The following is a 72,089-nucleotide window of genomic DNA, read 5'->3' as shown; positions in this document are numbered from 1 at the left end:
AAGGAGCAACTTGAAGAGTTGTTAGCAAAGGGGTTTGTAATACCAAGTGTATCACCTTGGGGTGTGCCAGTGTTATTTGTGAAGAAGAAAGATGGAACTATGCGGATGTGCATTAATTACCGCCAGTTGAACAAAGTTACCATCAAGAACAAGTACCTGTTGCCGCGTATCGATGATTTGTTTGACTAGTTGCAGGGTCCTAGGGCGTTCTCTAAGATTGACTTGAGATCAGGGTATCATCCGTTGAAGATTCGGGACTCAGATATTCCGAAGACTGCTTTCCGTACTAGATATGGTCATTATGAGTTTCTAGTGATGTCCTTCGGCTTGACCAATGCCCCAACAACATTTATGGATTTGATAAACATGGTGTTCTGGCCTTATATTCATTCGTTCATCATTGTCTTTATTGATGACATCTTGATCTACTCACGTAGCCTGGGGGAGCATGAGCAGCATTTGAGAGTAGTGCTCCAGACTTTACGGGAACAGAAGCTGTATGCTAAGTTCTCCAAGTGTGAGTTTTGGCCAGATTCTATGGCATTCTTGGGGCATGTTGTATCTGGCGAGGGTATTAAGGTGGAGCTAAGAAGATTGAGGCAGTTCAGAGTTGGCCTCGTCCCACTTCGGTGCCTGAGATCAGGAGTTTCCTGGGTTAGCAGGTTATTATCACCGGTTTGTGGAGGGCTTTTCATCCATTGCAGCACCTTTGACTAGATTGACCCAGAAGGGTTCTTCGTTCTGTTGGTCCGATGATTGTGAGGTGAGCTTTCATAAGCTCAAGACAACTTTGACTACAACACCAGTTCTAGTGTTGCCTTCTGATTCAGGGATGTATACTGTGTATTGCGACGCTTCACGCGTTGGCTTGGGTTGTGTATTGATGCAGGAGGGGTGAGTTATTGCATATGCTTCACGTCAGCTGAAGCCCCATGAGAAAAATTATCTTGTGCACGATTTGGAGTTGGCCGCGATTGTTCATGATCTTAAGATCTGGAGGCATTATCTATATGTGGTACCTTGTGAGGTTTACACTGATCACCGCAGTTTGCAGCACTTGTTCAAGCAAAGGGATCTCAATTTGAGGCAGCGCAGATGGCTTGAGTTACTGAAGGACTATGACATCACCATTCTTTATCACCCAGGCAAGTCGAACGTGGTCGCGGATGCCTTGAGCAGGAAGGCAGAGAATATGGGTAGCTTGGCATTTATTTCAGCAGAAGAAAGGCCACTAGCTTTGGATATTCAGTCCTTGGCTAATAGTCTTGTGAGGTTGGATATTTCAGAGCCCAACTGAGTCTTTGCATGTGTTGTTGCCCAGTCTTCACTATTGGAGCAGATCAAAGCTTGATAGTTTGAAGATCCGCACTTGGCAGGTCTTAGAGAGACGGTACTACAGGGTGTTACCAAGGAGGTTTCTATTGGCGAGGATGGTGTCCTGCGACTCCAGGGTTGTTTATGTATTCCCAATGTCGATGTCTTGAGGGAGAGGATTCTAGAGGAGGCACACAGTTCTCGGTATTCCATTCATCCAGGTGCTACGAAGATGTATCGGGACCTGAGACAACATTATTGGTAGCGACGGATGAAGAAAGACATAGTTGAGTATGTAGCTAGGTGCCTAAATTGCAGCAGGTTAAGTATGAGCACCAAAGGCCATGTGGCTTACTCCAGCAGATGACTATACTAGAGTGGAAATGGGAACGCATTACTATGGACTTCGTAGTTGGGTTGCCGCGGACCTTGCGGAAGTTCGATATAGTTTGGGTCATTATTGACAGGTTGACCAAGTCAGCACACTTCATTCTAGTTGCAACTACTTATACTTCAGAGAGGTTGGCCCAGATTTATATTCGAGAGATAGCCTGGGGCACGGTGTGCTTGTTTCGATCATATCAGACAGAGGCCCTCAGTTCACTTCACATTTCTGGAGGGCCGTACAGAGTGAGTTGGGGACCCGTGTAGAGCTCAACATTGCGTTTCATCCATAGACCGACAGGCAGTCAGAGCGGACAGTTCAGATCTTGGAGGACATGCTCAGAGCATATTTGATTGACTTTGGGGGATAGTGGGATCAGTTCTTGCTTTGGTCGAGTTTGGTTACAACAACAGTTATCAGTCCAGCATCGAGATGGCTCCATTTGAGGTCTTATATGGTCGGCGATGTCATTCTCCCATCGGGTGGTTTGAGCCCGACGAGGATAAGTTATATGGTACTGATTTGGTGAAGGATGCCTTGGAAAAGGTAAGGTTGATTCAGGAGCGACTTCGCACAACACAGTCCAGGCAGACGAGTTACGCGGATCAGAAGGCGCGTGGTGTATTATTTATGGTAGGCAAGAAGGTTCTATTGAAAGTCTCGCCGATGAAGGGCATTATGAGATTTGGGAAGAACGGCAAGTTGATCCCAAGGTTTATAGGCCCATTTGAGGTGTTAAGGCGGGTTGGGGAGGTTGCTTATGAGCTTCCTTTACCTCCCAACCTATCAGGGGTTCATCAGGTTTTTCACGTGTCTATGCTCCGTAAGTATCACGCCGACTTGTCACATGTGTTAGACTTCAGCACCATTCGGCTAGTTGTTAGCTTGGGTTATGAGAAGGAGCCAGTTGACATTGTTGCTAGATAGGATCGCCAATTGAGGTCCAAGAGGATTTCCGCGGTAAAGGTTCATTGTAGGGGCCAACTAGTCGAGGAGGCAACCTGGGAGTCCGAGGAAGACATGCGGAACAGATATCCACACTAATTCAGCACCTCAGGTATGAATCTAAACCCGTTCGAGGATGAACGTTTGTTTAAAAGGTGGAGAATGTAACGACCCGACCGGTCATTTTGATTTCTAGAACCCCGTTCTCCTAAATAAGACTTCTCGTACATGTTCTTTTGTTTTATTACTTGCGAGGATGATTAGTTCGGGATTTGAAAAGGTTCGGGTTAAAATCGGAACACTTGGTTTCTTAAGGTTGGCTAAAAAGGGCAAGTTTGACTTCGGTCAATATTTTGAGTAGACGACCTCAGAATCGAAATTTGACGATTCCAATATATTTGTATGATGATTTCAGACTTGGGCGTATGTTCGGATCGGGTTTTGGATGACTCGAGAGCATTTTGGCGCCTAATAGTGAAAGTTGGTTCTCGAAGGTTTTAGAAGTTCTTTAAATTTGGTTGGGAGCGGGTTTTGGTGATAATGAGGTCCAAATGTAATTCTGAGACCGGGAATAGTTCCGTAATGTCATTTAAGACTTGCACGCAAACTTTGGTGTCATTCCGAGTAGTTTAAGTACGTTTCGACGCATTGGAAGTAAATTGAAGAACTTGAAGTTCTTAAGTTTGAATCAAATGGTTATGGGATGCGATTCTTAGTTTTGATGTTGTTTCGGGCATTCCGAGAGTTCGATCGAGTCCGTTTTATGATTCCAAACTTGTTGGTATGTTCGGGCGGGGGCCCGGGGGCCCCGAGTGTCAATCGGACGAGGCTCGGACCAAGATGAGAATTTGGAACAACAACTGAAGCATCAGGTCTGTCATAATCGCACCTGCGCTTGGCCAGCCGCAGGTGCGAGCTAAGCCTCACAGAAGTGGCCAAGGAAGGGCAGCCCAGGTTCCGTAGGTGCGGCCCAATATTCCGCAGAAGCAAAAACCCATCCGCAGAAGCGAAGCCAGCCGGCCCAGGGGTATTCCGCAGAAGTGGACTTTTGTTCGCAGAAGCGAGGGCGCAGGTGCGACTATATGACCCTATGTGCGGAAATCGCTGAAGGCAGTGAACTTCATTTAATACGGGAGTTAAGCATTTTTCTCCCATTCTTCACACATTTTGGCGATTTTAGAGCTTCAAAAAGGGAGACTTCAACCTAGCTATTGAGGGTAAGTAATTCCTACCTTAATGTGAGTTTAATACATATATTATGGGTAGATTTCAACATGAAAATTGGTAGAAATCATGGGTTTAGATGAAAAACTTAGGGTTTAATAAAAATGAGATTTTACCACGAAAATGATTATGAAACTTAGTGAAAACCATATATTTACGTTCCTAAGGTTATGGGTAACAACTTTCTTCAAATATTTTCGAAATACGGGTATGTGGGCTCGGGGGTAAAATTTAGGAATCTTGTAATATGGGTTGGGTAATCACTCTAATAGTGGAGATATGAACTTTTGAGCATAGATTGATTGATTTATGTAATGTTTGACTAGTTTCGAGTTGTTTGGCATCAAATTTGGAGGTTTGAGCGCATTCTTGAATTGGGAAGTAGGCTTGAGACGAGGTAAGTCTCTTTTCTAACCTTGTAACAGGGAATTTACCCCATATGTGAACTTAATTAATATATGTTGTTATTTTTGGGGGCTACGTACGCACGAAGTGACGAGAGTCCGTACGTAGCTACTATTCCTGTTTATGTCCGGGTAGTTTTAGATTTACACCATGCTTTGTGGACACCGTTATTTGATTATATATTGATTAATTAAATCAAATGGAACTAAGTCGAGGATTTTAATGATTTAAAAGCCTCAAGTTGAATTGTCTTTATTTTGAAAGGAATCAAGAAAAAGTTATGATTTATTGATAATTTATATTTGACCGAGTCGCAAGTATAATCCACGAGCGAGGTAATTCTTTCTACTACTCTCATGGGAGCAGGCTGTTCGCCTCGGCATGTTAATAGATGCATCTATGGTTCGTGCCGTTCGACCCTTGGCAGTGCACAATTTACATTTATGTTGGATCAGGTCGAACGTCCTCGGTGGAATTTTGTGCATGATATTAGAACTGGAAGTCCCTTTATTAATTGGTATAAATTCCTGATTTGAAAGATTATTTGTTTTAAATGAAGGAAGTGATTTGGATTCTTAAATATGGTGATGAATTGTTCAGTTATTTCTTGTTCTGAGTTTTGTTGTTATATATATCATGCTTAATTAGAATTTCATATTATCATATTGTTGGCTCTTAGTAAGTGTCGGAATCAACCCCTCGTCACTACTTCTTCGAGGTTAGACTAGATACTTACTGCATACATATTATTTATGTACTCACACTACACTTCTGTACTTAATTATGTAGGATCTGAGGCAGGAGCATCTGGTTACCAGTCTGGTGCGCAGATTTGATCCCCATCTCGAGACTTCATGGTGAGCTGCCTTCCGAGCCGTTCTGCAGTAGCTAGAGTCTCCCTTATGTTTTATTTTTCTCTCTTTTCCCTTTCAGACTATAGGCTAGTGTTCTTTTGTATATTCTACTAGATTGCCCACATACTTGTGACACCAGGTCTTGGTACACACACTTGTAGACTTATGATTTTGGATTTGTTTACATGATTATGATTTGTATTCGTTTGCTTCCGTTTAATTATATCACATTTGCAAATTTCTAAATTTTTAACAAATGAGAAAATGGTATCCACTTAGTAACTTATTTAAACGGAAAACCATTAGTTTGATCAGTATTGGTTTGCCTAACAATGGTGTTGGGTGCCACCACGGCCTATGATGGAATTGGGTCATGACAAAGGAGTTCTTCATCCTCTTCTGGATATCGGAACAAATCCTTATTCACTTCAAGTGATTGAACAACCATTGGTGTACTCAATGAGTACGCTTTGTCCATGTAAAAGCGTTTTAAGACCCATTATGTATAGGCAGATTGATGGATAAAGATCCAGTCTGCTAAATGTTCAATTTGCAGACCAAGACAAAGTTTTGTCTTTCCAAGATATTTCATCTCAAATTCTTTCTTAGGATATTCAATTGCCTTTTGGAGCTCTTCTAGAGTTCTAACAAGATTTATGTCATCAACATAAACAACAAGCATAACAAATTCTGATGCCATTTTCTTTATAAAAATACATGGACAAATAACATTATTTATGTAACCTTCTTTCAACAAATATTCACTAAGGCGATTATACCACATGCACCAAAATTGCTTTAAGTAGTACAAAGAATTTTGTAATCTAATTGAATACATTTCCCGAGATTTTGAATTTGCTTCAGGCATTTTAAATCCTTCAGGGATTTTCATATAAATTTCATTATCAAGTAAACCGTACATATAAGTTGTAACTACATCCATTAGATGTATTTCAAGCTTTTCATGTAGTGCTAAACTGATGAGATATCGAAATGTTATGGCATCCATAAGAGGTGAATATGTTTCATCAAAATCGACTGCAGGTCATTGTGAGAATCCTTGTGCGACAAGGCGAGCTTTGTATCTTTCAATTTCATTTTTATCATTCCTATATCGCACAAAAACTCGTTTATGACCAATTGGTTTTATACCCATAGGTGTTTGGACTACTGGTCCAAAGACCTCTATTTTAGCAAGTACGTTCAATTTTGATTGAATTGCCTCTTGCCGTTTTGGCCAATCAGATCTTTGCCGATATTTTTCAACAGATCGGGGTTCAAGATCCTCACCATCTTGCATAATGTTAAGTGCAACATTATATCCAAAAATATTATCCACCACTATTTCAGATCGATTTAAAGTAATCCCATCGCCAGTAGAACTTATTAAAAGCTTCTCACTCACTTGAGTCTCGGGTTCATTAATTTCTTCAGGAATCTCAAAACTAATCAGATCTTAGGTCTCTTCAGGAGATCCCTTCATAGTATCGTTTTGATCATTTGTCGATTTTTTTTTTTGAGAATTTCAATCCTTTGAACCCAAAGGCCTACCACGCGTCAGGCGTGCTTTAGGTTCACTAGCTCTCATGCTAGTAGATGGTCCTGCTGCGACAACAATTTGGATAGGCACATTCTCTGCAGGGATATGTGACTTAGTTGTCCTTTTCAAATCAGTAAATGCTTCTGGTATTTGATTTGCTATATTTTGTAAATGGATGATCTTCATGACCTCCTGATTACATATAGGGGTACGTGGATCAAAATGAGATAATGATGAAACTATTTCCTTTTTCTCTTACCCTAATTGTGGGAAATTTATTTCATCAAACAACCAATCTACAAATCGAGTAGTAAATAAATCTCCCGTCAATGGTTCAAGATAGCGAGTAATAAATCCTCGCTAAAAAACCCAAATGCTGAAACACACTCTCTGTACAAGAGATAAGACGCTACAGTAACGGGTGGTGGTCTTATGGCCACGGCTTTGCCGTCCGGCGGTGGAAAACCACCGGAGCTATCCCAAAAGATGTGTCTTGATAAGACGAACACACCCCAATAAGTTTCAGTCCAATATTCAAAACGAGCTGCTCCACATCTCAAAAATGGATCTGTGTTTACTGTAGCAAGCACTCAACTAGGCAGCTTTGAGATTTCCTATCTGGTTTCTGCATTACACCCAAACAACAGTAACCAAAACAATACCAAACATGGATCATATGCTGGTCGTTTGAATCACACACAAAACACAACAAATCTAACAAAGACAATTCTCAAGAAAACTGAAGTTGTTCATGGGATCCCAACTCTGCAGTTTACAATGGAAGAAAGGGAAGAATTTGCTAAGGAAGAAGGATTACATCAAGCTATTGTGATCAAACTTTCTAATGGTGCACCAAATATGGAAATCATGAGAACGTTACTGCGTAATATCTTTGGTGTGAAAGGTAACAGTTTACTAGGATTACTAGCACAAAGATAACTTTTGTTGCGTCTTGATCAATATGAAAAATTTGTCGTTGCACTAGCACGTAGTATGAATTATTTCTCATACAATGACAAGGAGCACCAAGTTAGGATTTTTCCATGGAGTATTGATTTCAATCCTAATGAGGAAACATCAATGGCGGCAATTTGGATTTCCTTACCAAGCCTGTCACCAGATTTGGTTGCTCGTCGTTCGATACTGTCCATATCTGCTGCTGTGGGGAGGCCAATCACAGTGGATAAGGCGACGTAGGTAAGGTCGAGACCTAGTATGGCTAGAGTAAGGGTGATTGTGGACTTGTTGGACAGGCTTCCGAACAAAATTAAAATTCAAAGTATCAACAACAAGACTGGAAAAACTGTTGATGTTTTGCAGGAGGTGGTGTATGATAATTTGCTGTTATATTGTTCTCATTGTAAGCCCCAAGGCCACAATGAGAGTTCATGTTGACAGCTCGTTGCCAAATCTCATGAGAATGATCAGGTTGATGCAGGTGTTAGTGATAAATATAATGGTGATTTGAGGCAGCTGCTGAACGAAATGAGAGGTCTGACAGAAGGGGAAAAAACAGTTGGAGCTCAAGTTGACTCAAAAGACATTATTCTTGTTGACGATCCAAATGCAGTAACATCAGCACCAACAGTACATATCTGCAATCCAGAATTGGATAAAATGATAAAGGACTCAAACGTAGCTATGTTGCTACATACCATTCAAAAAGTTAACGCCCCATTGGTTACATTGAATACCTCCGTTCATGAGATCCCTTCGCAATCGATGGAGTCTTATGGTGAGCGACCAGTTGATTCTGGACAACAACTACTGTCAATATGTAAAATCAACAAGAAAATGCAGGTATGTCTTCTTTCTCTCAAGCATCCACAAATGAAGGAAGTTGTTCTAATGAGCAACAAGGTGCTACTAGTGCTGTCATGGTAGGTCGTAAAACATGGGTTGGACAAGCAGAAGAGAATGAAGAATGGGAAAGAAAGCTTTGTCGATAACCAGGAGCTAAGCACTCAAATAATAGTGTCTACACCATGACAAGGTGATACATCATCGAAAATGACAGTAGCAATTGTTGAGCAGGTTTCGATTCAATCTCCAAGAGTTCAAATCAAGATAACCCTAAGTCCTAATGCTGTTGCTTTTGTTCCCACGGGACAGCAACAATCGATCAGTGATAAAACAGGTTTGGAAGGTGTTACTTTGGAAATACAATCTGTCAAAGGGCAAGAAAGAATTGGGCAGCAACATGCACTAACCACAGCTGGTCCGTCATCTATCCACAACTTTGATGCTACTGGAACTTCAAGTTCAATGATTTCAAAATACAATCTGACACTGACCAATATCCTCCATGCACTTGTGTCTCATGATCTAGACAAATTGACATCGTTTAATAATCCAAGGAATGATCAAGGTGCACTAGTCACCGACTACAATCATATTGACGATTTTGGGATGCATATGGGCCAAGACTTTTATGAAGAAAGAGAAGAGGATGAACTACTGGATGCCACCTTCAACATTATAGCTAGGGAGGGAGATCTTTCACCTAGATATGTACGAAGTGGATCCAACCCGAAGGTAACATAGTTGGGACAACAAGGTAACACAAGAGGTTGCCATTAGGAAACCTCCAATGAGAAGTGCAAAACAAAATACGGTTGTCCCCACCACCTCCATAAGGTCCAAGAGATCAAAAAAGAAATGATAAAGTTTGAAGAATATTTGAAGATAGTGGAAGAAGAAACCAATGAGAGACAAATTGAAGAGTGCACAAGGTTGAAGAAAGAGGGGCAAGACACAATTTTTTACCTTATTTTATTTTATCATTTTTTAAGCATCATCATTTGTAATATCATCACAGAGTATGTTATAAACTCTGTGATGATCATACAGTACTTAGTTATTTCCAGTTCGTATTTTCTTCATGCTTACTAGTATATGAGGTTTATTATGCATCAATAGGTGTAAGGTAAGGTCTAGCACAGTATGTGTGAGCTATATTGCTATGCCTTTGGGAAGATCCAAGCGGCTATGAGGTTATATGCCCTCGTGAGACTTGTGCCGGCAGCTACACCATGATCCTCTACATGAGGCTGCCATCTAAGGCAATGGAGGCGCAAATGAGTGATTATATAGCCAAGGCATAGAGGCAACACTACAGTAGCTTTTGTCCCCCTTACTTGTACTCTTACGTTGTGGTTTTTATTTTATTTTATTATTAATAAAATAGCTACTGGAAAACCCGTCTAGTAGTATATTTGCCAAAAAGAAAAGATAGTGAATAATAGAGAGTGATTCAAACCCAACATATATTCCTAACCTTCTCTGCGGGCCCATCTTACTGTGCTGTGGTGGTTCTACTGGCACATATACAACACATCCAAAAATGCGTAGATGGGAAATATTTGGTTCATGACCAAAAACTAGTTGTGACAGAGAATATTTATTATAATGTGTCGGTCTGAGACGGATAAGTGATGCTGCATGCAAAATATCATGGCTTGAAATAGTAGTGGGCAATTGTTTTTTCATAAGTAGTAGTGTTGCTATCAATAACAGGCGTTATATAAATGACTTTGCAAGGCCATTTTGAGTATGAACATAAGTTACATGATGTTCAACTTTTATCCCAACTGATAGACAATAATCATCAAAAGCTTGAGATGAGAATTCTCCAGCATTATCAAGGCGAATAGCCTTTATAGGATAATCTGGGAATTGTGCCCTTAATCGAATTATTTTGGCTAATAGCTTTGCAAACACCAAATTGCAAGATGATAGTAGGCACACATGAGACCATCTTAAAGATGCATCTATTAAGACCATAAAATATCAAAACAGCCCACTTGGTGGGTGAATAGGTCCACATATATCCCTATGTATATGTTCTAAAAAGGTAGGGGATTCAATGCCAACCTTCATTGGTGATGGTCTAGTGATCATTTTGCCTTGATAACAAGCATCACAAGAAATTTCATTATTTGTAAGAATCTTCAGATATTTAATGGATGCCCACTCGAATTTCCAGTAATTTGTCTCATCATTATTGATCTAAGATGGCCTAAATGGCCATGCCAAAGCATAATAATATTTGAATCAGTAAACTTCTGGTTTACGATAGAGTGTGCTTCAACTGTACTAATCTTTGAATAGTATAAGCCAGAAGATAAAGTTGGTAACTTTTCTACAAAGCACTTCTGGCGAGAAACATTCTTTGTAATACAAAGATATTCCATATTCATTTCATCTATCGTCTCAACATGATATCCATTTTGGCGGATATCTATAAAACTCAATAAGTTTCTTCGGGACTTGGGGGAGAATAATGCCGTTGTCTCTAATAAGTTTTGTTCCCTTAGACATAAATATAGTGGCTCTTCCGGAGCCTTCAATCAAACTTATATTACTAGAAATTGCTGAGACATTTGCTTTTTCCTTATGCAAATAAGAAAAGTATTACTGCCACGACCCAAAATCTCACCCGTCGTGATGGCGCCTATATCGATACTAGGCAAGCCGACAACATCAATAACCCACAATTTCCTTTAAATACTGAAAAAATAATAATTAAGTTTAAGAGTAAATCCCACAAATATTAGAATTAAATACACTCCCAAAACCCGGTGTCACTGAGTACATGAGCATCTATACATTACAAATCTGGGAAATCCGGTCTATAATAATCTAGACCAAATACAATAAACAAAAGGATAGGGAAGAAGAGACTGTGAAACATAGCAGTTACCCCCGAATCTCCGAAAAATCAACTGTGAAAGAAACAACACCCGCTATGTCTGGGATCACCTGGATCTGCACACGAAGTGCAGGGTATAGTATGAGTACAACCAACTAAGTAAGTAACAATAATAAATAAGAACTGAAAGTAGTGATGAGCTTCACAGCTAAGTTCAAATACAATAAATTTTCAACATAAAAGGGTAGACATGCTCTCAGGTTCAACATTTATAATTTCACAATAATTTCATATCAACTTTGACTGAAACAGCAGAACATGTCTTTTAGAAAATTTTCCAAAATAGTCATATATGACAGCTGAAATGCAGCAACAATGAAATCAATGCATCCTCTCAGAGTAACAGTCACCCAGTCCTGCCATTCACTCCAACCTCACAGTCACTCTTTCCTCACAGTCACTCATTCCTCACAATCACTCAGCACTTGGCACTCGCACTCGCACTCAGTAGGTACCTGCGCTCACTGGAGGTGTGTATAGACTCCGGAGGGGCTCTTTCAGCCCAAGCACTATATCAAGTCAATCATGGCATAAATCAATAAAAATATGCTGCGGTGTACCACCCGATCCATAAATATCCTCACAATTACGCCCTCGGCCTCACTCAGTCATCCAACTCTCCAGTCTCTAGGGCTCTCAGAAATCATGATAGTCAACCCAAAATTTATAATATGATGTTTTAATAAATGGCAACATAGACTGAGATATGATATGAAATGAATAAACATGACTGAGTGTGAAATTACAATTTGAACAGATAATTCAACCACAAGAATGACCCCAGTGGGTACCAATAATAACAACATATGTCTAAGCATGATTTTTAATACGAGTCTCATCTCGATTTTCCCTAACACGTAGAGAATGTACGGATATCAACAGATAATTCAACTACACAGTCCCTTGGAATTTTACCAAGTCACAATTCCTAGGGTTCACGCCCACATGCCCGTCACGTAGCATGTGTGTCACCTCAAAACCAATCACATAACACATAATCCGAGGTTTCATACCCTCATAATCAAATTTAGAAATGTTACTTACCTCAAACCGTGTAATTCTTTATTCCGCTATGCCCTTGCCATGAGAATTGGTATCCAAAAGTCTCGTATCTAGCCATAATTAATTCGATTCAGTCAATACCAATTATTGTAATTAATTCCACAAGGAAATATTAATTTTCTAATAAAAATCCGAAATTCACTCAAATATTGCCCACGGGGCCCACTTCTCGAAACCCGATAAAAGTTACAAAATATGAATGCTCATCCAACTACGAGTCCAACCATACAAATTTTACAAAATTTTGACATCAACTCGACCCTCAAATCTTCAATTAACGTCTTTGAAGATTTCTACCATTTTCAACCCAATCTTTACCCATTTGAACTCAATAATCTTTCCATAAACCTTATTGGTATGTGTATGTATAAATAATACTCTAACACCCAAGAATCATGCTCTTAATTACCCATCTTTACCCAAACTTGAAATTGAAGACTAGGGGTTAGAACCTTACCTCTTCGGTGAAGATCTTGTGATATTTCCTTGTTGGATTTCAAAGCTTGAACAAGATCTTGATGAACAAAGCACCTGAGCTTCTTCCTCTCTCTAGAAAACTCCCCCTTCTCTCTAAAAATGTCAGATTTTGGCTCAAAAATGAGCTTCAAGGGCTATAAATCGAAGTTGGGTCGGGTCAAAAATTAGAAAGAATGGAAGCCTCGACACAGTTATGTGATCGCATAACACATATGCGGTCCGCATATCGGCCGCAAAATTTGGCCTCTAAAACTAGGCGTGATTGACCCGGTCTGCGATCATTATACGGCCCGCAGACCTGTTCTGTGATAGCATAATGCACCGCAGAACAGGTCTGCGGTCGCATAATGCACCGCAGATTTTCCTCAAATCTTGCCTTATAACTGCTTCACTCTGCAGCCATTATGCGGTCCGTAGAGTGATTTTGCGGTCGCATAATGGACCACAGAAACGCATTTTTCTGCCACAAATTTTCCTTTAATCCCAGTGCATTGTTCAACCCAAAAGGTCCGAGTTACGGCTTGCAAGCTCCCAAAACCTTGGAACCACAAAACCTTAATTTCCTTAGCAAAAGTTCTCCAGGGTCGTTACACATAAGTCAACATCCGGTCAACCTTTCAACTTAAATTCTAAACCTTGGAACTAAGTGTTCCAAATCATTCCAAAACCTCACCAGTCCCGAACCAATTACCCTGGTAAGTCAAATAACAATCGTAAATCACAATTTGAGCAATAAATGGGAAAACGGGGTTGTAATACTCAAAATGACCGACCGGGTCGTTACTTTCTCCCCCTCTTAAACAAAAGTTCGTCCTCGAACGGGTTTAGAATTATACTTGGAGTCTTAAATAGGTGTGGATATTTGATCCGCATCTCCCGCTTAGTTTCCCATGTAACTTCTCCAATTGACTGGCCTTCTCACTGCACTTTCACTGAAGTTATGTTCCTTGATCTCAACTTTCGAACCTGCCGGTCTAAAATAGCCACCAGTTCCACATCATAAGTCAAATTACCGTCCAGCTGCACTGTACTGAAATCCAAAATATGAGACGGATCCCCGACATACTTTCGGAGAATGGATACATGGAACACTGGATGAGCACCTGATAGACTGGGTGGAAAAGCAAGTTCATAAGCCACTTCTCCAGTTTTCTTAAGTGTCTCAAAAGGCCCAATATACCGAGGGCTCAACTTGTCCTTCTTCCCGAACCTTAACACACCCTTCATTGGTGAAATCTTGAGCAGAACCTTCTCCCCAACCATGTAAGCAATATCACGGACCTTTCTGTCGGCATAACTCTTCTGTCTAGACTGCGCCGTGCGAAGCCGCTCCTGAATCACTTTAACCTTCTCCAAGGCATCCTGAACCAAGTCAATACCCAATAGCCTAGCCTCACCTGGCTCAAACCAACCAACCGAAGATCGACATCGTCTCCCATATAATGCCTCATACGGAGCCATCTGAATACTCGACTGGTAGCTGTTATTGTAAGCAAACTCCGCGAGTGGCCGATATTTATCCCAAGAACCTCCAAAATCAATGACACAAGCGCGTAGCATATCCTCCAATATCTGAATAGTGCGCTCAGACTGCCCGTCTGTCTGAGGGTGAAATGTTGTACTCAACTGAACCTGTGTGCCCAATTCTCGCTGCACTGCTCTCCAAAACTGTGATGTAAACTGCATGCCCCGATCTGAAATGATGGACACCAGCACACCGTGTAAGGGAACAATCTCGCGGATATAAATCTCAGCCTACCGCTCCGAAAAATAATTAGTACCAACTGGAATAAAATGCGCGGATTTGGTCAACCAATCTACAATCACCTAAACCGCATCAAACTTCCTCAATGTCCATGGAAGCCTAACTACGAAGTCCATGGTAATGCGCTCCCATTTCTACTCCAGAATTTCAAGTCTCTGAAGTAATCCTCCCAGTCTTTGATGCTCGTACTTTACCTGTTGACAATTTAAACACCGAGCTACAAACCCAACTATATCTTTCTTCATTCGCCTCCACCAATAATGCTTCCTCAAATCCTGATACATCTTCGCGGCACCTGGATGAATGGAGTACTGCGAACTGTGAGCTTCCTGGAGAATCAACTCATGCAAAGCATCTACATTAGGCACACATAGCCTGCCCTGCATCCGTAATACACCGTTATCTCCAATAGTGACTTCCTTGGCATCACCGTGATGAATCGTGTCCTTAAGGACAAGCAGATGGGGATCATCATACTGGCGCTCTCTGATGCGATCATATAAAGAAGATCGAGAAACCACACAAGCCAAAACTCGATTCGGCTCAGAAACATCCAATCTAACAAACTCGTTGGCCAAGGACTGCTAAAGGCCTCTCTGCTACCGGTAAATATGCTAAACTACCCAAACTCTCCATCTTACGACTCAAGGCATCGGCCACCACATTGGCCTTTCCGGGATGATAGAGAATGGTGATATCATAATCTTTAAGCAACTCCAACCACCTTCGCTGGTGCAAATTAAGATCCTTCTGTTTAAACAGATGTTGTAGACTCCGGTGATCGGTATAAACCTCACAATGGACACCGTATAAATAATGCCGCCAAATTTTTAAGGCATGAACAATAGCTGCTAACTCAAAGTTGTGGACCGGATAATTCTTCTCATGTACCTTTAACTGTCTGGACGCATAGGCAATCACCCTACCGTCTTGCATTAGCACTGCGCCGAGACCAATACGTGATGCATCACAATACACAATATAAGACTCTAAACCTATAGGCAACACTAATACTGGGGCCGTTGTCAAAGTTGTCTTGAGATTCTGAAATCTCTCTTCACACTCATCTGACCACCTGAACGGAGCACCTTTCTGGGTCAATTTAGTCAAAGGCGATGCAATAGACGAGAAACCCTCTATAAAGCTACGATAATAACCAGCCAAACCGAGAAAACTCCAAATCTCAGTAGCTGAAGATGGCCTGGGCCAACTCTGAACTGCCTCTATTTTCTTCGGATCCACCTTAATCCCTTATCTGGAAACTATGTGTCCCAAGAATGCCACCGAACTAAGCCAGAATTCACACTTACAGAATTTGGCATACAATCTCTCCTCTCTCAGCCTCCGTAATACAACACCCAAGTGTTGTGCATGCTCCTTCTGGCTGCGTGAGGACACCAGGATATCATCAATAAATACTACGACAAATGAATCAAGATATGGATGAAACACACTCTTCATCAAGTGCATAAATGCTGCTGGGGCGTTTGTTAGTCCAAAAGACATCATAAGAAATTCATAGTGGCCATAACGTGTCCTGAATGTCATTTTTAGAATATCTGAATCCCGAATTTTTAACTAGTGATACCCTGACCTCAAGTCAATTTTGGAGAACACCCTCACTCCCTGAAGTTTTTCAAATAAATCATCGATACGCGGCAAAAGATATTTATTCTTGATTGTAACTTTGTTCAGTTGTCTGTAATAAATGCACATCCGCATAGTACCATCTTTCTTTTTCACAAACAAAACCGGTGCACCCCAAGGTGACACACTAGGCCTAATAAACCCCTTTTCAAGGAGTTCCTGAAGTTTCTCTTTCAATTCTTTCAATTCAGCTGGTGTCATACGATACAGAGGAATAGAAATGGGCTGTGTGCCCGACACCAAGTCAATACCGAAATCAATATCCCTGTTGGGTGGCATACCTGACAGGTCTGCAGGAAATACATCCAGAAAGTCTCGCACTACCGGTACTGAATCAATAGTAGGGATATCTACATCAACACTTCTCACAAGGGCCAAATATGACAAACACCCCTTCCCCATCATACGTTGGGCCTTCAAATAAGAAATTACCCTACTGGGAACATAATTTAGAGACCCTCTCCATTCGACCTTTGGCAACCCCGGCATTGCCAACGTCATGGATTTTGCGTGATAGTCCAGAATAGCATGACATAGGGACAACCAATCCATACCCAAGATTATGTCAAAATCAACCATACTAAGCAATAAGAGATTAACTCTAGTCTCTAGTCCCCCAATAGTTACCACACATGATCGATATATATGGTCTACAGTAATAGTATCGCCCACCAATGTAGATACACGAACATGTGAAACTAAGGACTCACGGGGCATATCCATATAATGAGTAAAGTACGATGATACAAACGAATAAGTAGAACCAGGGTCAAATAATATAGAAGCTTCCCTGTGTCACACTGATACAATACCTGTGATCACTACATCTGGCCTGGCAGGAAAAGCATAGAATAGGGCTTGACTGCCACCTGATCGGCCTCCTCCTCTTGGGCGACCCCTAGATGACAGACCCCCACTCTCTGCTGGCTGGACGGGTGGTAAAGCAACTGGTGCTGAAGTCGTAGTCTGACTCCTCTGCTGCACTGGACCTCCCGAGCGACGAGGACACTGTCTCCACATATGCCCAAATTCCCCGTACTCAAAGCAGCTCCTCGGTACTGGTGGTGGTGCGGACTGAATCGGGCCCCGAGAACCAGAATAACTTCTAGAAACACCCAGTGCAAATGAACCCTGAACTGAAGGGGCACGAGACGAACTCTGGGCTGGAAGGGCACCGAGGGATGGCTGACCCTGATGAGAACTATATGAACCATGGCTGGATGATGCACCATGGTGAACTGGATGACCCATTTGAGTGTGTCTGTAAGGACAACCCTTACCGCGGTAAAACTGACCCCCCTAAAGGAACACGGCTGAAATCACTTGGACCACGAGGCCTCTTGGCCTCCCTCTCTCCACGTTCCTGACTATGGACCATCTCTATCTTCCGAGCAATGTCAACTACCTCATCAAAAGTAGCACCAGATACTCTTTCCCGAGTCATAAGTAACCGCAGCTGATATGTGAGGCCATCAATGGACCTCCTAATCCTCTCCCTATCAGTGGGAACCAACCAAACTGTGTGACGAGCCAACTCAAAAAATCTCATCTCGTACTGTGTTACAGACATGCCATCCTGACATAACTGCTCAAATTGTCTGCGCAGCTCCTCTATGCGAGTCTGCGGCAAGAACTTCTCCAAAAAGAGAATAGAGAATTCCTACGTAAGTGGTGCTGCACCTATTGGCCTATGCCTCCCATCAGCCTCCCACCATCTGAAGGCAGCCCTAGAAAATTGAAAAGTAGTGAACGAGACCCCACTGGTCTCCAGAATACCAGCTGTCCAAAGAATCCACTGGCACTTATCCAAAAAACCCTGAGCATCCTCTGTCTCAACACCGTTAAATAATGGAGGTCGAAGCCTCCCAAATCTCTCAAGTCTCCTCTGCTCATCATCTGCCATAACGGGGACTACCGGGGCCTGAGCAGCTGCAGCCGGCTGGGCTGGTAGTGCTACCGGTATCTGGAGTCCCTTCACTACCTGCTTTGGAGCACGGGCAACAGGGGTATGATTACCTCCACCGGCTTGAGAAGTGGCTGGTGCGGCCTGAGTCGAAACCACCTGAGCAAGACCAGTGCAAACTGTTAATATCTGAGTCAAAGCCTCCTGTAGGCCTGGAATCTCAATAGGCACAGCTGGTGCCTGAGCGGGTCCCGTCGGCTCAAATACATTTGGAATCTCCTATCACGCCACAAACCTGGGAAGACGTGGCTGGCACCCGGTGCCATGCTAGCCCGAGCGAACCACTCTGTAACTCATGATCGTTCGACCAATACCAGAACATACATAGGTCGAGTTAACCGAACTCATTCCTTTTGTAACTATAATGGGCCAACATGGCCACAACTCATAATGTATATCTATAAGTGGGAAACATTGTATCACTGAACCATTTTTCTTAAAACATGAATACATATGGGCTGTCAAGGCCTCTGACATACTGTACAAAATGAACCTCTGTCTACAAAGCCTCTAAGATTATTTGACATCAAATGTGATAGGGTACCGGCCTATCCATAAGTCTGTGATAAAACTTTGACATGATGACTCATAGACTCGGGTGCACTCCGAATCAGGTGGAGTCTTACCGATCCTTTGCTGAATGCCAATCTCGTCTACTATGAGGGCTCGTCAAACTGATTATCTATACCTGTAGGCATGAATGCAACGTCCCCAACAAAAGAACGTCAGTACGACTAATGTACTGAGTATGTAAGGCAGAACTGAAACATAACAGTAAGTCAACATTAATTAAAGACATAAGAATCAACCTGAATCTCTGAAGTGCCATCGTATATGCATACTTATACTTATATATATAATACTTCTCTTTGAATCTATTATCCACATCGTATGATGCATGACTGTCCAACTGATCAGTGGTAACTGCCCGACCGGCCGTAGCTCGGTGGTAAATGCATAACTGCTCAACCGGTGGTAAATAATAATACATAACTGCACAACTGGTGGTAACTGCCTGACCAGCCATAGCGCGGTGGTAAATGCATGACTACCCGACCGACCGTAGCTCGGTGGTAAATAAATATGCATGTCTGCCCAACTGGTGGTAAATAATGATACATAACTGCCCGACCGGCCGTAGCCCGGTGGTAAACGCATGAAGATGCATGTACATGTATCACTATATTAGAAACATTAACATCTTTATCAAATACCTCAATAGGGAACTAGATACATACTTAGACATGCTTGAATATCACTTTACCGGAATGAATAACATAGATATCCTTAACTGCTAAGAGTAGAACCAATTATGGAATAGCATTACGTTTACGTATCGTTACTTGGATCATGCCAAAAGAAAGAAGGATTAGCCTTAACATACCTGAGTCGATTCTCTTGAGAAAGATTGTACCGTGCTCTCTTAGAATTGTAAAATCTTACGTTGCTTATGAAAGCTGGTTTGGATTGTTGAAGATCTGTTCCTAAAGTTTGATATATGCACTTCTCTTTACATCAGAGAGGCGTGCGTGAAGTATTAACAAAGAAAATCAAAGGGCACAACCAAATTCACTCACAACAGTAACCTAAACCAAAAACCTACCAAGTGCTCCATCATGTTTATTTGGTATTATAGTAGAAAAATGTAATGTGTTCTTTCAAGATATACCCACGTAACTTTCTAATAGAAAGAGTACTATATTATAATGTACTGCCTTACTATATTATACATCTTTGATATGGTGTAATATGACTTTTAAGATTTTGGATAAGTTTTTGTGTAAAATTTGGTGCGGCGCCAAATTTTAAAGCTTCTTAAGTTTTAGAATCTCACGTGGCTTAACCACATAACCTTGAATCCTTAATCTTTGCCACATAATCCATAAGTTTTAAGAGTCATAAAGCTTGGGTGGCTTGTTGCCACATGGGGTTCTTCAATTATCCAAAGATTTTAATTAATCTTCCACTAAAAATTATAAATTACCCAATCATCTGCATAATTAAAAATTATCTCGACTTACATAAAATACTACTATTAAAATATTAAAATCTTAATAATTTATGGTACCATATAAAATCAATACATATATTTTTATTTTATTAAAACATCCATGTAAAAATGCATATATTTTCTCAACTTCTAATTTTTCTATTCTCATATAAAGAGTACAAATTCTCTTACGCTTAATTCTTAAAATGGTAAAAAGATAACCTTCTTTTCTTGTGAGAAAATAATTTCTATCTGTAAAATAAAGAAAATCTCATAAACTTTCTTATATTATGTGTATAATTTACCATATTCAAAAATAGTAATAATGGTAACTATTCAAAATTATACTTATAAAACTTTTACTAAAATACTCCACTTAAAAGAAAATACCACATTAACATAATATCTAACGGTATGAATGTTATTAAACTTACGGAGTCTTACGGTCACAAATCCTCGGTAGAAAAGTACGGGATGTAACATCTGCTCCTGAACTGGAGCAACTGGTGGTGCTACAGGTGCTTCTCCAACAGTTGTATAAGTGACACCTCGACCTCTACCTCGGCCTCTACCCAGCCCCGGCCTCTCGCGGCCCTTACTGGTGGTACTGGTGGTTGACCATCCGATCCGGTAGTACGTGCCCTCACCATCTATGAGAGAATAGAATAACATAGTTTTTAATTTTCTGGAATCAACAAGTTCGCAAGATAGAATACAAGAAAGTGAAATTTTTCTAAGGGTTCGACAACCTCTCGAAGATAAGTACAAACGTCACCGTACCAATCCGCAAGCATCTACTAAACCTGCTCATGACTCGTAAGACCTATGTAACCTAAGCTCTGATATCAACTTGTCACAACCCAAAATCTCACCCGTTGTGATGCTGCCTATCTCGATACTAGGCAAGCCGACAACATCAATAACCCACAATTTCCTTTAAATACTAAAAACATAATAATTAAGTTTAAGAGTAAATTCCACAAATATTAGAAATAAACACACTCCCAAAATCCGGTGTCACTAAGTACATGAGCATCTATACATTACAAATCTGGGAAACCCGTTCTATAATAATCCGAGACCAAATACAATAAACAAAAGGATAGGGAAGAAGAGACAAGGTCTGCGAAACATAGCAGCTACCTCCGAATCTCTGAAAAATCAACTATGTGAAAAAATCAACACCTGCTATGTCCAGGATCACCTGGATCTGCACAAGAAGTGTAGGGCGTAGTATGAATACAACCAACTCAGTAAGTAACAATAATAAATAAGAACTGAAAGTACTGACGAGCTTCACAACTAAGTCTAAATACAATAATTTTCAACATAAAAGGGTAGGCATGCTCTCAGGTTAAACATTTAAAATTTCATAGTAATTTCAAATCAGCTTTGACTAAAACAACAGAAAATGTCTTTTAGAAATTTTTCCAAAATAGTCATATATGACAGCTGAAATGCAGCAACAATGAAATCGATGCATCCTCTCAGAGTAACAGTCACTCAGTCCTCCCATTCACTCCAACCTCACAGTCACTCTTTCCTCACAGTCACTCATTCCTCACAATTACTCAGCACTCGGCACTTGCACTCTGTAGGTACCTGCGCTCATTGGGGGTGTGTATAGACTCCGAAGGGGCTCTTTCAGCCCAAGAGCTATATCAAGCCAATCGTGGCATAAACTAATAAAAATATGCTGCGGCGTGCAACCCGATCTATAAATATCCTTACAATTAGGCCCTCGACCTCACTCAGTCATCAACCTCTCTAGTCTCTCAGGCTCTCAAAAATCACGATAATCAACCCAAAATTTATAATATGATGTTTTAATAAATAGCAACAGAGACTGAGATATGGTATGAAATGAATAAATATGACTGAGTGTGAAATTATAATTTGAACATATAATTCAAACACAGGAATTACCCCAGTGGGTACCAATAATAACAACATATGTCTAAGCATGATTTTTAATAGGAGTCTCAGCTCGATTTTCCCTAATACGTAGAGAATGTATGGATATCAACAGATAATTCAACTACACTGTCCTATGGAATTTGACCAAGTCACAATTCCTACGGTGCACGCCCATACGCCCGTCATCTAGCATGTGCGTCACCTCAAAACAAATCATATAACATATAATCTGGGGTTTCATACCCTCAGGATCAAATTTAGAACTGTTACTTACCTCAAACCGTGTAATTCTTTATTCTGCTATGCCCTTGCTATGAGAATTGGTCTCTGAAAGCCTCGTATCTAGCCACAATTAATTCGATTCAGTCAATACCAATTATTATAATTAATTCCACAAAAAAATACTAATTTTCCAATAAAAATCCGAAATTCACTCAAATATCGCCCGTGGGTCCCCACGTCTCAGAACCCGACAAAAGTTACAAAATATGAACGCCCATCCAACCAAGAGTCCAACCATATAAATTTTACCAAATTCCGACATCAACTCAACCCTCAAATTCTAGTGATGTCCTTCGGCTTGACCAATGCCCCAGCAGCATTTATAGATTTGATGAACAGGGTGTTCAGGACTTATATTGATTCGGTCATCATTGTCTTCATTGATGACATCTTGATATACTCACGCAGCCTGGGGGAGCACGATCAGCATTTGAGAGTAGTGCTCCAGACTTTGCAGGAACAGAAGCTGTATGCTAAGTTCTCCAAGTGTGAGTTTTGGTCAGATTCTGTGGCATTCTTGGGGCATGTTGTATCAGGCGAGGGTATTAAGGTGGACCCCAAGAAGATTGAGGTAGTTCAGAGTTGGCCTCGTCCCACTTCGGCGGCTGAGATCAGGAGTTTCCTAGGGTTAGCAGGTTATTATCACCGGTTTGTGGAGGGCTTTTCATCCATTGCAGCATCTTTGACTAGAAGACCCAGAAAGGTGCTCCGATTATTGTGAGGCGAGCTTTTAGAAGCTCAAGACGGCCTTGACTACAACACTAGTTCTAGTGTTGCCTTTCGGTTTGGGGATGTATGCTGTGTATTGCGACGCTTCACGCGTTGGCTTGGGTTGTGTATTGATGCAGGATATGCGAGTTATTGCATATGCTTCACGTCATATGAAGTCCCATGGGAATAATTATCCTGTTCACGATTTGGAGTTTGCCGCGATTGTTCATGCTCTTAAGATCTGGAGGCATTATCTATATGTGGTGCCTTGTGAGGTTTACACTGATCACTGCAATTTGCAGCACTTGTTCAACCAAAGAGATATCAATTTGAGGAAGCGCAGATGGCTTGAGTTACTGAAGGACTATGACATCACCATTCTTTATAATCCGGGCAAGGAAAACGTGGTGGCGGATTCCTTGAGCAGGAAGGCAGAGGGTATGGGTAGCTTGGCATTTATTTCAGCAGAAGAGAGGCCACTAGCTTTGGACATTCAGTCCTTGGATAAAAGACTTGTGAGGTTGGATATTTCAGAGCCCAACCGAGTCTTTGCATGTGTTGTTGCCCAGTCTTCACTATTGGAGCATGTCAAAGCTCGACAGTTTGATGATCTGCACTTGTCAGTTCTTAAAGAGACGGTACTACAGGGTGTTGCCAAGGAGGTTTCTATTGGCGAGGATGGTGTCCTACGTCTCCAGGGTCGTCTATGTGTTCCTAATGTCGATGGCTTGAGGGAGAGGATTCTAGAGGAGGCACACAGTTCTCGGTATTCCATTCATCCAGGTGCTACGAAGATGTATCGGGACTTGAGACAACATTATTGGTGGCGGCGGATGAAGAAAGACATAGTTGAGTATGTAGCTAGGTGCTTAAATTTCCAGTAGGTTAAGTATGAGCACCAGAGGCCAGGCGGCTTACTCCAGCAGATGACTATACCAGAGTGGAAATGGGAACGCATTACTATGGACTTCGTAGTTGGGTTGCCGCGGACCTTGTGGCAGTTCGATGCAGTTTGGATCATTATTGATAGGTTGACCAAGTCAGCACACTTTATTCCAGTTGCAACTACTTATACTTCAGAGAGGTTGGCCCAGATTTATATTCGGGAGATAGTCTGGTTGACTAATACCACCATTGAGAAGAAAAAGAAACTAATCAAGATGTGCCAAAATACAAGTTACATAATACATACTAATTTTTGTTCATACAAGTTACATGGTATCTCTTACAAACTTCATAAATCCATTAAGGTCCGGAGGAATTTCCGTTGGTAATGGCAGAAAAGAAGTTTGGTAATCACCGCTTCCGGGCGAAGCAGAATCCTCCGCAAGTTTAGCTAGCATTTTTTCGTAAGCTTCGTCTACCTCTGGTTGTGATTCAGCAAGTCCAAAATTTCTTCTTTCTGAACGGATCCAATCTCTGAAAAGTACTGATTTTTCCAAGATCTCCCTCATAGACGCTCTATAATCACCGAGTTGAAGTCTTGCTTGACTGAAAGCATTCTCCGATGCCACTGTTGAAACTTGAATAATTAAAATGTCTCAGGCCATCCTTGAAAGAATCGGAAAGTGTTTTTCTTTTTCCATCCACAATTCCAAAATATTAAAGGAGCCGTCGGGATTCACTTCCTCAATTCCCTGTGACAAATAAACTTCAAGCTCATTTAGTTGTGAAACATCACTAGTAGTAGAACCTTGAGAACCCCTGAACTCCGCCCAAGCACTAAGTGCTCTTACTCCCACAGTTCTTTTAGATAATTGAGAATCAGAAGAAGAAGGAGTTAGAACACTTGGTCTAGCCTGATCTAATGCAACTTGATAAGCATTATAAATAGTTTGAACATTTATTTTAAATGAGGCTATTGCTTCCGGATGTTTAGACAACTCCTCTTCTTCAAGTGCTAAACCATTATAAACAGTTTCATACCAAAATTGAGGACCTCCTAATTTCATAGTAGGATTTAACAAGGCAGCAACACCATAAATAGGGGGGATAAGGAAAAATATTTTTTAAACTTTTTTCTTATAGAATCAATAGCAAGTTGACAAATTTTCCACCTTCTGAAAAATGAGCAAAATAATTTGCAAGTTCTGCAATATAAACTAAATAGTTAGAAATAGTAGGATAATATTGCCCAGAAAATTCATTTCTAACAAAATAAAATTTTTCTAAAAAATCTACAAGTATTTTAACATTAGCCCAATCCGCATTTGTAAGGTGCTCGTCATCATCACTTACATAAGCATTAAACGTTGAGTTTATGGGGTTTCTATATTCATATACAACAACTAAACTTTTATACATGTAACTCCATCTAGTTGGACAAGGTTTAGGAACCTTTCTTTCTCTTAGGCCAAATTCATCGCATCTTTTAAAATATTCTCTAAGTCTACTTCTACGGTTTGAATAAAAAAGCCAGTTAAGAGCCATTTTAACCTTTTCAATTTCAATATTTAAAATTCTCATACTATTACCCACAATTAAATGGTAAATATGACAAATACATCTAACATGAAAAATGTTACTAAATGAAGGACTTAGTGTAGTGGTAAACAAGGCTAAAACATTTGTGTTACTAGTAGTATTATCCATTGAAACTGACATGATTTTATCACTAATGCAAAAATATCTATAAATATTCGTAAATGTGCTAGCAATAAACTGCCCTGTAATTAATTATTTCTATAAGCAATAATGTGCTTTTGTATTATCCAATCCTCATCAATCCAATGACTGGTAACAGTAAGGTAATCACAGTCAATACCACTTCTACTAATATCAGTTGTAATAGCAACACGATAATTTATATGAGTAAATAAATATGCAAATGTTGTACATATTCATGTTTATATTTTTAAATATCACTCTTTACGGTTGTGCGAGGAAAACCTTTATAAGTAGGATTAAAAAAAATTCTAATATAATGCACAAAGTGAGAGTTAGAAGAAAAACTATAGGGTAAGCACATAACAGTAACCAGTTTTGCCAATTCTTCTCGATCATATTTTGGATCATAATATAAAATACCACTGGTAACAGTGTTAATTCCCGTTTGAAATTAATTTGACCCGGTACTAGGGTCAGCCTAACTAGGAGTAGGTACACTTGTCCCCTCGGCCAAGGCTTTCATACGAAGATATTTGACTTCATCTTGAGGGTGTATCAATATGTGTCTAGCCAAAGTTCTCGTTCCCCCCGACCTCCAAAATATTTAAAAGCTAACTCCTTGCTATAAGTTTTATACTTAGCCTTATTTTGTGGAATTAGTTGAGTAAAAAATGGGCCAAACAATAGATGTTTCTGTCCGTTTGGTACGTTATCTAGAAAAGGTAGGGGTAGTAGCAGGATGGTGAGATGGGGCATCATTTGGATTCTCATTAGTTGGGTTAACTTCAGGAGCAGGACTAGTAGGTGTATCGTCATCCGGTTGCATTTCATCAAAATCTATTTCCTCCTCATCATTTTCATCAATAGTTGGGTTAGAACAAAGAGCATTCATTAATTCATGGTCTAATTGTTCACCAGCTCCAACATTATGGCAAAATTGACTCTTAGTAAATTATAATAAACTATTATCACTATCAAGAATAGCAGGTGTAGGACGGGTATGGGGTTTGGGTCGGGGAGCTAGGGGAAGTGGAGAAGGAACAAATCGGCCATTAGATTCGCCACTCTTGTATTTTCACTTAATTTTACCAAATTGTTTTTAAGGAAGTCATCTTAATAAATCAAATAATAGAAAACAAATAAAACAAACAAAACTATAATATTAAAAATTAAGAGTTGGAACGCGTTGACCGAATTGACGAACAACTTATTGAAAATTGATTACCGTTGAAGACTTGAATACTTCAATTCACCAACTGTCATGACCCGGAATTCCCACTGCCGGGACCGTGATGGCGCCTAACATTCCACTGGCTAGACAAGCCGACGTTAGAGAATTATTAAGCCAATTCATGTTCAATTCAGTAAATAACAACAAATAAGCTAAAATGAAATATAGCGAATGCGGAATAATATAAAAACTTCATTAACTACTACCACCCGGATATGGAGTCACAACTCACGAACTTCTAGGATTTTACTACAAGTAAAAGTCTGAAAGAAATACAACTGTTTGAATGAAAGAAACAGTAAAAGAAAGTGAAAAGATAGTCGGGGACTTCAAGGTCTGCGAACGCCAATAAATCTACCTTGAGTCTCCGATGAACTAGTCCGAGCTGCTACGCCTCTCGATCAGTTGGGACTAATACCAAAATCTGCACAGGAAGTGTAGAGTGCAGTATTAGTATAACCGACCTCATTTACTGGTAAGTGTCGAGCCTAACCTCGACGAAGTAGTGACGAGGCTATGACAAAACACCCACATATTTGGTTCCACAATATCAACCTCAACTTCGGAATCAATACTCAATTATCACCAGAAGATCCATAAACATGATAAGAACGATCAATTTAATAATACTATTCTAAACATGGATAACATGAACAGAGGAAGCTAAAATTGCAAGAAACCAAGCCCCGCCCGCATGCTTTAACCCGACTACAACGCATAAGTACTCGTCACCTCACATATACGTTGTTCCCCAACATTTAAACATGCAGCAAATAGACAAACAAGTCATATTCCCTCAAGTCAAGGTTAGATACAACACTTACCTCGCTCCAAAGGCCACTCAATGCTCAATTACCGCTTTTCCTCTAGAATTTACCTCCAAACCACTCGTATCTATCAATAAATGACTCAATAATATCAAATATTTATAAAGAAATCAATTACAATGCATAAATTTTGATTCCCCAAACTTTCCCCTAAAAAGTCAAAAATCGACCCCGGGCCCGCTTGGTCAAAACCCGAGGTCCGGACCCATTCACCCCTGAGCCCGATTATATAATTTATTTCGAAATCCGAGCTCAATTCGAGGTTTAAATTCCAATTATGCAAAAATCCCTAATTCTACCCAAACCCCCAATTTCCACCATGAAAAATCCTAGATTTTAGGTTGAAAACTCATGAAATGTAATGGGTAATTGAAATAACGTAGGTTAGAATCACTTACCAACAAATTGGGGAATAAAATCTTTTAGGAAAATCGCCTCTAGGTCTTCTAGTTTTGAAATTTTTGAAAGAATGGCAAAATCCCGTAATTGGAACTGTTTTAAGTCACTGGCGTCAGGTGTTCATCGCGTTCGCGTGAAACCTGATGCGTTCGCGAAGAGCATGGCCCAACTGGCTTATGTGATCACGAGTAACTCCACGCGTTTGCGAAGGTCTAGCCTGCCTCACCTACGCGTTCGTGAGACTGGGCTCACGTTCGCGTAGAGTTACCTCAACTCCCCTGCCCCGGCTATCTAACGCTACGCGTTCGCGTGTGGCTGGTCGCGTTCGCATAGAGCAGGGCCCCCAATTCTCAGCGTTCGCGTACAACAAAACCTCCCCCAGCCCATTTTACCCTTCGTGATCGCGGGGGTATATTCGCGATCGTGAAGGAGGAAACACCAGAAACCAACAGAAGTGAAAACTAGCAAACTTTCTAAGTTCAAATCATCCCGTAGCCTATCCGAAACTCACCCGAGCCCTCGGGGTTCTAAACCAAAAGTGCACACAAGTCCAACAATTATCATACGAACTTAATCGCGCGATCACATCGCCAAAATAACACCTAGAACTACGAATCGGACACCAAATCAAATGGAATTTTCAAGAAAACTTTAAAACTACTATTTTCAAAACAAAACGTCCGAATCACGTCAAATCAACTCTGTTTCTCACCAACTTTGACAGACAAATCATAAATATTATAGTGGACCTGTACCGGGATCCGGAATCAAAATACGGACCCGGTATCAACAAAACCAAACATCAGTAAATTCTTAAAATCATTAGACTTTCAAACTTTTAATTTTTCATCAAAATTCCACATCTCGAGCTAGGGACCTCGGAATTCTATTTCGGGTATATGCCCAGGTCCCAAATTACGATACAGACCTACCGGGACTGTCAAAACATAAATCTGGGTCCGTTTACTCAAAATATTGATCAAAGTCAACTCAAATGGTTTTCAAAGCAACATTTCATATTTTTCACAATTTTTAACATAAAAGCTTTCCGAAAACACGCCCGGACTGCACACACAACTCGAGGAGGGTAAAAATAAGATTTTTAAGCCTTCGGATCACAGGATTAGGTTTTAAAATATAAGATGACCTATTGGGTCATCACATTCTCTACCTCTAAACAACTGTTCGTCCTTGAACGGACATAGAAAAGTACCTGGGCTGGTGAAAAGATGTGGATATCTACTCCGCATGTCCGACTCGGACTTCCAAGTAGCTACCTCAACGGGCTGACTTCTCCACTGCACTCGAACTGAAGGATAACTCTTACGTCTCAGCTGTCGAACCTGCCGGGCTAGAATAGCCACCGGGTCCTCCTCGTAAATCAAATCCTTGTCTAGCTGGATAGAGCTGAAATCTAACACATGGGACGGATCGCCGGGATACTTCCGGAGCATGGACACATGGAATACCGAATGAACAACTACTAAACTAGGTGGCAATGCGAGTGTGTAAGCCACCTCGCCCACTCTCTCCAGAATCTCAAAATGTCTGATATACCTAGGGCTCAACTTGCCCTTCTTTCTGAATCTCATTACACCCTTCATGGGTGATACCCGAAGCAACACTCTCTCTCCGACCATGAATTCAACATCACGAACTCTACGGTCAGCATAACTCTTCTGCCTGGACTGAGTTGTGCAAAGTCGATCCTGAATAATCTTGACCTTATCCAAGGCATCTTGTACCAAATCTGTATCCAACAACCGAGCCTCCCCCGGCTCAAACCACCCAACTGGCGACCGGCACCGCCTACCGTATAATGCCTAATAGTGAGCCATCATAACGCTCGACGGGTAGCTATTGTTGTAGGCGAACTCTACAATGGGCAAGAACTGATCCCATGATCCTCCTAAGTCTATAACACATGAGCAGAGCATATCCTCCAAGATTTGAATGGTGCGCTCAGACTGTCTGTCCGTCTGAGGATGAAACGATGTGCTTAACTCAACCCGTGTGCCCAACTCACGATGTAATGTCCTCCAAAAGTGCAAGGTGAACTGTGTACCTCAATCAGAAATGATAGACACGGGCACACCGTGAAGACGGACGATCTCGCGGATGTAAATCTCTGCCAACCGCTCCGAAGAATAGGTAACTGTCACAGGAATGAAATGCGCTGACTTAGTCAGCCTATCCACAATGACCCAAACTACATCGAACTTCCTCTGAGTCTGTGGAAGTCCAACAACGAAATCCATGGTGATACGCTCCCACTTCTACTCAAGAATCTCTATCTTCTGAAGCAAACCACCAAGTCTCTGATGCTCATACTTTGCTTGTTGGAAATTTAGACACCGAGCTACATAAGTAGTTCTTCATCCTCCTTCACTAATAATGCTGCCGCAAGTCCTGATACATCTTGGCGGTGCCCGGGTGAATAGAATACCGGGAACTGTGGGCCTCCACTAGAATCAATTCACGAAGTCCATCCACATTAGGCATACAAACACGACCCTGCCTCCTCAAAACTCCGTCATCTCCGACAGTAACCTGCTTGGCATCACCGTGCCACACTATGTCCCTAAGGACAAGCAAATAAGGGTCATCATATTGTCGCTCCCTGATGCGCTCAAACAACGAATACCGAGCGACGGTACAGGCTAGAACACGGTTGGGCTCTGAAATATCCAGCCTCACAAACTGGTTGGCCAAAGTCTGAACATCTGATGCAAGCGACCTCTTACCGACTGGAATGAACGCAAGGCTGCCCATACTCGTTGCCTTTCTACTAAAGGCGTCGGCCACCACATTGGCCTTCCCGGGGTGGTACAAAATAGTGATATCATAGTCCTTCAATAGCTCCAACCACCTTCTCTGTCTGAAATTGATATCCTTTTGCTTGAACAAATACTGAAGGCTCTGATGATCCGTGAAAACCTCACATGACACACCGTAAAGATAGTGCCTCCAAATCTTCAGTGCATGAAAAATGGCTGCCAACTCGAAGTCATGGACATGGTAATTCTTCTCATGAACCTTCAACTACCCACGCATACGCAATCACCCTGCCCTCCTGCATCAATAGCGCACTGAGCCCAACACGGGACGCACCACAATATACTGTATAAGATCCTGAACCTATGGGCAACACCAACACCGGCGCTGAAGTCAAAGCAGTCTTGAGCTTCTGAAAGCTCACCTCACACTCATCTGACCATCTAAACGGGACACCTTCTGGGTCAACCTGGTCAACGGGGCTACTATAGATGAAAACCCCTTCACAAATCGATGGTAATAGCCTGCCAAACCCAAGAAACTCCTGATCTCCGTAGCTGAAGTGGGTCTATGCCAGTTCTGAACTGCCTCAATCTTCTTAGGATCTACCTGAATGCCCTCTTCTGATACAACGTGCCCCAAGAAAGCGACTGAATCCAACCAAAACTCGCACTTTGAAAATTTCGCATACAACTGGTTGGCTCTCAGAGTCTGAAGTACAATCCTGAGATGCTGCTGATACTCCTCTCGACTGCGGGAGTAGATCAAGATATCATCAATAAACACGATCAAAAAGGAATCCAGATAGGGCTTGAACACCCGATTCATCAAATCCATATATGTTGTTGGGGCATTTGTTAGCCCAAATAATATCACTAGAAACTCATAATGTCCGTACCGAGTCCGAAAAGCTGTCTTAGGGACATCGGATCCCCTAATCCTCAACTGATGGTAGCCAGATATCAAATTAATCTTCGAAAACACCTTGGCACCCTGAAGATGGTCAAATAAATCATCAATCATCGGCAATCAATACTTGTTCTTGATGGTGACTTTGTTCAACTGCCGATAATCTATGCACATCCTCATCGACCCATCCTTCTTCTTCACAAAAAACACAGGCACACCCCAGGGCAAGACACTAAGTCTAATAAAGCCCTTATCAAGCAAGTCTTGCAACTGTTCTTCAATTCTTTCAACTCTGGAAGGGTCATACGGTGTGGCAGAATAGAAATGGGTTGAGTACCCGGAGCCAAGTCAATACAAAAATCAATATCCCTGTCGGATGGCATCCCCAGCAGGTCTGCAGGAAGCACCTCTGAAAACTCACGAACAACTGGCACTGAATCCATAGAAGGAACCTCCGCACTAGAATCGCGGACATAAGCAAAATAATCTAGACACCCCTTCTCGACCATATGCCGAGCCTTCACATAAGAGATAACCCTACTGGTAGAATAGCCAGAAGTCCCTCTCCACTCTAATCGAGGCAACCCCGGTAAGGCTAAGGTCACCGTCTTGGCGTGACAATCCAATATAGCGTGATAAGGTGACAGCCAATCCATACCCAAGATGACATTGAAATCAACCATATCGAGAAGTAGAAGGTCTACACTAGTCTCAAGACTCCCAATGGTGACTACACATGAACGATAAACACGATCTACAACAATAGCATCTCCCACAGGTGTGGACACATACACAGGAGCACTCAAAGAATCACGAGGCACAACTAAATATGAAGCAAAAAAAGATGACACGTAGGAATAAGTAGAACCTGGATCAAATAGAACTGAAGCATCTCTACTATAAACTGAAACAGTACCTGTGATAACAGCGTCAGATGACTCAGCCTCAGGCCTGGCTAGAAAAGCATAACATCAGAGTTGGGCCCGACCACTCTAAACTACATCTCTAGGATAGGCTCTAGCTGGCTGGCCTCCACCTCTAACAGCCTGACATCCACCTCTAATAGTCTGGCCTCTACCTCTGGCTACCTGACCCTTGTCTCTGGCTGGTTGAGCAGGTGGTGCAGCAACTGGTGTCGGAACTATAGCACGAGAACCTTGATGCTGTGAGTTGCCCGATGCCCGAGGGAAACATCTAGCAATGTGCCTCGGATCACCACAAGTATAACAGGACCTCGGCTGTTATGACTTCTGACTAAAACTGACCATGTCGACCTGAGTAACCACCCTGAAAATTCTGGAGTGGAGGTGCACTAACAAGAGCTGGTGGTGCACTGTAGGCGAGCTGGTCGGAATAAGGCATATGAGGGCCATGACCATCTGAGGCACCATGGGATGCCTGGAGTGCTGAATGAAACGGCCTAGGAGGATGGCCTCTACCAAAAGTACCCCTACCTCCAGATGAGGCATCGCTGAACCCCCCGGAATGACGTGGTCTCTTGTCAGACCCCTGACCTCCCTGAGCAAGAACCATCTCGACTCGCCTGGCGATATTAGCAGCCGCCTGAAAAAAAATCTCACTCCCAGTCTCCTTAGCCAGTTGTAATCTGATAGGCTGAGCAAGTCCATCAATAAACCTCCTCATCCTTTCTCTCTCTCTCTCTCTCTCTCTCGGTAGGAAGCAAAAGAAGAGCATGACGGGCCAAATCCACAAAACGGTTCTCATACTGAGTAACAATCATACTGTCCTGCTGGAGACGCTCGAACTGACCACGGTGCTCCTCTCTCAGTGTGATAGGGAGAAACTTCTCTAGAAAGAGCTGAGAGAACTGGTCCCAAGTAAGAGCAGGTGACCCCGCTGGTCTGGCCATCAAATAATCTCTCCACTATTTTGTGGTAGAACCAGTCATCTGACATGCAGCAAAATCGACCCCATTAATCTCCACTACACCCATGTCCCGTAACACCTCATGACAGCTGTCAAAATATTCCTGGGGATCCTCTGAAGGAGCACTACTGAAGCGAACTGGAAAGAGCTTGGTAAACCTGTCCAATCTCAACAAAACCTCATAAGACATAACTGACCCATCACCGATCTGTGCCGCAACAACCGGCTGAACTACTCCGACTGGATGAGCGGTTGGAGTCTGATACTGGAGGCTCTAGCTGCTGCCCAGCTGAAGAAGTGGTACGTGTTCTGGCCATCCACGGAAGGAAAAAAATAGAAGAGTTCAATCAGCAATGATAGAATAAAATCGCACGACAGAGAATAATAGAAGTGAAATTTGTTCCTAAACTTCATAGCATTTGGGAGATAAGTACAGACGTCTCCATAACGATCCCCCAGACTCTACTAAGCTCGCTCGTGAATTGTGAGACCTAGGCAACCTAGTGCTATGATACCAATATGTCACGACCCGGAATTACCACCGTCGGGACCATGATGGCGCCTAACATTCCACTTGCTAGGCAAGCCGACGTTAGAGAAGTATTAAGCCAATTCTTGTTCAATTCAGTAAATAACAACAAATAAGCTAAAATGAAATACAGCGAGTGCGGAATAATATAAAAACATCATTAACTACTACCACCCGGATCTGGAGTCACAACTCACGAACTTCTAGGATTTTACTACAAGTAAAAGTCTGAAAGCAATACAACTGTTTGAATAAAAGAAACAATAAAAGAAAACTGAAAAGATAGACGGGGACTTCAAGGTCTGCGAATGCTAACAGATCTACCTTAAGTCTCCGATGAACTAGTCCGAGCTGCTATGCCTCTCGATCAGCTGGGACCAATACCAAAATTTGCACAGGAAGTGCAGAGTGCAGTATCAGTACAACTGACCCCATGTACTGGCAAGTGTCGAGCCTAACCTCGACGAAGTAGTGACGATGCTAAGACAATACACCCACATAATAAAACTGTGCAGATAAAAATATATGTATAAGAAAACAACGGTAACAGCAAAACATGTACTTCTTTTAGGGGGAACATGCTAAAGGGGGACAGGATATTGGAGATACAGCGAAAATGATAACCAGAACAGTCTACATGATTTTAACCAGTGAAAAACAACTAAACACAATGAAGAAAATTGCACGGCATCACCCTTCGTGTTTTTACTCTCAGCCTCACAATATAAATCAATAGATACGGCACGGTATCACCCTTCATGCGTTAACTCTCACAATATGGCACGGCATCACCCTTCATGCATTAACACTCACAATATGGCACGGCATCACCCTTCGTGCATTAACACTCAGAATATGGCACGGCATCACCCTTCGTGCATTAACACTCTCCCTTACCATAATGTAATGAACAAATAACAATAGGGAGATAGAATAGCAAGTACAAGCCTTACTTCAACACTTTGTTCCACAATATCATCCTCAACTTCGGAATCAATACTCAATTATCACCAGAAGATCCATAAACATGATAAGAACGATCAATTTAACAATACTATTCTAAACATGGATAACATGAACAAAGGAAGCTAAAATTGCAAGAAACCAAGCCCCGTCCGCATGCTTTAACCCGGCTACAATGCATAAGTACTCGTCACCTCACATATACGTTGTTCCCCAACATTTAAACATGTAGCAAATAGACAAACAAGTCATATTCCCTCAAGTCAAGGTTAGACATAACACTTACCTCGCTCCAAAGGCCACTCAATACTCAATTACCGTTTTTCCTATAGAATTCACCTCCAAACCACTCGTATCTATCCACAAATGACTCAATAATATCAAATATTGCTAAATAAATCAATTACAATGCATAAATTTAGATTCCCCAAACTTTCTCCCAAAAAGTCAAAAATCGACCTCGGGCCCGCTTGGTCAAAACCCAAGGTCCGGACCAAAATCCATTCACCCATTCACCCCCGAGTCCGATTATATAATTTATTTTGAAATCCGACCTCAATTTGAGGTCTAAATTCCAATTATGCAAAAATCCCTAATTCTACCAAACCCCCAATTTCTACCATAAAAATCCTAGATTTTAGGTTGAAAACTCCTGAAATGTAATGGGTAATTGAAAGAAAGTAGATTAGAATCACTTACCAACAAATTGGGGAAGAAAATCTTTTAGGAAAATCGCCTCTAGGTCTTCTAGTTTTGAAATTTTTGAAAGAATGGCAAAATCCCGTAATTGGGACTGTTTTAAGTCACTGGCGTCAGGTATTCATCCCTTTCGCGTGAAACCTGACGTATTCGCGAAGAGCATGGCCCAACTGGCTTATGCGATCGCGATTAACTCTACGCGTTCGTGAAGGTGTAGCCCACATCACCTCCGCATTCGCGAGACTGGGCTCGCGTAGAGTTACCTCAACTCCCCTGCCCCAGCCATCTAATGCTACGTGTTCGCGTCTGGCTGGTCGCGTTCGCGTAGAGCAGGCCCCCCAATGCTCCGGGTTCGCGACCAAGCTTTCGCGTTCGCATACAATAAAACCTCCCCCAGCCCATTTACCCTTCGCGGTCGCAGGAGTATATTCGCGATCGCGAAGGAGGAAAAACCAGAAACCAGCAGAAGTGAAAACCAGCAAACTTTCTAAGTTCAAATCATCTCGTAGCCTATCCGAAACTCACCCGAGCCCTCGGGGCTCTAAACCAAAAGTGCACACAAGTCCAACAATTATCATACGAACTTGCTCGCGCGATCACATCGCCAAAATAACACCTAGAACTACGAATCGAATACCAAATCAAATGGAATTTTCAAGAAAATTTTAAAACTTCTATTTTCACAACCGAACGTCCGAATCACGTCAAATCAACTCCGTTTCTCACCAAATTCGACAGACAAGTCATAAATATTATAGTGGACCTGTACCGAGCTCCGGAACCAAAATACGGATCCGGTATCAACAAAACCAAACATCAGTAAATTCTTAAAATCATTAAACTTTCAAACTTTTAATATTTCATCAAAATTCCATATCTCGAGCTAGTGACCTCGAAATTCGATTTCGGACATACGCCCAGGTCCCAAATTATGATACGGACCTACCGGGACCGTCAAAATACAGATCCGGGTCTGTTTACTAAAAATATTGACCAAAGTCAACTCAAATAGTTTTCAAAGCAATATTTTATATTTTTCACAGTTTTTAGCATAAAAGCTTTCAGGAAACACGCCCGGACCGCGCACTCGAGGAGGGTAAAAATGAGATTTTTAAGGTTACGGATCACAGAATTAGGTTTAAAATATAAAATGACCTATCGGATCATCACACCAACTTCACAATTTTTCACAACTTTATTGTCCTCAAACAATAAAGTAAGCAATAGTAGCAATTATAGAAGAAACTTAGAGAGAGATTGATGATTTTATGAGAAAAATAAAAGAATTAAGGGGTATTTATAATTGAAAATAGGAAAAAAGTGTATTTATAAAAGGTTTGGGGTTAAAACAAAGTTTGGGGGGTTAAAAGGCTATTTTACAAATAGCTGACGACTATTTTGGCAGACCAAACGGCTAGTTTCTAAATGCCCAAACGGGTAAATCTTTTTTTTTTTAAATCTGACCGTTGGGACCGTTTGGGACCGTTTAGGCCCGCCAAGGACCGGTCCGGTCCCGGTCTCAAACGGTTCCGGTCTTGCGGTCTTTTTGTGAAGGACCGGCCCAGAAGACCGGCCCACCTCCACGGTCCCGGTTCTAACCTGTTAAGGACCGTTTAGGCCCAGAAGCCCACATGGTCCGCGGTCTCGGGCCGGTCCCGGGCCTGGACCGACTCGCATGCCATCCTTACTCTTTTGTGGTTTTAAAAGAATTTTGATCGAACCCGTTGGAGGTTGCCTACGTATCATATTGAACATGAATCAGATCATTACGTAGTTCAGGAAGATCAGGAATAAAGTAAATAAACTAACTCTTTTTTTTTTACTCTTAAAAAAAATCTAATCGTAAAAGCTCCTAACAAGGAAAATATTTTTGGATTTTAAATTTTTTTTTGTTGAAAATTTTCGAAAGAAAGGCTTCTAAAGAAGAAAGAAAATATTTTTGGATTTCGATTTGTTTTAAAACTTCTAAAGAAGAAAGAAAATATTTTTGGATTTTTAAATTTGATGTCTCCAAGAAAAAAATTCTAAAGAAGGAATTAAAGGAAAATATTTTTGGATTTTTGAAAATTGAGGGCCGGAACCGATGAGGTTTACCTATGTATCTCACATCCGGTGAGAATCAGACCCGCATAGTTCGGTAATGTTTCAGGAATAGGATGACACTTTTTGAAAAATTCAAGCTTATTTTGTAATAATCTTTTTGGGGTAAAATTTTGACAAGATTATTGGAGTTTTCAAATAACAAAATTTTTCGAAAACCGGATAAATTTTCTCTCTCCTATTTTCTTCATTATGGTTTTCCCTCAATTTTTATATTTTTATTTTTATTTTAGAAACTGGTCAACATGCACAAACTGAATCAAAGAAAATGCACAAGTGGCATATAAGATGCATTAGGATGGTCTTATAATTTTGGGTACACATGTTCTAGACGGACCCAACCCCTGTATTGAGTCCCCAAAGTCAAATGCATGTGATGCAAATAAACGTTCCTACTAGGGATCCGGCATGAGGCTATGTTATTCTAGGTTTAAAATCCTGGGGGGAGTGTTCTAGATATGGCTTACACAAGCGGACAGCTCGAGCCGAGGTGGGGGCAACGTACCAGGAGCACAAAAGTCTACCCGGCCTAGTTACTGACCCAGCCTCGTTCTAATTGGTATGACTTCTAACATAAAAGTGGGCCACGCGCACGTGTGCACCATAAATTCAGAAGACATCGGAATGGAGGTGTGAGAAGATAATTTATATAGTTCAGATAATATCAAAGCAGTAAATGAGCGGCAATTAGCATATTAGGCCCACAAACACAGAAATATCATACTATCGATAAAGCCAAATATAGATCATATTACAAGCTCGAATTCTGAATCCTGAACCAGAAGTTTTGGGTTCTTGTCCCTAACAGAGTCGCCAGAGCTGTCACACCTCTTTTTTTCCCGAGGAATGGGCCAAAGGAGTTTTTTCAATTAAAGTGACATTATTTGAAAATGGATTATTTATTTAATTTTAAGAGTCGCCACTTGGAATAATTATTTACAACGTCCCAAGTCGCCATTTATTTTGAATCCCAAATCAAGAAAAATTGACTATGTTTAAGTCTGTGAAACACAGAAGACCGAGTAAGGAATTCTGTTAACATGGGAGAAGGTGTGAGACATTCCCGAGTTTCGTAGCTTTAGCACGGTCGCTCAACAATTATACTTGGCTTTACTAAATTCAGATATTTTGTATTTATGTGGATTTTATGCCTTTTTATCGTAAACCGCTTTTAATTGCTTGATTATTTGTAATTATAAAATTAATTTGAAATTAATCACACGTACGTGTATTCATTTTTTTTTTTGGTGTGTCAAGAATCATGTCACGCGTATGTGTACACAATTAATAACACTCAATTATTATTAAGATTATTTTGTCAAAGTCGCTCGAACACATACATTGCCTTTAATTTTAGAAATTGTAACTATGTCACACGAACGTATACATAGCTATGACAACTGAATTGTTTGAAGTGTGCTTATAATCATGCTAACGTTGCGCTTTTTACTTAGCTAGGGAGGTGATAGAGTTTTATTTATTAGGTCCATCATATAGATATTTATTCAAGGGAATGGGCTTGGCAACATTTCAGCTTATTGGCCCAATTTGTTTATTCACTAATTTTGACCCCAAAATTTCCTATAGCTCCCGAATCTCTCTGCCTATCTATTCTCAACTATCAAAAGTGACTTATTCTTCAAGAATTAAATTGGATCTAACCACATGAAAAGTTTTAAACATTGAAATTATGTTAAATAAAGGCAACAACTAATGAAAAGGAAATTAGTCTGACTAAGATGCTTTCAACCCAAAACAAAACGAAACAACGTATAGAAATAAGAAGAAAGCTTTACTGTTTCGGGTGGGTTTGGATGGTGGTTGGACACAGAAATTTCAGGTGTTTGGCTGGAATTTTAAATGAGGTTTATGATTGGTTTAATTGGCGTTTCATGGCTGCATTTTGGAGCTAAGAGTAAGGTTCTTTTGGGTTGTTTTCTGACTGTTTTACGGTGGAGTTAGCAACGATTTGAGCTGTTGTTTTGGGGTGGTGATAATAGAGTTTCACTTGTTTTTCATGGCTGAAACTACTGCTTTAATGATGGTTGAGGGACTGATTTACAGAGGCTATTTGGGACTGTTTCTATGGCTGGATTTATGGAGAAAAAATAGCAACTCCTCCCCTTTGCTCTTTCTTTTGTGTCTATTTATAGATGAATGGAGATTATCCTTAAAAGAGTGAGTTGTTGGTTAGAAGTGTGTATGTGATATGTGTGTGAGTGACGTGAAGGTGGAGCAAGGTGAGGGTATGTAATACCCCAATATTTTAAGTGAGTACATATTGGACATTTAGAAAATAATTTAAATCCAAAAAACGGGGAAAAAAAGAAGGAACAAACTAATAAAACAAAACAAACAAAATAAGAAACAAAGAAAGGACGTTAGTGGGCCTAGCCCATCTGAAGACTAGTGGTGTGGTATAAAGGACAAGAAAAGCTCTAATTAGAGAGGATTTGGGATTTAAGAACTTAAAATCTAGAGGACTCCTTTAGTCAATAAAAAATCAGAAAGGTGCTGGTGCAGTCTTGGTACCGAAAAAAACTCACACCCAACTGGAATTTTTTTTTTTATATTCTTGCCTCAGTGATAAGGTAACTACATGTATTCTTCCTTCTTTAGAAAACACTATTATTTTATTTACATGATTCCATATAGGACTGAATAGATATGAGATTGGGATTGAACTAAAAGTTTAAAAGATAAAGTTAAGGAAATTTGGAGAAATTCATGAGGTATTTCAGTGAATTAATTGGGTATATTATATGAATGGGTTGTATTTAATACATTTTGAATTGGTTTAAGTTAACTGTAGCAGTGAGTTGGGATACTGAAATGGGTTGATATTTCAAGTAGAATAAGAGGGATTTGTTGAGTTATTATAATTCGGTGAATTAAGAGCCAAATATGAAACTCTAAGGATTTGGGTATTCTAAATTAGCTATGAATTAGCCTAATTATGGAAATTAACATGAGATCGATATTATGTAATAATAGATTGATTAGAGGAAGTTGTACGAATTGCTCGATGTGAAGCATTTGGTATTTCGGCATGAGTACTGTGAGTAGTAATCTTACCGCAATTTGTGTTTTCATAACTTGCATGATTTATACATGATTTTTAATATGAATATGTTACCGATTATTTTGAGTTGCATGTGGAACAAGTCTTTTACTCGATATGATACCAAAATAGTTATTTGAGATGATTGTCGTTGTTGTAAATATTCTTGTTGTCACCAGATATGTTTTACCGTTACTTGAATTTGCGATTATCGAAATGAAATTACATGATTTGATAAGAGCCGAAATGCCCTATATTGTTTTAAAATATTTTCTTATGAATATATATGGATTACAAAGACAAGTATAAATGGGAGTAGACTTTAAAGGATCCCGTAGCTAACGACGGGTTCGTTAGACCTAGTGCACCTTGTAATTATCGATTACCGTTATAGCCCTCGCTAGTCGGAAGGTAGAACTAGCATACCGTTACCGATTTTCCTCGAGTAGGGACTACCGTTATATTTGACTTCTTGCGAAAAAGTCCACAGTTATACCGATTACATGATCCATTCATTGAAACCCCAATTATGAATTTAGTAATTACACAGTATTTATCGAGTTTATTACCGAATTGTCAATTGATTTATATTACATGAAAAACATGATGAGACTGATTATTGTTTCTGAAAGGGCATTCTTATGATATTTTCTGTTTAATATATATGCTAGCATATTTTCTGACCTGTCCCCAATAAAAACGGTTGTGGTTAAGTGTTATTACTCACTGAGCTAGCGACTCATTCTCCGCTAATTTTTTTTTTTACAGAGACAGCAGTTGACGCTGGCGAGGATTTCATTAATTAGACAGGTTGATAGTTCTTGGTGAGTCTCGCACTTTGTTCGCGTGGGCGGAGATTTTATTTATTGTTATGGTCTTTTCTTTGAACTCTTAGAGTCACTCCGTAGTCATTTTTTTAGTGTCACGAGTATTCTTTTGTTATTATAGACTTATGTTGAGTATCGCTCATGCTTATCAAAGTTGGAGATAAATTAGTATTCCTAGCTGTTAGTGGGTGGACTATTAATGGTAGATATTTATTTTGGTTAATTGATAAAATTATTGTTGTTTGAATTGATATTAGGATGTTGGTTGTTGATTTAAGACAGAAAATTTTTTGGGATAGTCCAAAAATAGAAAAAAATTTGTCCGATTTTCTGTACAATACCAATGAGACTTACTTGGGGCCACTTGCTCCTAAGTGCCACCTAAGCGCCGGTCATGATCTTAAATTGGGTCATGACTCGGTAATTGTGTGCAAATGATCGTGTGCATGTGAAAAGAAAAAAGGGAACTGCTTTTGTGTACTTAGTCAACATGATTCTTAGGAAATCAAATATTGCAATTGTGGGCAATTCTTGTCAAAAATAAAAGAAACCATATAATTAATAAAAAAAACATTAAGACACTAGCTCTCTTATTAAAAATCTAATTAAAAGAAACCATATATATATATATATATATATATATATATATATATATATATATATATATATATATATAGAAATAAAACTTATACCCGTGAATATTTTTGTAGTTTCTTTTTTTATAATTTTGTTTTTTCAAATAAAACCTATTAAGAGTAAGATAAAAGTTTAAAATATCAAGATTAGACCTAAAAAAAATATTTACATTAAAATAGTATAAAATTCGTGGTTAAAAATTAGCTGTTCACAAATAACAAATACCCCTAGTTCACCTTTCCTCAGCCAAGGTCAATCTATCAAACAATATTTATTTGAGAGTATTTATTAGTAATAACCTTAGAAAATGTTTTCGTCTCAGAGAAATAGGTGCTTTGAGTTCCGCTGGCAACAATAAGCTGGTTTGCAGGATTTGATAGCTCGATCCCTTGCACTGGGGTGAAGGCCAGATTTGAAGTCAAGCCTGATACTGCACCACTACTCCTTGTGAATTTCTTCTTTGCTACTTTGGCTGATACACGCAACTTGTCACTTCCAGCCTGACCAAGCATGCCATAACCCACCCCTAATCCATCTCCTAAGGAGCTTTCTTCAGCTACTCCAAACTGCATCCTGTTTACTAGCTTCCGCTTGTCCGTAATCTCATACCTTTGTTTCCTCTTTCTCAGCCGCTGACCACCTCTCTTGTTATTCTTGTGCTCTACATCAGGAACTGAAAGAGGCTTTTGCTGCTTTGGAAGAGGTGGCTTTTGCGATTTCTCTATCTTTCTAAGGATCTCTTCCTTAAGATATGTTCCATATTCTCCAGTGGTTTCTCCTTTGCTTCCTCTGGTTGAGTTCGAGTCCACGCGAGCCGCTAATGTAGATTTATCTGCCAACCATCCACAGGCTTCCTTCCTTAAGGGAGGAGGTGTATTCTGGAATATTTCTGTTTGCTCGACATAACTTCCACTTCCACGACAAAATTGGGAGGAGAACCCTGCTAAATTCTTGCTTTTGGAACCAAGACTCAGGACATTACAAGAAGGCATATTTGCCAATGACGAGAGACCAGCAGCAGCACCTATAAGTTTAGCAGCAACTGCACTCCCAACAATAGCAGAGAGATTGGGAGCAATATATCTCATTCGAGTCTCCAAAAAATCAACAAGCTTCTTCTTTGCAGAATCAAGAGCAAGGGCTCTATCACATGCTTCCAGTGTCTCGTGTAAAACATCTTCTGGCAATGGCTTGCCACTGGTAGTTGATGCCGTAAGTGAAATAGTCATGATGATATTTGAGGATCGCTCTGCTTCTACTGTTCCTTTCAAGTCAACAAGAGTCGGATCCATTTGGTTGCCGATCTTTTTAACAACCCGGGCATAATCAATTGGGCGAGGTACAAGGCACTCTAACTCAGGAAATTTGGGTCGATACTTGTCGCGTATGAAATTGTGGATTATAAAAACTTCATTCTCAATGTCAATTGATAAGGCATTACAGTCCAATATCAACTGATCATAATTGGAGTAATCATCCTTCTCAATTAGGGCATCTTTAACTTTCTGCATTATGTCAATGTAGCGACGTGTTTTTTGCAGCCTGGAAACATTATCTAGCGTGTCTGCCAAGTCTCCACCATCTAATTCCAGATTCTCCTCATCAACAACATTATCGCATAATTCATCCAAATCTGAAAAGAATGTATCAGTTGCCATTCTCCAATAAAAAGAATACTCCTATGGAAAACAAATTGAAGAAGGAATCCCGACTACTGCCAACAACTTGGGGAATCGGGATGGATTCTGCTTTATATATAGAAAAAAACGTTAGCCTTTCCTAATCCTATTATAAATGAAAAAGAGCAAAAAGAGAAATTCCAATAATCCTAGTCAAAATCAAACACACACACACAAAAAGGTCTTACGACTGTGGTTCGCTTTGGTAATGTTTACATTGGATTTGGTAAAGTTATTTTTATATTCCTGTTTGGAGCAGAAAATCATTAGTATTACAAAAATACCTTCCGTAGCCTAGCTTTTTTTCTTTTCTTTTCTGTTTCTTTTCCACATTTAGTAACACGAACGTTCAACCATCAACTAATTTGTCTCTTTCCTCCCTTTGTCTAGATTCACTACTTCTATTGTTTGATATTTTCCATTTATAGCTTTCACCGTCGTCCAATTTTGCATCCCTTGTGTTACTCCCTCTGCTCCACTGTAATTGATTTTTTGACTTTTTTTTTTTATGATTCACGAGATTTGATAGTATTAAGAAGGTATTAATTTTTTTTTTCAAAGTTGTCTTTGGAGTAAAGAGTCTAAGAATATTTATATATTTTTAATGAACAAATTAAGCTTGATATGGTCAATTATATTGTTAATTAGTGGGCGTTTGGACATAAGAATTATAAAATTCCGGAAAAAAGTAAAAAAAAAATTCAAGTGAAAATGATATTTGAAAACTAGAGTTGTGTTTGGACATGAATATGATTTTGGGTTGTTTTGGAAGTTTTGTGAGTAATATGAGTGAAAATTTTGAATAACAATTTTTTGGAGTTTTTAAAATTTTCGAAAATTTTCAAAATTCATCTTCAAGTGAAAATTTAAAAATTTATGGCCAAACACTGATTTCGGAAAAAAAGTAAAAAATTTTCGAAAAAAAAGTGAAATTTTTTTTATGTCCAAACGGGCTCTTAATATATGTGAAAATAACCAAAAATTCAATTAAAGTTGACAAGAGGATTACTGATTGTTAAACTTCGAGGAGAGTTTCGAGTACTCCCACCGTTTAATTTTACGTGTTCACTATTGATTTTGCACACCCCTTAAGAAATAATAAATAAAGTGTATAATTTATCATGATACCTATATTAATTGATATATAGTCTTAATAGATTCGAAAAATGATTTGGAATGGGTAGTTAAAGCTAAGAGTAAAACAGAAAAAATAATTTTTTTTTATTAATATACGAAAAATAATAAGTAAAAATAAAAAATTATTTTTAAAATTGACCCGAAGGAAGGGAGTATAGTTTGGTAGAGTAGCAGACAACTTGTGTTAGTCAGTTCCCCTTTCCGAAGCATGTAATACTCGTAATGCTACTTCATTACTTTGACCTTCTCCTTTACTTTTTTCCTTCCAGTTTCCAAGTTTTACGAGCTAGAACTAATATGTCTACATATTTAATTTCATATAAAATTTGTAGTACAGGTTTTTGAAACAGTAAAAACTTTTTACATACAGTAGTAGAAAACTGGCTGGTTAGATCTTAACCTAAGTTTTTCCTTCTTAATACTCCCTCCGTTCCCTTCTAGTAATTCTCATTTTTGCACACATCCTAAAAACATACTCTCTCTGTTTTAAATTAGACGAGGTATTTTCTTTTTTAGTCTATTTTAAAATAAATGATCCATTTTTAAATTTGAAAATAATTTAATTGTAAACATTTTATTTTATCCATTTACCTTTAATGAGAAGCTTTTATAACCACACAAATGTCGTGGTCTCACAAAGTTTTTACCCTTTAAGCTTTTAACACCACAAGTTTCAAAAGTCTTTTTTTTTATACTCTGTGCCGAGTCAAACTATCTCGTCTAAATTGAAATAGGGAAAGTATTAATTAACAGGATAGTTTAACTATATCATCATTACTTGAGTAAGATAAAATTGAAAGAAAAAAAAAGATCCAGTTATATCATGTTTTTCTAAAATGACAAGTATTTTGAAATAACTCTTTTAATCTTGACAAGTAAAACTGAACGGGGGAGAAGGGATGGGAAACGGGCGGGTCGAAAAGGGTAATAAAACGGATAAATTATCTGATTCGACCCATATTTAATACGGATGAAAAATGGGTTAACCCGCGGATAATATCCATGACCTCTTGAATATGATCATTTTTTGGAAAATTTCTAGTCTTCCAAACTTGAGGAATCCCAATTTGAGGTTTTACAAATGTAAAAGTTAAACACATTAGTTATTCATTGGTTATCCATTTTCTAAATGGATAATATGGGTTTTATCCATATTTGACCCGTTTTTAAAAGTTCATTATCCAACCCATTTTTAATGGATAATATGGATGATTAACCGTTTTCTTTTAACCATTTTGCCACTACTGCGGGGAGTAACAAGAACAATTATGTATCTCCTTTTTTTTGGGTCAAAAACTATGTCATCTCTTTGAATCGAGTATAATGACAATATTACGCATTATGAAACCTTCTTCTATTAAGCATACACTTTTTTTTTGTGCTATTTCTCTAATCTATTTTCAGGTACATAGAGATTGGCAACGGAAATAAAATTGGCAAAAAATTTGATACGGTTGGGTAATAAATCGAAGTTAAAATCTTTCAGGATACAAAGCTATGCTTTAGAGTGAAGCCGTTGAAGAGATAATATATATAATTAAACTCATATATTTAACAGATACAATTAATCATGTTATCTGCACGATTTTTTAATCTGGGCTATTATAGCATTAGGAATTCTATAAAGTGGCACCTTCCCCTTCATCTCGAATAACACAAATTTAAAAATAAAATAAAACAGTATTTTGGTATTCAATACCTCAGGCGACATTATTATAAGTTGCAATGTTTTATTATCTACTACGTAAACAAAATCAAGATTAATATAAATATACACATAATTTAGTTAGATTGTTTATTATTGTCACGACCCAAAATATAACTAGCCGTGATGACACCTAACTTCACCCGCTAGGTAAGTCAAATAACAATAATCCGATTCAATTAATATTTAACTAACTCTAATACACTCCCCAATGACTGGTAATACAAATCATGAGGTTCTAAGATTAGAATTTACAAAGGTGGTATGAAATAAATACATCATCTGTTCGAAATATACATAAACATATTTTTATAAATCTAAGGCTACCATGAACAAGAGGCAGCTATGGCCGGAACACAGGTACATCTTCAAATCCAACTCCTGTCGATCACAACAACATCAACATCCAATATCTGCACGCAAGGTGCAGAAATGTAGTATGAGTACAACCGACCCCATATACTCAATAAGTAACAAACCTAACCTTAGGTTGAAAGTAGTAACGAGCTGGAACAAAGGTCAGGGCCCAACATCAATAGCCAACAACAGTTCATAATAACATAATAGAAGTAATAAAAGAAGTAGCTCAGAGATCAAATACTCAGCTCGTTCACAGTTCCAGAAAATAGGGTTGCTTTTCAAGTATATCAGCAAAAACCTGAATCTTTTACCGAAATCACCAAAATATGAGTACGTTTTGTAAAACTGTAATTTTTCCAAAAAAACGTTTCAATAACAGATATGATGTTTCATTTTCAAATGGCATGAGGAAAATATATCTCTATGCCTACATGTCAATGAGTATGTGAAGTCATGAATGATGCAATATCGTATAACATGAGAAAAAATGCATCTTTATGCATGTATGTCAAGTGTGCATGTCAATGCGATACAACTCAGTAATAAAACCATATGCATACTCTCAGAGTATCAATTCACTCAGTCTTCCCAGTCACTCAGCCCTCACAGTCACTCAGTCCTCACAATCGCTCGGCACTCGACACTCGCACTCAGTAGATACTTGCGCTCACTAGGGTGTGTACAGACTCTGAAGGGGCTCCTTCAGCTCTAGCGCTATAATTTGCACGGACAATTCACGTGCTATAATATCAATATCTGAATCCGCACGGACAATTCATATGCTATAATATAAATATATGAATCCGCACGGATAACTCACGTATTGCACGAACAACTCACGTGCTATAATAAGCCAATCTGGCCTGCTGCGGCGTGCAGCCCGATCCCATAATTATCCTCACAATCAGGCGTTCGGCCTCATTCAGTCATCAATCTCTCAGCTCACAATGTCATGAAACTATCCCAAAATGATGATATGATGTATCAATAAATAACAGCAGAGACTGAGATATGATATGCAATGAATGTATATGACTGAGTACGAAATTACAATTTAAACATATACTTCGATAGAAGAACTGATCTCAGTTGGTCCCAATAATACCAACATTTGCCTAAGCATGATTTCTAATATGAGTCACAACTCAGCTTCTCTAACACATAAAAATACATGGAAAAATATAAGTTAATTGACTATACAGCTTTACTGAATCAACTGAGTCTCAGTTTCTACGGTGCACGCCCACACGCTCGTCACCTAGCATGTGCGTCACCTCCAAAAAAATCACATAATACGTATAATCAGAGTTCATACCCTCAGCTCCAAGTTTAGAAGAGTTACTTACCCCGAACAAGCCGAATCCAATGTCGAGCAAGCTAAACAATGCTCCAGAAATTCCATTCTACGCGTATCAACTTTCGAACGACTCAAATCTAATCACAAATAATCTCATTCAGCCAACACAAATTATATAGGAATTAATTCCATATCAAAATACTAATTTTTTCACAAAATCCAAATTACACTCAAAAATCGCTCGTGGGGCCCATGTCTCGCAGCCCGACAAAAGTTACAAAATATAAATACTTATTCAACCACGAGTCCAACCATATTAATTTCATTCAAATTCGACTCTGAATCGGTATTCAAAACTCGAAAATTCATTTTATGAATTTATACAAAATTTCCTTCTATTTCTCTTGAAAATTCGATAATCATATGCCAAAAATGAAGATTAGTCCATGAAATATAATCACAAGTGAGTCAAGAACACTTACCTGAAGTTGTGTGAAAAATTCCTCTCCAAAGTCGCCTAAATCGAGCTCCAAAATCCGAAAATGGCTAAAAATAATGAAACCCCGAACTTAAAGCTTCTGCCCAGCTTGTTCTGCATTTGCGATCGCATAGTCGTATCTGCGGGCGGAAGAAGCTCATATCGGCGAGTCAACCTTGGCCAACAGTGGTCGCTTCTGCGACGTTCAAACCGCATCTACAGTCGCGCTTCTACGAGCCTCCCAGCCAGCCTTCCCCAGGTCGCTTCTGCGACCAATTTTCACGCTTCTACGAGCCGCACCTATGGTCCCTCATGCGCATGCGCGAAGACACCAGCAACCGAAAAATTTTCAACATTTCCTTATGTCCGAATTTGATCCGTTAATCATCCGAAACTCACTCGAAGCCTCCGGGACCTCAACCAAATACATCAACAATTCCTAAAATATCATACGAACTTAGTCGAACCTCTAAATCACATCAAACAACGCTAAAGCCACGAATCATACCCCAATTCAAGCTTAATGAAATCAAGAATTTTCAACTTCTCATTTGATACCAAAACCTATCAAATCAAGTCCGATTGACCTCAAATTTTGCACACATGTCATAAATGACATAACAGACATATTCTAATTTTCAGAATCAAATTCAAACCTTGATATCAAAAAGTCAACTCCCCGGTCAAACTTCCAAACTTAAATTTTTATTTTAGCCAATTCAAGCCTAATTTAACTACGGACTTTCAAATAATTTTTCGGATATGCTCTTAAGTCCAAAATCACCATACAGAGCTATTGAAATTATTAAAACTCTATTTCGGGGTTGTTTACACATAGTCAACACCCAGTCAACTATTTCAACTTAAGCTTTAAATCTTGGAACTAAGTGTTCCAATTCATTCTGACCCGTCTTCGACGAGCCACATAATTATAATTGAACACAGGATAAGAAGTAAATGGGGGAACGGGGCTGTAATACTCAAAACGATTGGCCGGGTCGTTACATCCTCCCCCACTTAAACATACGTTCGTCCTCGAATGTGCCAAGATTTATTCCTAAGACTTTAATCACTATTCCACCCTACCATGTACATACCCGGGGGTGATCCTACGTCACCCTATTCTGTATAGGCCTGACAATACAACATCACTGGAAGTCATTAATTCAACCTTAGCCCATAAACCTTGGGATTCAATTTCTAACATTCAGAATTTCTTTTCAAAACCCATATCTCACATCTACACACTATATAAGTTCGTACAAACAGTATTAAGCCATAGCCATAACTCAAGATATAATCACATAATATACTACACAACTCGTATGCTCGCAGCACCTTTCCTGATCACAATAACTACTCCAAACCAACCAAGTAGTAGTATTAAATCCCATATCAAGCCATAGCTCATTCCAAAACCTTCGTATACTGCCGATGATAATTGAAACATGCGGAGTCTCATGACCCCTTATCGGATCAAAAAGTCATGGATCTCTCTTGCCCCAACCAGAACCATAATCACTTTCTAAGCCGACTTACAATATTATCCTCCCGAATATACCGTAATCAAGCCTGATAGTACCCATTCCAGGTCCAATGACTTTATATTATCAAACACAACTATTCCACAGACATGCTACGCCAACACAGCCTAAAACCACAATCGTGCAATCTGTGCACCAACAAGCAACAATTCAAATATACTTAATCGGTGAAAATGACTCAAATGAGCGAACCATCCCGGCAACTTCAATAAGTATCACCATAACCGCAATGCTACAATCCATCATACATAGTAGAACCAAACACACGAATCTAAAACAAAGGATCATAACTCGACGTATCTCAGCGGCAATGCATGATCCCATTCAACACTGGTCCATATGAAATTCCTCCAGCTACCATGCTCAAAACCAACAACTACACATAATTCGACATCAAGTACACGAACTGCATGACCATAACTATGAATAATCCAATAGCACAATATACCATAGCCCGGAAAGACCATAACCAAGGCGCAATCAACCATTCCACACCTCAATCACCATCTCACTCGAATTTCGCTATAAGGCCCAAACAGAACCGCATCATGTGTGCATATAACTAACGAATCACAACCCTTCGTAGCATGGAAGAGTAACACATGGAAAATATCGGATACGAATAAAATCAATTTTAACCGAAGGGCACATCCCTCAATAATAGCAGTTCGGAGTCAACAAATCCTACCCGATGTAGAATACATATGCTCATTAGGCCTACCAGTGGACCCCAAATCAACTCTGGTCACCCACAAATAGATAAATGACCCTCCGAAAGTCAACAATGACTTAATCATAACACATACCATCATCTGGCTAGCTTTGGTCACAACTTCACAGTCCACAACTACGAAACTATCTGCTCCTGAAAACTCTCAATCTCTAAATCCATAGAACACACGAATCACCATATCTGATCCCAACTCCACCGCCCAAATGTCTAGCACATCTCTCATACACGATCATCCCAACGAGGAATACTTCTATAATTCTTTCGTGCCACATAGTAAAATCTGAATATCAGCAGTCGATCAACCAGGCGAGCATCGCAATACCAATGAAGCATCCGTAAGTCAAAACACAATGCGTCTTTGAAATGCATACCCTTCTCAGGCAACACCAAGTAGTAATAACATTCATCTAAATATCTGAAACAGTCCATGTTGTCTAAGAATTCATGACCATCCCTTCAAAATTGAGCCGTGACCTTGCACATGCAAATCTCAATCCTACACAACACACCGCGTCTATCATCCCATCATATGAAAAGGTACGAGAATCTCATAATCAACTTTGATCACTAGCAAGCTACATACTCAATTAGCTAGGAACCTTTCCATTTGATCTCATCCAGGAGAAAATCCTAATACGCAACATGTTCCTCACGCCAGTAGGAAATATCCACCTCGAACCGTGATAGAAATTATTGAGAACTCTTCGAAACCCATTTTCACATAACCAGACCATTAGAACTAAATCTCTCTAACTTAACGAAGTCACGCAAGTCGCCAAACCCAAGATGATTGTCACAAAAATATCTGTAAAGTCTCACCACATCATAGGTAACTAAAGAACTGATCATACCATTACCATACTGGTCCAGCCTACTATCCGATCATCCTACTTTCTCCGAGTTTCTTCTGAATTACCCTCAAGTTGACATTTCTCCTTGTCAGAACACTACGATACTTACCCAAAGCTCACTACAAGACCTCCTAACATAAAATGACACCGCCCTAAGGCCCATAAGATACTGTATTCTTTTTAAGCACCCCATAAGTACCACAAACAAAACGCCCCCTCTGAAAATACCTTATCTGAATTTAAAATTATTCTTTTACCTTTCTTATACTGGAATGTAGAATCCATAGTCATACAGAATTATCGCAAGTCCCGACACCATCAAATGCAAATCTCAGATTTTATCCATACACAAGTCCGAAGAAATTCTCAATTGCTATATATAAACCTCGTACCCATTGGAACTTTCTCGAGAGTCACCCACTCCGTTCAAACCCAAATTGCACCGCCCAAATGGGCCGAACTGCCTATACTCAATTAGCACATCAACACCCCAAAGAAGTAACCATGCCTTAACGCACCCAAGCAAATTCATACACCGTGCACACTACATCCGTCACGAATAACAACTCAACTCATTCCGTGATTTTTATATACTCATAAAGTGCAATATAACCCGTATCCAGGAATTTCCTTACTTGACTCATCCTCCATCTCAACCTCTGCAAGTCATAATTAATCCACAAGTATGCCTCAGACCAAAACCAATACAACACATAACCGTGCAAATCAAATCGGTGATAGCAGACTCCCTCACTTGGCTCAAATCCATAGAACAAAACATTCCATAACTCACAATATCCATACTCTATTACTGCCATAATACCGCAGTCAGTTCAACGAAAATTCCTCTCAAGCTCATGTAACACCAACCATACAATATCTAAATCATCAGCTAAGCTCGCATTTATTTCTCTTGACACTCAAGTCAACATTCTTAACCAGATTCAAATTCAAATCCCAACACATACACATCGCTGGTAGAAAAGAAACTATCCGCTCAACATTATAAGGGGTACACCTCCGTAGATTACTCTGCATGAGATAACCCACATATTTTGCCTAAAATTGGCACCTTGATATACCCTTTCGCAACCGTAATTACTACGCGATCACTTAATCTCCCTAAGTCTGAACTCATCAACAAGACGTGAAAATCTACTTCGCTCCACAATTAAACAACATGAAAGATCCTTAAACACATTCATACTCGAGACTATATGTCAAATCAAGACAGACACCAACACCCAATGACCTTTTTTTTATATATATCTCAAGAAAACTATTCTCGTCACAATCAAACCATCTGAAAATATTTTGCATTCACGTCATGCTCATCATATAGCTATTCAACCGCTCATCGAGCCACAAATTCCACTCATAGGGACACTACCGGACATATGAGCCCAAATGTACAAGTTCACATAATTGAAGCTACCGAGCCTAAGCTGCGGTCTAAACCTGGCCCCAAGTCCTCCAGACTGGCCAATCACCAAAACACATAATACACATCTCGAACCTCGTTCATGGAATCACAAGCCGGTGATGCATATCTGATACCGAGCGCTCACATGCGCACACAAATGTGTGGAAAGAATTCAAAGAGTGATGTTTCAAGCTGAATCAATTCTGCACGATAAGGAAAGAAAGATGGGAAATTATCTAAATGCCCTGTAGCCCCTCGAAGATAAGTATGGACGTCATCATACCGATCCGCAAGACTCTACTAGACACTTGCTCGTGACTTGTAGAACCTATAAACCTAAAGCTCTGATACCATCTTGACATGACCAAAAATCTAACTAGTCGTAATGACACCTAACCTCACCCGCTAGATAAGCCAAATAACAGTAATCCGATTCAATTAATATTTAAATAACCCTAATACACTCCCCAAGGACTGGTAGTACAAATCATGAGCTTCTAAGATTAGAATTTACAAAACTGGTATAAAATAAATACATCATCTATTCGAAATATACATAAACAGATTTTTATAAATCTAAGGTTACCATAAATAAGAGGCAGCTATGACCGGAACACAGGTACATCTTCAAATCCATCTCCCGTCGATCACAACAACATCAACAATCAATATCTGCACGCAAGATGCAAAAGTGTAGTATGAGTACAACCGATCACATTTACTCAATAAGTAACAAACCTAACCTTCGCACCTGCGACTCATGGCTCACACTTGCGAGCTCGCACCTGCGACCCTTTTCATGCAGGTGCGATTGCACTAGATATCAACTGCCTCATCATTTCTTCCAAGTCCAAACTCGATCAGTTAACCATCCGGAATCCACCAGAGTCCCTCGGGACCTCAACCAATTATAACCAACACATCCCAAAACACATTATGAACTTAGTCGAGCCTTTAAATCAAATCCAAAAACAATGAAGCTACGAACCACTCCAATTCAAACTTAATGAACTTTAGAACTTCAAACTCCTACAATCGATGCCGAAACCTATCAAATCACGTCCGATTGACCTCAAATTTTGCACACAAATAATAATTGGCATTACGGACCTATTCTAACTTTGAAATCGGAATCCGACCCTGATATCAAAAAATTCACTCCCGGTCAAACTTCTCAAAAATCATCCAAATTTCAACTTTCGCCAAATGACCTCAAAATGACCTACGGACTTCCAAATCTACATCCGGACGTACCGACTTCCCACAGCACAGTCTAGACAGAAGAGTTATGGGGATTAAAAGGCGCGTGATGTATCATTTATGGTAGGCGAGATGGTTCTCTTGAAAGTCTCGCCGATGAAGGGCATTATGAGATTCAGGAAGAAGGAAAAGTTGAGCCCAAGGTTTATAGTCCCATTTGAGGTGTTGAGGCGGGTTGGGGATGTTGCTTATGAGCTTGCTTTACCTCCTAACCTTTTAGGGGTTCATCTAGTTTTTCATGTGTCTATGCTCCAGAAGTATCACGCTGACTTGTCACGTGTGTTAGACTTCAGCACTGTTCGGCTAGATGAGAGCTTGGGTTATGAGGAGGAGCCAGTTGCAATTGTTGCTAGACAGGATCACCAGTTGAGGTCCAAGAGGATTTCTGCAGTAAAGGTTCAGTAGAGGGGCCAACTAGTCGAGGAGGCAACCTAGGAGTCCGAGGAGGACATACAGAGTAGATATCCACAATTATTCAACACCTCAGGTATGAATCTAAACTCATTCGAGGACGAACATTTGTTTAAGAGGTGGAAAATGTAACGACCCGACCGGTTGTTTTTATTTCTAAAACCCCGTTCCCCTAAATAAGACTTCCCGTACATGTTTTTTCTGTTTTATGACTTGCGGGGATGATTAGTTCGGGATTTGGAAGGGTTCGGGTTGATATCGGAACACTTGGTTTCTTAAGGTTGGCTAAAAAGGGCAAGTTCGACTTCGGTCAACATTCTGAGTAGATGACCTCGGAATCAGAATTTGATGATTCCAATAGGTTCGTATGATGATTTCGGACTTGGGCGTATGTTCGGATCGTGTTTTGGATGACCCGGGAGAGTTTTGGCTCCTAATAGTGAAAGTTGGTTCTTGAAGGTTTTAGAAGTTCTTTAAATTTGGTTGGGAGCGGGTTTTGGTGATATTGAGGTCCAAACGGAATTCTGAGACTGGTGAATAGTTCTGTAATGTCATTTATGACTTACACGCAAAATTTGGTGTCATTCCGAGTAGTTTAAGTACGTTTCAGTGCATTGGAAGTAAATTGAAGAACTTAAAGTTCTTAAGTTTGATTCAAATGGTTTTGGGGTGCGATTCTTAGTTTCGCGCGGGGCCCCGGGGGCCCCAAGTGTCAATCGGATGAGGCTCGGACAAAGATGAGAATTTGGAACAACAGCTGAAGCATCAGGCCTGTCATAATCGCACTTGCGCTTGGCCAGCCGCAGGTGCGAGCCAAGCCTCGTAGAAGCGGCCAAGGAAGGGCAGCCCAGGTTCCGCAGGTGAGGCCCAATCCTGCGCAAAAGCGGGATGGCAGAAGCGAAAACCCGTCCGCATAAGTGATGCCAGTCGGCCCAGGGGAGTTTTGCAGAAGCGGACTTTTGTCCGCAGAAGCGAGGGCGCAGGTGCGGCCCTATGACCGCAGGTGCGGAAATCGCTGAAGGTAGTAAACTTCATTTAATACGGGAGTTAGGTATTTTTCTCTCATTCTTCGCACATTTGGGCGGTTTTAGAGCTTTAAAAAGGGAGACTTCAACCTAGCTATTGAGGGTAAGTAATTCCTACCTTAATGTGAGTTCAATACATAGATTATGGGTAGATTTCAACATGAAAATTGGTAGAAATCATGGGTTTAGATGAAAAACCTAGGGTTTAATAAAAATGATATTTTACCACAAAAATGATTATGAAACTTAGTTAAAACCATATATTTACGTTCCTAAGGTTTTGGGTAACAAATTTCTTCAAAAACTTTCGGAATACGGGTATGTGGGTCCGGGGGTGAATTTTAGGAATCTTGCAATTTGGGTTGGGTAATCACTCTAATAGTGGAGATATGATCTTTTGAGCATAGATTGATTGATCTATGTAATTTCTGACTAGTTTCGAGTCGTTTGGCATCAAATTTGGAGGTTTGAGCGCATTCTTGAATTGGGAAGTAGGCTTGAGACGAGGTAAGTCTCTTTTATACCCTTGTAAAAGGGAATTTACCCCATAGGTGAACTTAATTAATATGTGTTGTTATTTGTGGGGGCTACACACGCACGAAGTAACGAGAGTCCGTACATAGCTACTATTCCTGTTTATGTCCGGGTAGTTTTAGGTTTACACCATGCTTCGTAGACACCGTTATTTGATTATGTTTATTAATTGTATCAAATGGATCTAAGTCGAGGATTTTAAGGATTTAAAAGCCTCAAGTTGAATTGTCTTTATTTTGAAAGGAATCAATAAAGAGTTATGATTTATTGATAATTTATATTTGACCAGCGTCGCAAGTATAATCCGCGAGCAGGGTAATTATTTCTACTACTCTCATGGGAGCGGGTCGTTCGCCTCGGCAGGTTAATAGATGCATCTATGGTTCGTGCCGTTCGACCCTCGGCAGTGCACAATTTACATTTATGTTGGATCGGGCCGAACGTCCTCGGTGGAATTTTGTGCATGATATTAGAACTGGAATTCCCTTTATTAATTGGGATAAATTCCTGATTTGAAAGATTATTTGTTTTAAATGAAGGAAGTGTTTTGGATTCTTAAATATGGTGATGAATTATTCAGTTATTTCTTTTTCTGAGTTTTGTTGTTATATATATCATGCTTAATTAGGATTTCATATTATCATATTGTTGGCCCTTAGTAAGTGCCGGAGTTGACCCCTCGTCATTACTTCTTCGAGGTTAGACTAGATACTTACTTCATACATAATATTTATGTACTCACGCTACACTTCTATACTTAATTGTACAGGATCTGAGGCAGGAGCATCTGGTTACCAGTCTGGTGCACATATTTGATCCCCATCTCGAGACTTCACGGTGAGCTGCCTTCTGAATCGTTCTGCAGCAGCTGGAGTCTCCCTCATGCTTTATTTTTCTGTCTATTCCCTCTCAGACAGTAGGCTAGTGTTCTTTTGTATATTCTACTAGATTGTCCACATACTTGTGACATCAGGTCTTGGTACACACACTAGTAGACTTATGATTTTGGATTTGTTTACATGATTACGATTTGTACTTGTTTGCTTCCATTTAATTATGTCACATTTGCAAATTTCTAAATCTTTTTAACAAATGAGAAAATGTTATCCACTTAGTAACTTATTTAAACGAGAAACCATTAGTTTGATCAGTGTTGGCTTGCCTAACAATGGTGTTAGGCGCCATCACGGCCTATGCTGGAATTGGGTCATGACAAAGGAGTTCCTCATCCTTTTCTGGAGGTCAGAACAAATCCTTATTCACTTCAAGTGTTCGAACAACCATTGGTGTACTCAATGGGTGCGCTTTGTGTCATTTTCCAATAAGATTTATGTCATCAACATAAACAACAATTATTACAAATTCTGATGCCATTTTCTTTATAAAAATACATGGACAAATAATATTATTTATGTAACCTTCTTTCAGAAAATATTCACTAAGGCGATTATACCACATGCACCAAAATTGCTTTAAACAGTACAAAGAACTATGTAATCTGATTGAATACATTTTTCGAGATTTTGAATTTGCTGTAGGCATTTTAAATCCTTCAGGGATTTCCATATAAATTTCATTATCAAGTAAACCGTACATATAAGTTGTAACTACATCCATTCGATGTATTTCCAGCTTTTCATGTAGTATTAAACTGATGATATATCGAAATGTTATGGCATCCATAAGAGGTGAATATGTTTCATCAAAATCGACTGCAGGTCATTGTGAAAATTCTTGTGCGACAAGGCGAGCTTTGTATCTTTCATTTTCATTTTCGTCATTCCTTTTTCACACAAAAACCCGTTTATGACCAACTGGTTTTATACGAGTTGGTGTTTGGACTACTGGTCCAAAGACCTCTCTTTTAGCAAGTACATTCAATTCTGATTGAATTGCCTCTTGCCATTTTGTCCAATCAGATCTTTGCCGACATTCTTCGACAAATCAGGGTTCAAGATCCTCACTATCTTGCATAATGTTAAGTGCAACATTATATGCAAAAATATTATCCACCACTATTTCATATCGATTTAAAGTAATCCCATCGCCTGTAGAATTTATTAAAATCTTCTCACTCACTTGAGTCTCGGGTTCATTGATTTCTTCAGGAATCTCAAAACTAATCAGATCCTAGGTCTCTTCAGGAGATCCCTTCATAGTATCGTTTTTATCATTTGTCAATTTTTTTTCGAGAATTTCGATCCTTAGAACACGCGTCAGGCGTGCTTTAGGTTCACTAGCTCTCATTCTAGTAGATGGTCCTGCTGGGACATTAATTCGGATAGGCACATTCTCTGCAGGGATATGTGACTTAGTTATCCTTTTCAAATCAGTAAATGCGTATGGCATTTGATTTGCTATATTTTATAAATGGATGATCTTCAGGACCTCCTGATTAAATATAGGGGTACGTGGATCAAAATGAGATAATGATGAAACTTTTCACACAATTTCTCTTTTGATTTCTTTTTTCTCTCCCCCTAATTGTGGGAAATTTGTTTCATCAAACAGACAATTTACAAATCGAGCAGTAAATAAATCTCCCGTCAATGGTTCAAGATAGTGAATAATAGAGAGTGATTCAAACCCAACATATATTCCTAACCTTCTCTGCAGGCCCATCTTACTGCGCTGTGGTGGTTCTACTGGCACATATACAGCACATCCAAAAATTCATAGATGGGAAATATTTGGTTCATGAACAAATACTATTTGTGACGGAGAATATTTATTATAATGTGTCGGTCTGAGACGGATAAGTGATGCTGCATGCAAGATATCATGGCCCCAAATAGTAGTGGGCAATTGTTTTTTCATAAGTAGTAGTGTTGCTATCAATAGCAGGCGTTTAATAAATGACTTTGCAAGGCCATTTTGAGTATGAACATAAGCTACATGATGTTCAACTTTTATCCCAACTGATAGACAATAATCATCAAAAGCTTGAGATGAGAATTCTCCAGCATTATCAAGGCGAATAGCCTTTATAGGATAATCTGGGAATTGTGCCCTTAATCGAATTATTTTGGCTAATAGCTTTGCAAATGCCAAGTTGCGAGATGATAGTTGGCACACATGAGACCATCTTGAAGATGCATCTATTAAGACCATAAAATATCAAAACAGCCCACTTGGTGGGTGAATAAGTCCACATATATCCCTATGTATATGTTCTAAAAAGGCAGGGGATTCAATGCCAACCTTCATTGGTGATGGTCTAGTGATCATTTTGCCTTGATAACAAGCATCACAAGAAATTTTATTATTTGTAAGAATCTTCAGGTTATTTAATGGATGCCCACTTGAATTTTCAGTAATTCGTCTCATCATTATTGATCCAGGATGGCCTAAAGCACAATAATATTTGAATCAGTAAAATTCTGGTTTACGATAGAGTGTGCTTCAACTGTACTAATATTTGAATAGTATAAGCCAGAAGATAAAGTTGGTAACTTTTCTACAAAGCACTTTTGGCCAGAAACATTCTTTGTAATACAATGATATTCCATATTCATTTCATCTATCGTCTCAACATGATACCCATTTTGGCGGATATCTATAAAACTCAACAAGTTTCTTCGGGACTTGGGGGAGAATAATGCCGTTGTCTATAATAAGTTTTGTTCCCTTAGACAGAAAAATAGTGGCTCTTCCGGAGCCTTCAATCAAACTTATGTTATGAGAAATTGTTGAAACATTTGCTTTTTCCTTATGCAAATAAGAAAAGTATTACTGCCACGACCCAAAATCTCACCCGTCATGATGGCGCCTATCTCGATACTAGGCAAGCCGATAACATCAATAACCCACAATTTTCTTTAAATACTGAAAACATAATAATTAATTTTAAGAGTAAATCCCACAAATATTAGAAATAAACACACTCCCAAAACCCGGTGTCACTTAGTACATGAGCATCTATACATTACAAGTCTGGGAAACTCGGTCTATAATAATCCGAGACCAAATACAATAAATAAAAGGATAGGGAAGGAGAGACAAGGTCTGCGGAACATAACAGCTACCTCTGAATCTCCGGAAAATCAACTGTGTGAAAGAATCAACATCCGCTATATCCGGGATTACCTGGATCTGCACACTAAGTGCAGGGTGTAGTATGAGTACAACCAACTCAGTAAGTAACAATAATAAATAAGTACTGAAAGTAGTAACGAGCTTCACAGCTAAGTCCAAATATAGTAAATTTTCAACATAAAAGGGTAGGCATGCTCTCAGGTTCAACATTTAAAATTTCACAATAATTTCATATCAACTTTGACTGAAACAGTAAAAAATGTCTTTTAGAAATTTTTCCAAAACAGTCATATATGACAGCTGAAATACAGCAACAATGAAATCAATGCATCCTCTCAGAGTAACAGTCACTCAGTCCTCCCATTCACTCCAACCTCATGACTCTTTCCTCACAGTCACTCATTCCTCACAATCACTCAGCACTCGGCACTCGGCACTCGTCACTCGTACTCGCACTCAGTAGGTACCTGAGCTCACTGGGGGTATGTACAGACTCCGGAGGGACTCCTTCAGCCCAAGCGCTATATCAAGCCAATCATGGCATAGATCAATAAAAACATGTTGCAGATTTCAACCCAATCCATAAATATCCTCACAATTAGGCCCTCGGCCTCATCAGTCATCAACCTCTCCAGTCTCTCGGGCTCTCAGAAATCATGATTATCAGCCCCAAATTTATAATATGATGTTTTAATAAATGGAAACCGAGTCTGAGATATGATATGAAATGAAGAAGCATGACTGAGTGTGAAATTATAATTTGAACATATAATTCAACCACATGAATGACCCAGTGGGTACCAATAATAACAACATATGTCTAAGCATGATTTTTAATACGAGTCTCAGCTCGATTTTACCTAACACGTAGAGAATGTACGAATATCAACAGATAATTCAACTACATAGTCCCATGGAATTTTACCAAGTCACAATTCCTACGGTGCACGCCCACACGCGCGTCACCTAACATGTGCGTCACCTCAAAACTAATCACATAACACATAATCCGGGGTTTTATACCCTCAGGATCAAATTTAGAACTGTTACTTACCTCAAACCGTGTAATTCTTTATTCCGCTATGCCCTTGCCACGAGAATTGGTCTCCGAAAGCCTCGTATCTAGCCAGAATTAATTCAATTCAGTCAATACCAATTATTGTAATTAATTCCACAAGGAAATACTAATTTTCCAATAAAAATCCAAAATTCATTCAAAACTCGCCTGTGGGGCCCACATCTCAGAACCCGACAAAAGTTACAAAATATGAACGCCCATCCAACCACGAATCCAACCATATAAATTTTACCAAATTCCGACTTCAACTTGACCCTCAAATCTTCAATTAAAGTCTGACGATTTCTACCATTTTCAACCCAATCTTTACCCATTTGAACTCAATAATCTTTCCATAAATCTTATTGGTATGTGTATGTATAATTAATACTCTAACACCCAAGAATCATGCTCTTAATTACCCATCTTTACCCAAACTCAAAATTGAAGACTAGGGGTTAGAACCTTACCTCTTGGGTGAAGATCTTGTGATATTTCCTTGTTGGATTTCAAAGCTTGAATAAGATCTTGATGAACAAAGCACTTGAGCTTCTTTCTCTCTCTAGAACACTCTTCCTTCTCTCTAAAAATGTCAGATTTTGGCTAAAAAATGAGCTTCAAGGGCTATAAATCGAAGTTGGGTTGGGTCAAAAATTAGAAAGAATGGAAGCCCCGATGCAGTTATGCGATCGCATAACACGTATGCGGTCCGCATATCGGCGGCATAATTTGGCCTCCAAAACTAGGCGTGACTGACCCGGTTTTGCGGTCATTATGTGGCACGCAGACCTATTCTGCGATCGCATAATACACCGCAGAACGGGTCTGCGATCACATATTTTCCTCAAATCTTGCCTCACAACTGCTTCACTCTGCGGCCATTATGCAGTCCGCATAGTGATTCTGTGGTCGATTATGCGACCGCAGAAATGCATTTTTCTGCCACAAAATTTCCTTTACCCTCAATGCATTGTTCAACCCAAAAGGTCCGAGCCGCGGCTTACAAGCTCCCCGCGAGAAATTTCTGTAATCTTTGTAATAATTGATCTACCTCGGCACCACAAAACCTTAATTTCCTTAGCAAAAATTCTCCGGGGTCGTTACTCATAAGTCAACATCCGGTCAACCTTTCAACTTAAATTCTAAACCTTGGAACTAAGTGTTCTAAATCATTCCAAAACCTCACCGGATCCGAACCAATTACCCCGACAAGTCAAATAACAATTGTAAATCACAATTTGAGTAGTAAATGGGGAAACAGGGTTGTAATACTCAAAACGACCGACCGAGTCGTTACAATTTCTTATCTTTGAATATGGCATGAGTTGTTCCACTATCAATTACACAAATATGTCTTTGATCCAAACATAATTTGAGGATTATCCATATTCTTCAAAATGACATAAACAAAATAAATATGATAGTAAACATCATTATCAAAGCATAACTTTTATTTATGTACAACAATTACATAACCATACTATCTACTACAAATAATAAAAATTAAAATATTTACATTTCTACAGATTCATCACCTATTACGTGACTTGTTTCTCCTTTTGGGAGTGCAAAGTAATCAGCTACATCCAAATGCATGAAGTCTAAATTATCTTTAGAAATAAAATTTGCTTCGGCATTTTTCTCTGTTTTCTTCAGGGAGGCTTGATAAAGCTCAATCAGGTGCTTTGGCGTACGACAGGTACATGACCAGCGCCCTTTTTCTCCACATCTATAGCATGCATTTTCTGCCTTTGTTTGCATCGCTTCATGATTTTGTTCCTTCCTTTTTCACTGCTGGTAGTGAGGAGGGTTCTTTGGTGCATTATTATTACCATGATTAGAGTTTCTTCCCCGACCACGGCCATGACCACAACTGGGGCCAAGACCTCTTCCACGCTTAGCTTGGTGGAAGTTTGTCTCATTCACTTCAGGGAATGGACAAGAACCAGTATGTCGGCTTTCATGGTTTTTCATTAATAGCCCATTATGTTGCTCGGCTACAAGAAGATGTGAGATAAGTTCTGAATACTTTTTGAATCTCATCTCTCGATATTACTGCTGCAGTAACATATTCGATGCATAAAAAGTGGTAAAAGTTTTCTCCAACATATCATTATCATTAATATTATCACCACATAATTTCAACTGGGAATTAATTCTGATCATAGCAAAATTATACTCACTAATAGATTTAAAATCTTGTAGCCTTAGATGATTCCAATCATAACATGCCTGTGGAAGAACGACCATCTTCAGGTGGTCATATCTATCTTTTAAATTATTCCATAGTATGACTGAATCTTTAACAGTAAGATATTCCATTTTCAGGCCCTCATCAAAGTGATAGCGTAGTAATATCATTGATTTGGCACGGTCTTGGTTTGATGCTTGATTTTTGTCCTTGATGGTGTCTGCCAGCCCATCGCATCAAGATGAATTTCAGTATCAAGCACTAGTATGTGTGTGCCAAGATCTGGTGTCACAAGTATACGAGCAACTAGTAGAATATACAAAATTCTAACTACTATCTGAAACAAAGTAGACAGAATAGAAGAGAATACAAAAGAGAGATTCTAGGGCTGCATAACGGCCCGGGAAGCAGCTCACCACTAGGACTCGGGATATCTGGGACGCGCGCCGGTAGGACCGCCAGATGCACCTACCTCAAATCCTTCACGGTTAGTGTAGAAGTGTAGCGTGAGTACATAAACAGTGTACCCAGTAAGTATCAAGTCTAACCTCGAAGAAGTAGTGATGAGGGGTCGACATCGACACTTACTATGGGCTAATAGTAAAGAAATACTGGATTCTAAATGAGCACATATTATGTATATAATAACAATAACTCAATGATAAGCAAAAGTAAATAAGCCCTTCACACATGGTAAGTTCCAAATAAATTTCCATCTTATAATATTTTGCCTCTCAAGTCAGGGAAGGATATCAAATATATGATTACACATCGCGTGTTATCACACACAATTATACTGAGGTCGTACGACCCGATCCAGAATAATGTGTACACTACCGAGGGTCGAGCGACATGAACCATAGATGCATCTATCTATTGCCGAGGCGTTCGGCCCGCTCCACAAGAAGAGAGGATACTTTATGAGCATTTGACTTAAACGTTACTAAAGACTTATACACAATGTAATACAACTTCCATTAACGGTCTTTCACAATCCCTCTAACAAGTTCCAATATAATTTATTCACTTTAGTTAACAAGTAGGATGAAAACATTTCAAGTAATCCATGATTTGGGCCCTAAGATACCCAGACATTAGCGTGAATAGTAGCTACGCACGGACTCTCGTCACCTCGTTCGTACGTAGCCCCCATAATTAGAAGAAAATAATAATTTAAATCACCTATGGAGTAAATTCCCTCTTACAAAGTTAGACAAGAGACTTACTTCGTCTCGAAGCTCACTTTTCGGCCTCAATTTCCACTCGAAGGCCTCAAACTCGGCGTCGAAAATCCGAAACTAGTCAAATGTTATGTAAATTAATCAATACATGTTCAAAAGTTCATAATTTAACCAGTAGAGTGATTACCCAACCCCAATTAAAGGATTCCTAAAATTCACCTCGGGCGCACGTGCCCGGATTCCGGAAATTTTTGAAGATCAATGTTACCCATAACCGCACAAACTCAAATATATAATTTTCACTCAATTCCACAACCATTTTCGTGGTTAAATCCCATTTTTATCAAAATCTAGATTTGTTTATCTAAACCCATAATGTTCACAAATTTAGATGTTAAAATCCACCCATAATCTATGTATTTAACTTACATTAGGTATAAATTACTTACCTTCAAGTTACTAGGTGAATACCCCTCTCAAAGAAGCTCTAAAATCGCCCCAAGAAGTGAAATAAATGAACAAAACATGGCCTAAGTCTGTCTTTAAACGACCTCACTGCCTTCGGTGATTTCACTTCTACGGCTCCATAGCTGCATTTATGGCTCCGCATCTACGGCAAGGGACTCGCAGATGCGTTCTTCCCCTCAGCTGGCCCCTTCTCTTCTCCAACCAGCGGCTCGCTTCTGCGAGACCGCTTCTTCGGTGGGTGTGTCGCACCTGCGTCCCCATCCCGCTTTTGCAATGCCTTTCTTCGCACCTGCACCTCTGTAGGTGCGGTACCTGCCCCGCTTCTGCGATCCATGGGTCGCTTCTACGAGATCCCACCTGCGGCTAGCCCTCTGCAGGTGCGATTACACCAGAAGCCTGGTGCTTCAGCTGACCTTCCAAGTCCAAATGAGTTCCGCGCCTCGTCCAATTAACACCCGAAGCCCCCCGGGTCTCACCCAGACATACCAACGAGTTCGAAATCATAAAATGAACTTGCTCGAACCCTCGGAACGCATAAAACAATTTCAAAACTAAGAATCACCCTCCAAACTAAATTAAATCAACTTATGAACTTCAAGTTCTTCTAACTTACTCCGAACACGCTGAACTTACTTAAACTACTCGGAATGACACCAAATTTTGTGTGCAAGTCTCAAATCACCATACGGAACTATTCCTAGGATCGAAATCCCAAACAGACCTCGATAACACCAAATCTTACTCTAAACAAAATTTAAAGAACTTTAAGACCTTCAAATTGCCAACTATCAATATTAAGCGTTGAAACGCTCCTGGTTCATCTAGAACTCGATCCGAACATACGCCCAAGTCCAAAATCATTATACGAGCCTATTGGAATCGTCAAATCCGATTCCGAGGTCTTTTACTCAAAACGTTGACCAAAGTCAAACTTAGCCTTATTTAGCCAACATTAAGGAACCAAGTGTTCCGATTTCAACCCGGACCCTTCCAAATGCCGAACTAACCATCCCCGCAAAGTCATAAAACAGTAAAAGCACATATGAGGAGTCTTATTTAGGGGAACATGGTCCTAGAAAGAAAAATTATCGGTCGGGTCGTTACAATAAAAGCATAAATAATGTTAGTTTACAAAAATAACCTTTTAATATTAAGCATAATAACTTGCGATAAAAAGACATAATCAGAATTCTAGACATTAGCCTTGCGATCCTATTCGTTTTAGGACATAATACTACATGTTAGGAATCCTACATGATTACTAGAGGTGGCAAAATAGGTAAAAGAAAATAGTTTTTCACCCATATTATCCATTAAAAAATGGGTTGGATAATGAACTTTCTAAAAATGGGCTGAGTATGGATAAGAACCATATTATCCACTTAGAAAATGGTTAACCAAATAGATAACCAATGGATAACTAATGTGTTTAATTTCTACATTTGTTAAGCCTCAAATTGGAGGTTCCTCAAGTTTGGGAGACTAGGAATTCCCCCATAAGTGATCATATTCAGGAAGCCATGGATAATATGGATATCCATATTATCCGCCGAATAACCCATTTTTTATCCGTCTCAAATACGGATCAGATAATTTATTCGTCTCAAATATGGATCGGATAATTTATCCATTTTTTGAATTACCCATTTTCGACCAGCGAATATCCGATCCGACCCGCCCGTTTGCCACCCTTAATGATTACCTTTAGGAATCCTATTAGTATAATTATTTTCGGATATAGATATATACATGTTATCATGTAAACCTAATACCTTTAAGAACACATTTCCTATTAGTATAATTACTTTCGTGATATGGACATATATTTAGCCATGTAATCCTATTACTTTTAGGATATACTTCTTAAAAAATTCTTATTACTAATTTAATTTGAAAACGTATTATATTTTTCAAATCCATTTAAAAACAGGAGGCCTATAATATTATAAAAGCACGAATCCAATAATGATAGACCAACATAGCCCTAAAATATTAAACAGAAGAACTCATAGAGAAAGAACATAACTGTAATAACTTATTTTTTGGGACTACAATAACTTTTATGTTCATTTTTTAATATTTAAGATTTTAAAATTAATAAATCTTATCTATTGAATTCTTGTTAAAAATATGTAGGAAGGGTTAATAAAATCAATTTCATAAGAATCCTCCATATTGATAATACATTACCACTTTATAATATTCAATACCAAAACGGACTGCATAAAGCATTGAAATTAAGAAAAATCCCCACGATAATATATTATTATATTATATTTGAACTGCTTTCCTACTCGAATAATATTTTTTTATTATTAGTTTTTTGTGTAATATAGAAAAATATACTCAATTATTAAAGAACAACTAAGAATTTTTTTAAGAATATAAATGTGTGAGAAAGAGAAAGAAAAAAGTTGGTAAAAGTCAATACCACTAATGATTTAATAAACATAAAGATCTAAAAGTGAAATGTTAGATCGATCTTTTTACTCTTTGAAAATAAAATTTATGTTGGATAAAATTATAATTACGGTTAAATATTCAAACATGAGATGAACTAATATTAAGAATCTCAATCAACAACAAATAACTTATTTTTATGTTAAAACCAAATAATCAAATCTATCAATTAATTATTTAGCAAGAGAATCCAATTAAATTATTTTTAAATTCATCATATGAGTAAAATTATTTTTCAAGTTAAAAGAAAATCTTAGGGTACATAAATTTATTTCATAAAAAGAGTGTTAGAGATTAAAAATAATTAGATAACAAAGTAAAAACGATTAGTAGTATAATATTAAGAAGGCCATACAAGTGTTTGAGGAAGTACAATCAAAACTAAATCCTGAACAAGAATAAGCTTTCAAGACTAAATTATAAAAAATGGACTCTGGTATAGTGGGATTATCCTTTGTAGAAGCTTCCGGCGGAATCTAAATAATATGCATTTGTCACGACCAAAAAACCAACCGTCGTGATGGCGCCTATCGTGGTACTAGGCAAGCCACTACTCAACTATCTCAATACAGTAAAAGCTTTACAATATAGGCGGAAACAATTTAATATTTAGGAAAACCCCTTTTTAAAATCGAAATAAACCCGCAACACAATACAATCTATCCCAAAACCGGGGTGTGACTGAGTACATAAGCATCTATGTTAGAATACAGTTTACTACAATGTCTAAGGAGTAAAAACTGAAGTACAGATAAAGATAATGAAGGAGAGTCAAGGCCTGCGAACGCCATGCAGCTATCTCGATAGTCTTCGAGATACTATCTCCTCAATCAATAGCCGCCATAACCAGAAGTACCTGGATCTGCACACGAGGTGCAGGGTGTAGCGTGAGTACAACCAACTCAGTAAGTACCAAACCCAAACTGTGGGCTGAAAGTAGTGACGAACTCAACCGACACAATTCAATACAGAGATAATAGTGTAGAAAATGTAGACATGCTCTCATGTTCAATAGATATCTTAAAACAGTAAAAATGGATCAATCTGAATGATATGAAAAATATAACTCCTTAACCTCTACCATGCCAATGCAATGCTGTATGTGATGCACCATGCTGACAGCCTCATGCGCTCACACTCTTGAATACACAACCACTTGGTACTGTATATGGCCCATACGGTCCAGGGAAGATCCATCCCTGAACATATACATCACTGACTATAAGTCACCCAGCACCGAGGAAGGCTAATCTAGCCCTGTGGAGAAGATCCATCTCCAGGTTCACACTCTCAAATAATAAACCACTCGGTAATGTATATGGCCCATTCGGCCCAGGGAAGATCCATCTCGGAACATATACATCACTGACTATAAGTCACCCAGTACCGAGGAAAGGCCAATCCAGCCCTGTGGAGAAGATCCATCTCCATATAATATCAACGGCGCTCACTGGGGGTTTGTGCAGACTCCGGAGGGGCTCCTTCAGCCCAAGCGCTATCATAAATCAGTACATCCAATGCGGCGTACAGCCCAATCCCATAAATGTCACTCATAATCAGGCACTCGGCCTCACTCAGTCATCAATCTCTCCAGTCTCTCTCTCACGGGCTCACAATATCATGATATTTTCCCGAAAACAATGATATGATGCATCATTAAATAACAACAGAGACTGCGATAAGATATGAAATAAATATGACTGAGTATGAAATATCAATGAAATCAGTAAAACAACAACAAGAAACGACCACTATGGGTCCCAACAGTACCGGTATAAAGCCTAAACATGATATCTAGCATGAGTGACAACTTAATTACTTTATCACATGATGAAAACACGAATATCAACAAGATAGAACCACTATACGGTGCCATGGAGTCAACCATGTCACAATTCTCATGGTGTACGCCCGAACGCTCGTCACTTGGCATGTACGTCACCTCAATACCAATCACATAACACATAATTCGGGGTTTCAAACCCTCAGGACCAAGTTTGGAAGTATTACTTACCTCAATTCGCGCTAAATTCTACTCCAAAATGCTCTTGCCTCTCAAATCCATCTCCAAACGTCCCGAATCTAGCCAGAAGCAGTACAACACAATCAATATAGGCTAAAGGAATTAATTCCACAAGAAAAATACGAAATTATAGCCAAAATCCAAAATTGGCCTAAACCCGATCGCTGGGCCCATATTTTTGAAATCCGACAAAAGTCATAAAATCCGAAAGCCCCTTCACTCACGAGTCTAACCATACAAAATTCATCAAAATCTGACACCAATTGGTCATTCAAATCCTCAAAACCAACTCTCCAAATCCCTAGCCTCAAACCCCAAAATTACACCTCAAAAACACACCATCTAGGTGGAAAATCAGTGGGCAAACATAATTATTGAAGAAAAATGAACACAAGGAACTTACCTCAAGAATACCCTTGAAACATCCTCTCAAAACCTCCAAATTTCGAGCTCAAAAATGTGAAATGAAGCCAAAATCGAGAAGTCTCACATTTAAAGAATCTGTCCAGCCCTTCCGCACCTACGGCAACTTGGCCACTTCTGCGGTCTCGCAGGTGCTGCCCTTGCCCGCTTCTGCGCCAACCGCATGCGCGCAAAGTCCCCCGCATCTGCGCCTTTTCCCGTACCTGCGCGCCTGTGTGCGCTTCTGTGCTGGCCGCTTCTGCGACCCCTCTTCTCGCTCCTGCGGACATGCTGAGTCCAAACATCAGCAACTTCTCAAATAGAATTCCAAGACCGTTAACCACCCAAAATCAACCCGAGGCCCCCGGGACCTCAACCAAACATACAGTCTTATAACACCATATGAACTTAATCGAATCTTCAAATCACCTCCAACAATATCGAAAACATAAATTACACACGGATTCAAGCCTAAGAAACTTCAAAATTTCCAAATTCTACAAATGACACCGAAACCTATCAAATCACGTCCGATTGACCTCAAATTTTGCACACAAATCATAAATGACCCCACGAACCTACTGCAACTTCCGGAATCAAAATCCGATCCCGATATCAAAAAGTCACCCCCTGTCAAACTTCCCAATAATTTAACTTTCGCCATTTCAAGCCTAATCCCACTACGGACCTCCAAATAATTTTCCAAATATGCTCCTAAGTCCAAAATCACCATACAGAGCTACTAGAATTATCAAAATTTGAATCTGGGGTCGTTTACACATATATCAACATCCGATTAACTTTTCCAATTTAAGCTTTTCATTTAAAAGACTAAGTGTCTCATTTCACACTGAATTCACTACGGATCCGAACCAACTAACCCGATAAGTCATATAACAGCTATAAAGCATAAACGGAGTAGTAAATGGGGGAACAAGGCTACAACTCTCGAAATGCCCGACCGGGTCATTACAACATTACTTGTAAATGTCAGATCGTAAGGCATGATATTGTTAGCAATAAGAACAAGTGGTGTACCAACAACGATTTTTTTATGAGGTCGCACAACTCACTTTAGATTTGATATACATTTTCAAATAACTGAAATAACCATTACAAATATATCAAAGCAGAGCAATAGTACTAAATTTATAAGGAAAGCAAAAGTGATAATATGGGATGAAGTGCTTTTG

At 39.5% G+C, this 72,089-nt stretch overlaps 1 protein-coding gene across 1 annotated transcript; it reads right to left on the bottom strand.

Annotated features, from left to right (window-relative positions):
* Positions 1-42,769: 42,769 nt before the first annotated feature.
* Positions 42,770-44,479, bottom strand: LOC104099486 (U4/U6 small nuclear ribonucleoprotein Prp31 homolog). Its single transcript, XM_033656941.2, has one exon. The coding sequence runs from the start codon at positions 44,298-44,300 to the stop codon at positions 42,903-42,905; it is 1,398 nt and encodes a 465-aa protein (XP_033512832.2). The 5' UTR covers positions 44,301-44,479; the 3' UTR covers positions 42,770-42,902.
* Between the last annotated feature and the right edge of the window lie 27,610 nt (positions 44,480-72,089).

The sequence above is a fragment of the Nicotiana tomentosiformis genome, chromosome 2 (assembly GCF_000390325.3).
Source record: "Nicotiana tomentosiformis chromosome 2, ASM39032v3, whole genome shotgun sequence".
Taxonomy (NCBI): domain Eukaryota; kingdom Viridiplantae; phylum Streptophyta; class Magnoliopsida; order Solanales; family Solanaceae; genus Nicotiana; species Nicotiana tomentosiformis.
This window is presented reverse-complemented; position numbering and strand designations above follow the sequence as displayed.

Excerpts from the sequence above, each read along its gene's own strand:
- LOC104099486 (XM_033656941.2), bottom strand. The coding sequence starts at position 44,300 with ATGGCAACTGATACATTCTTTTCAGATTTGGATGAATTATGCGATAAT.